Source organism: Schistocerca cancellata, chromosome 7 (genome assembly GCF_023864275.1).
Source record: "Schistocerca cancellata isolate TAMUIC-IGC-003103 chromosome 7, iqSchCanc2.1, whole genome shotgun sequence".
In the NCBI taxonomy this organism is placed as follows: Eukaryota; Metazoa; Arthropoda; class Insecta; order Orthoptera; family Acrididae; genus Schistocerca; species Schistocerca cancellata.
In genome coordinates this window covers 529,891,412-529,963,500 of record NC_064632.1, presented here as the reverse complement: position 1 = coordinate 529,963,500, position 72,089 = coordinate 529,891,412, and the positions used below count along the sequence as shown (strand labels likewise).

At 42.7% G+C, this 72,089-nt stretch overlaps 1 protein-coding gene across 1 annotated transcript; it reads right to left on the bottom strand.

Moving 5' to 3' along the window:
* Positions 1 to 21,480: 21,480 nt before the first annotated feature.
* Positions 21,481 to 66,436, bottom strand: LOC126092879 (cytochrome P450 4c3-like). The gene is made up of 3 exons (XM_049908610.1): positions 66,313 to 66,436; positions 44,770 to 44,970; positions 21,481 to 21,921 (listed from the first exon to the last, which is right to left on the bottom strand). Exons 2-3 carry the CDS (start codon positions 44,959 to 44,961, stop codon positions 21,481 to 21,483), a joined length of 633 nt encoding a protein of 210 aa, XP_049764567.1. The 5' UTR covers positions 44,962 to 44,970; positions 66,313 to 66,436.
* Positions 66,437 to 72,089: the final 5,653 nt, after the last annotated feature.

The window sequence follows — 72,089 nt, the reverse complement described above, 5'->3', positions numbered from 1 at the left end:
GGCTACAACCCTGTCTCACTCCCTTCCCAACCACTGCTTCCCTTTCATGCCCCTCGACTCTTATAACTGCCATCTGGTTTCTGTACAAATTGTAAATAGCCTTTTGCTCCCTGTATTTTACCCCTGCCACCTTCAGAATTTGAAAGAGAGTATTACAGTCAAAACTGAAAATAAAAACAATGAAAGTCCCCAGAATTCTAAGAAATTCCTGGGTTTTTCCCGGTTTTCTCCCGGATGAAAAAATTCCCAGGTTTTCCCGGATCTTTCAGTTGTCCTGGGTCGTATACATCCTGAGTATTGTTCCTAAAACCTGATTAGTCATTAACATCCTGCAGAATAATGACTAGGCTCAAAGATGAATAGATCTTTGTCAAGGGAGTTAGAGGGAAGTTTTATAGTGAAGTACCGTCCCAATATCAAATTACATTCCGACTTTTACAATATAATTAGTGCATTATACAAAGAAATTAAAAAACAGACATTCAGATAAAAAGACATATAGGGTACAATTTTTAAAAATATATTTTTTCCACTTTTAAGGAATCCTAAAGAAAAGGACGTTGAATGTACTGTAAAAATTACAAAAGCATATTTCAGTAACCAATGAAACTAACTTTTTAAACTTTGAAATTGCTCTCCTGAAAAATCTATAAAATGGTCTTAACCCCTTCTTTCCGTGTGGTCTTCATTGTGGCAATCTAGGGGCTGAACGTGTCTCATGCAGTTTGCTGGTAAAAATACAAGTTCCATGTTGCTCAACTACAGTGCCTGAGGATGAGTCGTACAGTTGTCCAGAAGCAAAGTAGTTTTCTCTTCTCATGATGCATGTGGACACCAAGCTTTGCGGTGACTCTTGAAGGGGGTTGTAATCCATGCCATGTTGAGTACCTCATAGTCGGTGGGATATGATTTTACTCTCTGACAGCATCAAGGCTTCGTTGACTTCCCAATCACTAGTTGTCGTAATTTATCTGAACCAACTACGTTTTGGGTAAAGAGTACCGTTTTCTTCACTTGATAGGTAAAGGCTTCCAGCTGTGGGGTATCCGACTATTCAAAATTGGCACTTAATGAATTGGTCGCAGTTTAATTTATTGATAGCTGTTTTAGAAAGTTGTCGTAATTTATCTGAACCAACTACGTTTTGGGTAAAGAGTACCGTTTTCTTCACTTGATAGGTAAAGGCTTCCAGCTGTGGGGTATCCGACTATTCAAAATTGGCACTTAATGAATTGGTCGCAGTTTAATTTATTGATAGCTGTTTTAGAAAGGAAACGAAGGAATTACAATGTGAAATGGCGCAGAACAATTGCACACACGGTGGTCAGCCGTTGCATCGACACTTACAAAGAAATACAAGAACGAGCCACGCAGCCATACAGCAGTGGACACATGAAATACTGAAAATAGCTTATATATATATATATATATATATATATATATATATATATATATATATATATATATATATATATATATATATATATATGAAGCCATGTATGCCATGTATGGAAGTGAAACATGGACGATAAATAGTTTGGACAGGAAGAGAATAGAAGCTTTCGAAACGTGGTGCTAAAGAAGAATGCTGAAGATTAGATGGGTAGATCACATAACTAATGAGGAGGTATTGAATAGAATTGGGTAGAAGAGGAGTCTGTGGCATAACTTGACGAGAAGAAGAGACCGGTTGGTAGGACATGTTCTGAGGCATCAAGGGATCACCAATTTAGCATTGGAGGGCAGCGTGGAGGGTAAAAATCGTAGAGGGAGACCACGAGATGAATACACTAAGCAGATTCAGAAGGATGTAGGTTGCAGTAGGTACTGGGAGATGAAGAAACTTGCACAGGATAGGGTAGCATGGAGAGCTGCATCAAACCAGTCTCAGGACTGAAGACCACAACAACAACAACATATGAAGCCCAGTGTCTGACTGAAAGTACGTAAGCAACTAATGGTGAGAAAAACAACTGCCATCATCAGACGGCCTTGGCAACTAACAAATCACTTTAATGACTGTTGAAAAATGTAACCAATACGAGATCATACACTGAACATCGATTATGTGGCATACAATTTGAAAGCCATGCAGGAACCATGCAGGCATAATATTTAAAAAAATTTCTAATGCACAGAATAAAAATTAAAAATATAAAGAAGTATAATTATTAAACAGAGAGCAATCATCAATTATGGAGTAAACTATAACAGCATGCAAGTTGTAAAACACAGAAATAATGTAACTTACGTTCATAACTGTTACAATGTGGGCACAGAATGTGACATTGCATCATATAAATTACAATTTATGCTCAGAAAAAAACTGTCTGAAAACGAATTACAATGTAGGCAAAAGTAACAGATTGGATTTCTCGTGTGTTATTATTAAGATCATAAAGTAAAAGGAAGGACAGGCAATAAATGACGAGAATAAATTGACAGGTAAATTGTTGAAACTGCCGGCCACGCTCTAATAATACAGTTAAGATGCTCTTATGCTGAACCCAACTTTATAACAAGAAATGTTGTTTATCAGGGCCAAATATAAGTATTAAGGTCGTGGTGCCATGAAATGAGATGCATGTTATGTCATCCATAAAATCAGCGAATAAAATAAACATAACACCAGCAGTGGTGACCGAGTAGCCACAAGATTGAGTCAGAGTAAATGCTAAAAGTAAGAACCAAAGAACCATAGGAATAACATTGTCTATGTCGACGTACGTACAGCGCAAGACGAACAAGGCCATTTCTAATGCACTGGCCTAAAGTCAGGCCACAAGGACCACAACTGTGTACGTGGTGAAGGCGTTACAGAGTATTATCAATTACTAAACGTCAAACCATCTGACACGACAGAACTGCACAGTGGTTAGTGTCGAATCAAATTGATGACACAAATGTCAATAAAGAAGATATTAGCTAAGCACCGCCAAAGGTAACAAGAGTGACAAGTTGTAAATTAGGACAGCATATGAACAAAATCAATGCTTCCAATGTTAAGTCACAAAAGACTAAAAACAGATAGACGACAAAATTTACATTTGAAATTCATAGTAACTAAAATAGTAACTAAGCAATTAAGAAAATAGGTAAACCCGCAGTCCAACCTTGCGCCGATTAGTATGGAGCACACACTTACTACCTTGTCCTTCATTGCGAAAAAAATGCTAACATCTTAAAAAAAATAAAAAAAGGAGAAAATCAATGTTTCCTTCAATATACAAGGGAAAATATACTCTCGTTTGAGACATGATGTCAGGCTGAAGAACTTAATACGTTTGGTAAAGCTGGAGTGCATACGATAACAATGCAGGAACTGTGACTACTTTGACATTGGTAAATTAGGTAGAGATTTTTCCACCCTAGTTAGATAGTTAGAGAGCATACCTATTCTAGTACTTTTAGCGCGTTAGTACATCGTTTGAAACGCTAAAAACATGGCATGCTTCCAAACACAAAGGTCAAAACATGCTCTTTTTTTCTCTGTTGTTATTTCATCCCTTCCTCCTCATATGGGCAGGGGGAGGACCGTCAACGGACACAATTTGCCATCTTTCAGCCAAAGACAAATCGTCGCTTGCATAACTTAAAATATAAAAGGTCGATTTAGTGAATGATTACCATATAGACACAGATGAATGTAAAATGAATGTCGCAGACTAACGTACAAAAACAGATAGACAGTTGCACAAAGTAAAGCGAAAAGGCCAATCTGTTGACTAATTAAAAAGTTGAAATAGATACATAGATAAGTGAGGAAATGAGTGGATGTAGACTGCCAGGGAAAAGAGTATTATGGGAACACAGCATTTAAAGGTAGTGAATAGGAGGGGGTTTGTGTGGGTGGATGTTTGGATGAGGGGCGGGAGAAGAATGGAGAGGGATGCAGTTCCGAAGTGGGTGGAGAGGACTGAGGGGAAGGGATCCCTGACAGGGAAGGGTAGTTGGGACCTCCTAGATGTGGTAGGAGGGGTTACATCAGAGTGGATTTCATGGTAAGCTAAGGGAAGGCGATTAAAGTTTCTTTGGGAGAGGATGTGGAAGATGTGGAGATATAGTGTTGGTGGAATGTTATGGTAGAGGCGCAGCAAAATATCAGGATCAGTGTGCAGGGCAGGAAACTGGGGGATGGATACTGCCGAGTTTACAAGTAACATAGGACATTAGGATATGTTCAAGATGGAAGGTACGCTGGAGAATTTTATAATTCGGTAGTGGATGCTGGTGGTGGAAGGTAAGCAGGTATGAAAGGCTAGACAGAATGCATGGTATTCAAGGATATGTAGGGTGTGATAAAAGGAGGGAGGAGCAGGAGTCCATGCCACATTGGCATAGCAGAGGATGGGTCGGATCAGGGCTTTACAGGCGTGGAGGGTTGTGGAAGTGTGCAATCCCCATGTTCGGCTGGTTAGTAGTTTTAGTAATTTTAGTCTGTTATGGGCTTTCTGTTGAATGGTTAACAGATGGAGCTTCCATGTTAGTCAACGATCAAGTGTTAGTCTGAGGTATTTTAGTGTGTTAGTTAAATGGATATGACGGTCGTAAACGGTAAGGTAAAAGTCGTGGGGGCGGAACTGTAGGTTGTTCGGCCTATAATTATTGCCTGGGTTGTGGTAGGATTAATTTTGCGGAGACACTGATTCCATCAGGAGATGACCTGATTGAAATGGACTGGAGGGATCGTTGGAAGTTCTAGAGGGTAGGGTAGAGGGCAAGGAAGGTGGTGCCATCAGCATACTGAATGAGATTACCAGCGAAAGGAGACTTAGGCTGTGGCATATCAACAATGTAGAGAACACACAGGAGAGGTGAGATGGCAGACACTTTGGACGCATGTGCAGTGGGATGGAAGATATGGGAGTTGGTGTTATTGATAGTAACAGAAGATGGGCAGTTAGAGAGAAAGGAGGCAATGAGGTGGACATAATTTATGGGAAGTGCGTAAGTCTGGAGCTTAAAGGCCAGGCATGCCACACACGGACATAAGCGTTTTCAAAATCGAGGGAGAAAAGTACGGCGAATTTTCGGTTATAGATTGGGAGTGATAGGATATGAGTAAGGTACAGGAGTTGGTCATCAGAGGAAAAACTGGGAAGGAAGCCACATTGCTGGACAGAAATGGGTAGGTGTTCTTGTATGTGTTTATAGATACAGAGGGATAAGATTGACTCAGAGATCTCGCTAAACACGGAGGAGTGGCTGATGGGACGGTAAGAGGAGGTGTCAGTGGCAGGTTTATTAGGTTTGAGGAAGAGTATTGTCAGCGTGACTAGGATTTCCAGGAAGGAGTGCAGTCATTTGTGGAGTGTCTGTTGAATGTCTTGTCATTAGAGTTTAGAGTTCTGTCTGTGGGATGTTGTCGAGGTACTGGAAGCCAAAAGCAAGGGGTGGTGGGGAGGTATTAGTATGCTTATGGACTGTCGACAGTAAGGAGTAATTACAGTGGGGGTCTTCTGGGATGGTGAAGGTGTCAGAGAGTAAACGTGCTCTTTCTTCCTTTATTGTTCTTTCATTCCTCTCAACCCATATGGGCGGAGATGGGCTGTCTGCAGTACAGTTTTCTGCTCTTCAGCCAACCGTATTAAAAACTGTTTAATGAGAAAATAAAAAACAAGACTTGAGGTTTTTTTTCTGTTTTAAATTAAAAATCAAAGATGGACAGTTAAAAATGGAAATATATAAATTTTAAAAACATATCACAGGAAAGTGAAATTCTGATAAAAACATACAAGTGACTACGAATATGGCGATGGAGTCCTTGCATAAAAAGTTCTCAGTTTACTTGCCGCCTCAAATTTGGATAAAATCCTGAGCTTTCGATGACTACCTCCGTCATCTTCATCAGGGGTGAAACTGACTGTCGTGGATCGATGAGGCTTCCGCTCTTATAAGCAGTGGACGGCTTCTCATTGGCTGGATGACGTCACAGTGAAGACGGCGCGTACGAAGGCGGCGGCCTCTATGTCCGTAGATTTTGTATGCGCGCTTTATTCAGCGTTGCTTGTAGCGCAATCCATCGCAACAGGCGGAGAACTGCGAGGGGTGTTAGAAGTGTCCCTCTGCGCTCTTTCTTTATCAACTGCGTGCATCCATGCATTGCTGAGTGCATATCCGGGGTCTCTGTTGAAATTATTTTCATATATTCTAATTTCAACTGTTTCCCTGATGACAGAGTCCCAATAGTATTAAGTGTGAGCAAGTATTCAAAAACAGTGAAGCACTGCACTTTCACTTAAAACTGAAGGACCTGCAAAAGGATGAAAGGTATTGCTGGAGGAAAGAGTATAGTCCCGTGGGTAGGGGTGTGGGTAGGAAGACAGGGTCTGTTAGATATGAAAAACTGTGGAGATGAGAGGTAGGAGCTGAGGTGGGTAGTGGGAAATATAGTCAGTTGGAGAGACAGAGGGTGATGAGTAGTGTGTTGTGTGGGTAGGACAGTGGTTGTAAGAGAAAAGGGATGGAGATAGATGGAGAGGGAAAGGAGAGAGCAGTCCTGATGTGCAATGGGATGTGTGGGAAGAGTTAGGGTTGGGAAGAGGGATAAACATCAGGGCAGGTCTCGTTGTCAGGGAGAGGGAATAGGCTGAAGTTGCATTGGAACAGTACACAAGGATTGGTGATCAGAGGGGAGACAATGGGGTGATTGGAATTTAATTAGTGGACAGTATAGGAGATGCAGAAGTGTTCCATATGGGTGAGAAGGGGTGGGAATTTGATGACATTGTAGAATATATGGGTGGGTAAAAATGTGGAGAAAGTAAGCCAGAGTGCATGGCGTTTGGGGATTTGGATGGAGTTGCACAACTCTGCTGGCAAGGAGATCTGTGCCGCTTTTGCATAGCATAGGATGGGCTGGATCATGGTTCTGTAGCAATGGAGCATAGTGGAGGGTTGTAACCTCCAAGTTCAGCCTGTTAGTAGTTTCAGACTCTTGTGAGCTTTCTGTTGGATGGTTAGTAGGTGAGGTTCCCAGTTGAAGGTAAGGCCAAGATATTTTTGTGTGTTAGTTACCTGGATAGGACAATTGTAAATCGTATGGTAGAAGTTATGGAGGTGGAAGGTGCCAGTGGTTTACCCTATGATTATTGCTTGGGTTTTGGAGAGGTTGCTCCTGAGGAGCCATTGGTTACACCAGGAGGTAAACTGCTTGTGGTAGATTTAGTAGGATCGTTGGGTTTTCTGGAGTGTAGGGTAGACGGCGAGAAAAGCGGTGATAACAGCATACTGAAGAAACCTGATTGGTGGGTGTGTTTTGGGTACATCAGCAGTAGAGGAGATAAAGGAGAGGAGAAAGGATGCAGCCTTGGGGCACTCCTGCAGTGGGGTAGAAGGTATGGGAATTGGTATTGTTAATAGCGACAATGGAGGGTGACTGGAAAGGAAGGATGCAACAAGGAGGACGTAGGTAATCGGAAATGCGAGTATGCGGAGCTTGAAAAGATGACTGGAATGCCATACACGGTCTTAGGTCTTTTCTAGGCAGAGAGATAGACAAAAATAGAACGTTTACAGGAGTTGAGTTGACGGAATAGGTGATGGGTGAGGTGCAGAAGCTGGTCGTTAGAGGAGAAATTGGGACAGAAGCCGCCCTAGTTAATGGGAAGAAAGTGGTGTTAGTTCATGTGTTGATGGATTCAGCAGTAGAGGGTTAAACGTGCTCCAGATCTCTCCTAATTTATATGCATCAAATATTCTGAAGCCTCGCCGTATTTATCTTCTGCTAGAAGCATTAGATCTTATCAGCTTTTCTTTGCATTTAAGGTAGCAATGGGATTTTGGAACGCTTAGTGTTGCTCACTTTAGGTTCAATCGGTCTTCTTGCACTCCTTCAGTTTCGTTTATTTTGTCCTGAATGGAAAGACATCTTTTGTTTTGTGGTGATCTCATCATTTTAGCATGCACAAAAATTGGAAATTACACTGAAAAGATTAACTGACTTCGACCCTTGGTTCACCTCTTGCAAAAACAAATTTAGTTTAGTAAAAGTCTACGACACTAAATTACACAATCACACTAACTTCTGTACACAACTGTATGTAGATGAATACATTACACAGTTACTATGAAAGGGAGTTGCAAAATATTAGGTAACTAAATTACAATATAGTACTAATATTTATACACAACTGTACACGCCCTAAGACATATAGTTAATGAAGTACAAAATCATACTAGCTTCTACGTGCAACTGCATGAGCTTAAAGACGTTACATGGTTACTGTGCGCTTTTAATGCAAATAAACTACAAAGCTGAAGGATGGTCAGCACGCTTGTCTAGAAATATCAGGGGAAACAGGAAACCAGGCAAATGGATTACGGAAATTTCTGGGGTGAACTGCAATTCTAGCATTTTTGTTCGACGAAAATCTCGTCGAAATATTTCTTCCTAGATGGAACAAGGAGAGAGAATATTAGTGCGATGTAGGTTACCACCCTCTAACGAAAGGCTCTGTAATACATTCAAATTGTACCTTCCTTGGACTATCGCTTGGTAGTGTTCTTTAAATTTTGTCTCATTTGCATAGTCGACGTCAGCTGTAGCTCTGTAAAATGGACAGGGTGTCCCATGCTTCTACTGGGTGTACCACAATTAGTATCGAAAACTAAAGTGGATGACAATATACGATACTAGAAGCAAAAACATACCAGAGAAGATGGGTCCCGCAGAGAGCCGTGTTGTGAGATAATTGCGAGTGTGTGGTTACGAAACAACTCTGACTTCAGTGCAAACTATTGTGCTACTTAATGTAAAAGTATTGCAGTACATAAAGTTTTGTTTTAAGTTTCTGTCTACTTGGGCCCACATTTAAGGCATTGCCTGCCTTATAAAAGAGTATAATTCTTCATGAACACGTTACATGTTACAATTTACCGTACACTCGAACCAGTTAAAGGAGGCGTTCAACATACTGTCCTCGAATTTGGATGCAGTAGTGCGTTAGACTCTTCAGTGAGCTAATAATTCTTTCAAACAACCCCGGATCATCTCGTATATCTTGGAAGGACTCTACAGATCGCGGCTCCAGCTGTTCAGCATTATGAAGGGGAGTTCTGTACACCTCACCTTTGAGGTAACTGCAGACAGAAAAATCTAGAGGCTTGACGTCAAGTGATGTGGGATGCATATGTAAACACCCTGCGTGACTGACCCATTTTTGAACATATTGATGCGTTAGATGTCGTGTTACATCGGCAGCAGAAAAAATTGATACGGCCTCATCATACAGGGTGTTTCAAAAATGACCGGTATATTTGAAACGGCAATAAAAACTAAACGAGCAGCGATAGAAATACACCGTTTGTTGCAATATGCTTGGGACAACAGTACACTTTCAGGCGGACAAACTTTCGAAATTACAGTAGTTACAATTTTCAACAACAGATGGCGCTGCAAGTGATGTGAAAGATATAGAAGACAACGCAGTCTGTGGGTGCGCCATTCTGTACATCGTCTTTCTGCTGTAAGCATGTGCTGTTCACAACGTGCAAGTGTGCTGTGGACAACATGGTTTATTCCTTAGAACAGAGGATTTTTCTGGTGTTGGAATTCCACCGCCTAGAACACAGTGTTGTTGCAACAAGACGAAGTTTTCAACGGAGGTTTAATGTAACCAAAGGACCGAAAAGCGATACAATAAAGGATCTGTTTGAAAAATTTCAACGGACTGGGAACGTGATAGATGAACGTGCTGGAAAGGTAGGGCGACCGCGTATGGCAACCACAGTGGGCAACGCGCAGCTAGTGCAGCAGGTGATCCAACAGCGGCCTCGGGTTTCCGTTCGCCGTGTTGCAGCTGCGGTCCAAATGACGCCAACGTCCACGTATCGTCTCATGCGCCAGAGTTTACACCTCTATCCATACAAAATTCAAACGTGGCAACCCCTCAGCGCCGCTACCATTGCTACACGAGAGACATTCGCTAACGATATCGTGCACAGGATTGATGACGGCGATATGCACGTGGGCAGCATTTGGTTTACTGACGAAGCTTATTTTTACCTGGACGGCTTCATCAATAAACAGAACTGGCGCATATGGGGAACCGAAAAGCCCCATGTTGCAGTCCCATCGTCCCTGCATCCTCAAAAAGTACTGGTCTGGGCCGCCATTTCTTCCAAAGGAATCATTGGCCCATTTTTCAGATCCGAAACGATTACTTTATCTCGCTATCTGGACATGCTTCGTGAATTTGTGGTGGTACAAACTGCCTTAGACGACACTGCGAACACCTCGTGGTTTATGCAAGATGGTGCCCGGCCACATGGCACGGCCGACGTCTTTAATTTCCTGAATGAATATTTCGATGATCGTGTGATTGCTTTGGGCTATCCGAAACATACAGGAGGCGGCGTGGATTGGCCTCCCTATTCGCCAGACATGAAGCCCTGTGACTTCTTTCTGTGGGGACACGTGAAAGACCAGGTGTACCGCCAGAATCCAGAAACAATTGAACAGCTGAAGCAGTACATCTCATCTGCATGTGAAGCCATTCCGCCAGACACGTTGTCAAAGGTTTCGGGTAATTTCATTCAGAGACTACGCCATATTATTGCTACACATCTGTTGTTGACAATTGTAACTACTGTAATTTCGAAAGTTTGTCTGCCTGAAAATGTACTGTTGTCCCAAGCATATTGCAACAAACGGTGAATTTCTATCGCTGCTCGTTTAGTTTGTATTGCCGTTTCAAATATACCGGTCATTTTTGAAACACCCTGTACATGTACCACATTCTCTAACTCTGTGAAAGGGGCGTGTACGAAATCTAAGCCCAATAAGATAAAAGTTTAATCGCATACTCTATATTTTAGACTACTTTGTAACAGCCCAGACAGTACTTTATGCCGAAATCAGTGGCACCCCATAACCGCAAACGTGCAGTTATGTCGCCAATGGCTCTTTATGGGACCTGTGTTTACTGGGACGTTTTTGTTTTACTATCGCACACTTTTGTCTGTATCAGTTTTGGACATTAATTGTGACAAACTTTGCATAATCAAAAGTACATTGTGCAAGCGAATATTATTGTAAACCTTTTTCCAGTGAGTGATTCTATATCCTCAGTTCTTTATCGTTTTCTTGCACACTAGTGTGGATTGAGCCGTAACATATTGAAAGACGTCAGTCAGTCCTTATCTCATGTATTTGTGTCGTTTTGTTATATGAAGTTCAGTATTTTTTTCTCTGACCGCTTTTGTTCACACTCCCCATGCCTGGCAGGAAGATCACACCGGGAACTTAAGTTGAAAATGTTTATTCTCAACGTAGTTGCAGTTGATAGTGTGCAGTCCTAAAGCAGCGACTGCATACCGGCTAGCGTAGCGTCACGAAACGGTATCAAGAAGGCGCTGACTCGTGCACCAGTGGAGACAGCGGGCAGCGCCACACCTCCAGCAAGACAGAGTTCTGCGCCTTCTGTCAGCGCTGGTTCAACTGCCGCCCATTGCTGTTCGCCCCAGTTCAGTCGCAGACTACGAGAGCAACAGTACTGAGTAATAGTTGTATACTTAGCCTGCATTCTGTGAGTAGTAATAGGGAGCGAAGAACTTGTATGTAGGAGGGACAGGAAGTAGAGTAATCAAGTTAAGTAGCGGTTCTTTTCTTTTTAGAAGTAAAGTCTTCCTTTAATTAGAAAGAGTTTTGTACAGATGATTAGGGATTCCTGCCACCAGCCATCGCAACTTCTCTCGTTCCTTGTTTGTGTCGGTGCTGACTCCCACAGTAGCCGACACAACAGATAGCACAATGTGTGCCTGCAGCTGCCTGTCCAAAACACGGATGATCACTCGTTTCGAATAAATATGGATGTGATTACAAATGCAAGCAACTGGATAAATTCAGGTGGAAGTTCTCAGCTTAACTTCGCATCAGCTGTTGAATGTATTCTTTGGAGTCAGCTGTGGTGGCCAGACTCGGCTGCACAGCCCTGGACGTGCGGTCCTGAGACTGCTCCCTTCCGAATTCAAGAGTAGGGACAAAGTCTTCAAATTTGCAGCCGTTAAACCGGGTGGACAATTCTAGGGTGAAGGAACCAGGCGCTTCCTCTCCTGTGTTCTGATATGAGGAACCACATGGACCCCTGACAAATTTGTCTTCTTGATCCGTCACTGGGCCCCCACCAAATATTTTCCCTGACTGCACACAGAGGTGAGGTAGTTTGGTTTTTGAATAGAAGTGACTGGGGCGCGGCCAAGTTGACTCCCAGTATTTAGTCACTGCTCCGTAGTCAAGTAAGCATGGCATGCTGCTTGCGTGCACATGTGAACCGTAATTATTGAATGAGAGTTAGTTCAGTTTTGAGTTAGGATTCTCTGTAACGATAAATCTCAATTGATAAGAGCAGTATAGGATGCTCGCAAATGATGAGTTTAGTGCCGATTTATATAAAGTTAAATGGGACTGAACTTGGTCCTTAATTGTTCACGATTCAAGTCATGTATCATGTGCCCAGTTAACTTCCACGTTTCTTTGCGCTGAGAGGTACAAGCCGGCTATGAAAATTCGTTGTGTGTGAGTAATTGCACGTCCATGTTGCGTTTCCTTGGTCCACAAATCTTTGCTGACTGATAATGATCGGTACATTACTGTCGTTTAGTTCTATGGAACCATAAGTTAAGTAGTTTATGCGTGTTTCATCTAAGTGTAGTTTCAGGAATGTGCTCCATACGTTACATAAATGTTCATTACGTAACTACTTAGTTCGTTAAGCTCAGCTGCAACGTGCATACCTGCACAGCTTCCCTCCTCCTGTAAAATATAGCCTCAAGTACTCTCTGAGAGAAAATTACTTCAAGTGTCCAGTCACGTGCCGTCCTTCATAGACTGCTCTAGAGTTCACTAATTAAATTTCTATTGGACAGTTTTCCCCTTAGGATAGAAACTGGGGCTAATACTCAATTAATATTCATGGAACTCTAAACTATTTGACACTCTGGGGCAAGTAGATAATGTTAAGCGCTGTATTTGTGTAACGGATCACTCTCAGCTATAAAAGTTCCTTGATACATGGCAAAAGGCAGTTACACCACAGAACAGGAGCAATCCTTTTGATGTTTATACAGTCTGCTGGCTGTGCAAGCCCACTTTAACTGTCTTGGATCTTACTTCGCCATCTCAGCTATGACGTGATTCCTTTGCGTCTTTGGATTTCAGACGTCTAAATACCTGATACGTTCAGTAAATAATGCAAAACTTTTTTTTAGAAAGCAGGTTGTTTTTATTCGGGATTCCTGTACACCATATTACTCCCCATTCTTCTTGCTACAAAACCCTGTTTTTCGACATAATCGCCATTCAGTGCGACAGCCTTACGCCATCATACTGGAAGAGCCAGTGTCCCCACTTGGTACCACTCTACTGGTTGACGTCGGAGCATCAATAATCTCCCCATCAACAACGCTCTGCCTCCTGCAGGGTGCGTCATTCGCTGGTCCAAAAAATTGTCACGATCAGTATCGTAACAGGCGCTCTTTATGGTCTATGAGTACGCCAACTGGTGAAAGAGTGTCTCAGAACTGTCAACAGAGACGTCCAGTTGAGCAGCGAGGTGTTTGATTGTGATCTGTCGATCACTTCGAATGTCCGCACATTCCAACACTGACAGAGTCACAGCTACGTGCGGCTGGCCAGCACTTGGGATCTCTGACACGTATGCACCGTCCTTGCTGCGATGATGACAGGAGCCTCCACCAACGACTCAGAATGCTTTTGTCCACTGCCAGTTCTCCGTAGACATTCTGCAGTGGCCTGCGAATATCTGGGATTCTCTGGTTTTCCGCCAAAAGAAACTCAGTGACAGATCTCTGCTTCTCACGCACCTCCGTTAAAGACGCCATTTTGAAGACTACTTATAGTGCTGCCACCTATCGGAACTTCAACAAACTACTGGGGCTGAAGCGGGAATATTCCACCATGTCCCATAAGAAATTCCACATTTTTTCAACTGATATTGGGTGAGAAAAAGAAATGTGTTGCATTACTTATTGAACACCCCTCGTAGAATGGTTAGGCAAGCAGTCTGGTCCAAACATGCCCACTGCACGTAACTTAGCTACAAGGTGGGTCACTTACACATTAATGATGCTAGTTTTTGTGCTTATCACAACTTAGTACATTCATGGAACTGAGTCAAGTGTCTGTTTACGCCCAAAATCATACCTTGCGCAAAGTAAGCTACTGCTTTTCGTCTCTTCCTCTGTTACTTTAAAAAGTGTGGTTATATTATGTAATTTGATGCATGTGGACTTTGTATGGAAGGGGGAATTTTATTTAGGTATTTAGGGCATATCCAAGGATCATATTTGCATGTAACCAAAAGTTAAAAAAAAGGTAGAGCTACAAATTCAGTTGATTTATGTTACTATTTGCCAGTTATCAGAAAGATTGTGTTATGTGTAATTAAATTATTTATAAAATCAGTTCCAGCCTGCACAGTCCACAGCTAGAATCGCACTTCGCCCCAAACCTATGCTACACTTTATGAGTAATTTTCTAAAACATACAATATTCGTTAAGATTCTAGTTCATGCTCGTCTCAGTCTCTAAACATGACGTTAATTACTTCATGGGAATTGAAGAGCAAGATCATATTAATTTATGATAATCAAATCTCCAAGAATGACGCATAGTTGTCTGTAAACTGTTGTGTGTCTGTCTGTTAGGATACCAGAGTCTTATTACATGACCTGTATGGCGGTCTGCATTTGACCATTCTGAAAAAAAATGTGTGAACGACTCCACGTTTTGTATTAGTTTTGTAAGTAGGCTGTTTAGGTTTTTATGTTGGTAACGCCACGTAGCGCTCTGTATGATAATCACTGGCTGTGCTGTGTGCAGTCTGTGGCTGGTTGGAATTGTTGGAATATTTGCTATTGTACTGTGGGGCAGCTGGATGTGAACAGCGCGTAGCGTTGCGCAGTTGGTGGTGAGCCGCCAGCATTGGTGGATGTGGGGAGAGAGATGGCAGAGTTTTGAGAGCGGACGATCTGGACATGTGTCCATCAAAAAAAGGAAATTTGTAAGACTCGATGTCATGAACTGATATATATATTATGACTTTTGAACTCTGTTAAGGTAAATACATTGCTTCTTATCTATCAAAATATTTCATTTGCTAACTATGCCTATCAGTAGTTAGTGACTTCAGTAGTTAGAATCTTTTATTTAGCTGGCAGTATTGGCGCTCGCTGTATTGCAGCAGTTTGAGTAACGAAGATTTTTGTGAGGTAAATGATTCATGTAAGGTATAGGTTGTTGTTAGTCAGGGCCATTCTTCTGTAGGGATTATTGAAAGTCAAATTGCGTTGCGCTAAAAAAATTATTGTGTGTCAGTTTAGTGTTGATCAGAATAAGTAAAGAGAGAAATGTCTGAGTACGTTGAGTTTAGCTCAGCTGTTTGAAACTCAAATAACGTAAGACGTTTACCAGCACAGTCATTATAAATTTTTTCTAAGGGGATGTTTCAGTTTTATTGCTTTCACTAACGTTATATAACATTTCGGCCAACTGTTACCAATATCTACTTTAATGGTTTCCTGATGTGCGTGCACCCCAGTACTCCACATCAGAGATCAAGCATGTCATCTCATTATAACCGAAACGTTAAGTTCCCATTAATGATTGCCATGCCCGACCGTAAAACAAGAGCATTAGTAAATTCCCTTTCTGTTAGTGCTGTCCACCTCTGGAACAAGCTGCCGTGAGTTCTGTGCAAATTTCCATGCCGTATTGTTTTGAAGAAGGAGCTAAAGCGCTACCTTCTGCAAACAGAATATCATCCCCCCCCCCCCCCAAAAAAAACTAACGTCTCTCGTTTGCCAAAAAGTGACTTAAATGCACCCAAGTGTCAGGTGTACTTATTTCTCTTGTTATTGCTCATAAAGTCAAGCCACTTTGGTTTTTCCTGTCTACACATTTTTTCTGTCTCATTCTTCTGCGCCTCCATCCTACACTTCCTTCCGTCGTGTCCATTGTTACCAGCTACTATATTTAAATCTCCTTGGTTGCAGTTTGTCTTTATTGTTGTACTTGCTATGAAAGAATATATATAAATTCTGTTACTTCCTCTGCACTGTTTATGTGATGGTAATTTGCAAATATTGTAATGAATCTAATGTAAAATATATATAATGCCTTAATCTTGCCAGATTAATTAAATAATTTTTTTCTTGCTTCTTCAGCAATTGGGGTATCAAAAAACGTATTTTTTTGGGCAGCGCACTGTCACCAATCTATCCCAGAATAGGGGAGGTACAATTAAACTTGTCTGACACATTACTTAGCTGTATTGCAATTTGGAGACTCGTTCCTTACTGCAGAACAATCGGGTAAATCTCGACTCATAGTTGACGGAATAGAATGGAACATGGAAACATTCCACAACAGTTTTCAAATGGCGGCATTCACACTGGTCGTCAGCGGAAAGGCACTGAACGGTACGTCAACGTTAAATTTCTTGGGAACAATTAGATTTTACAATACAATATAAAAATATTTTTTAGATGAAAGTGGTGCAAATAGTGAAAAATTATGTACTTCTAAAGAAGAAAAAAAAACACAACTTACGTTTGACGTAATGGTAGGCGTGACGGAATAACTTTGATATCGACACTAGTTTCGTTCGACGGAGGATTAGCTATTTCTGTTTCTTTCAGCTTCATGCTGCAGAGAAATTATTGAAGTTACTAGCATCTAAACAAATCAGCATCGCAACCAATGTTGTACCACCAACATAATGTCTGGTAGCGTAGGGAACATCCGTGACGTACTGCCATACTCCATGGCACACGGTCGGCCACGGCGTGCCAAACTTCACGCGTGCCGAGTGTGTGGGCAGCGTGTGGGCCAAGGTTCGACTCGTCTGGTCTTTGTTCGATCCTTCTCGGAAGTACTCGGCACAGCGCGACATCTTATTTAATATTGCGGGGTAGCATTTTTCGGTCGGAACGACTCTCTTCAGTTCGGCGGAATCGTGGTGTCAGCGGTGTTTACCCATCGATAATTGTTCTTTGTATGAAAGACAATCACAGATCCAGTGGCTGTTCGCAATCATACATTCTAGTGATCTATCGTCACAAACATTTAAAAATGAGTGGGTATGACAGAAGAGAGGGATGAGAATTCTCAGTGTGTATTATGCAGTCCCATATGTGACGGGTACTGCCAATTTGCAATGAAACAATATTACAGTACCATCCAGAAAGATTTTGAAGATCCACTTGACAATGATAGAGTAAAAGATTACAATGCACAACAGACGGGATTTATCGTTCTCTACATCAACAAGCACTTTTTGCTAAATTTGCAGGCATACAGCACTTGAAGAAATTAGTGGTACAGAGAGTAAAATTTCTGAAGTTTCCCGCATTATTCCGCTGGCAGTTGCAACAGTTGTCGATGGAGATGAACGAAGAGTACTGCAAAGTACGTTGGTTCAGTCAAGGGCCATGCCTGGACGATTTTTCGGTTTAAAACTTGTTATTGTTGAATATATGAAGGAAAAAGGAGTGCAGGAACGAATATTAGAAAATCCGGAATGGATTGCAGACCTTGCATACTGCCCACAGTACGACACTGCAAAGTGAGTATTTGATGGGGAAGTATTTAAAAAGAAAATCGAGTTATAAACGGGACACATTCTGACAAGCACAAGCTCATTGCCAGTAAAGAAAAGGGGAGATCTAAAGAATTCATTGTAGCCTTGAAAGAATTAGGACAGTTTTCTAGAAGTTTTGAGGACACTATCAATCTTACATCAGTTTTCAAGACCATTCACCACTTCAGTTCATAGTGCACCTGTAGATGTGCATATGTAACTGACTGGCCTGCAAGATAATTCGCACTTTAATGGCAAATCCTTTTACATTAAAACAATCCAGGATGCCTACGTTGCTTTCCTCGGGTACAGGTTTCCATGTATCCATAAATAGCTTGCAAATGTGCTATATTATCTCGATAGACATATTTTTGTGAAGGACATTTTTTTTGATAATGCAAGCAAAAAAGTCACAACTGTGAGTGCGAAAAATCTATATTTTCCGTATCTGTCCGTAGAGTTCATAGCGCATAACAATTATGTCTTGAGCCTGTCAAAAACAGTTAAATAATGCAGAAAATTTGTTTTGCTGTGATCTATGTTGTTGTGAAATACGAAATATATATAAAAAAGTCATATGCAGTGGGACTGCATTGCCATTTAAATGTGGCGCACTTCCAGTTTCCCACTCTTCCCCCCTCCTTGCGCTCAGGCAACGCGCTGTGGTGGTGGGGAAAACGTACAGTGAGGCTGAGCACTATGGCACTCGTGTCAGAGCACGGCTAGTGAGCCGAATTCTTGGTGGTCCCTGAACTAAATAAAGTACAATGCAGTCCCCAAATAACTTGTAACGATGACGACACAGCCAATCGCCGAAAGCTTGAAATTACACATAAATCTGACATGACAACAAACTCATGAAGCATTTATTCAAGAATGTCGTCACGAGCAACTGTGTTCTGAAATTTACTTACTGCTTCATTTCTCGATAGTTCAGTACAGGGCCTTTGTTAAGGAAATCAGTTGTGAATTTTGCTTTGGCCCTTAATAAACTTTACCATTGTGGGACCTGAGATTCTCTCAATGTATAAAATGTTCAAACAATTTACGAGAATGCCTCCCAGTGACGTCTTCGACCACCACCGATATTTGGACAGGTGGACACTCAGTTATTTCCAAGGCAAATATGCAATGAGGGAGCGCTGCATAAGGCAATTTAAAACCTTGGTGCGTGGGGCTGTTCTGAGCAAGAACCATAGTACATCATATGCAGAAAGACAAATGTTAAGTCCCATAGTGCTCAGAGACATTTGCACCAGAAAGACAAAACGCAATCACACACACACACACACACACACACACACACACACAGTAAACAACTTCTACCACCACACAATCAACTATATCCAATGTCGGTAGTTATTTATTGTGAATGTATGCAACCATCACATGAGCAAGTAGCATTAATTATGGCGCTCTGTTGTTTGCCAGGCAGAGACCAAGATTACAAACGACTAGTTCCTTCATTCTGGTACTGTCTTCTGTCTTTTTGCATCATATATGGTACGTAAGAAACGTAGTTTCACTGTTCTGCACTGTGCTAAACGAAGTGACTTTGTATTTTTGCTCCATTAAATGTAATTGCATTGTGAAATACACAACCATCAGCTGTAGAAAAGGAATGATGACAATGAAAACTTGTACCGGAACACAACTCGAACCCGGATTTCCTGCCCATAGCGAGCAGTCATCTTACCATTTGGCTATCTGTGCACGCCTTATGGCCAGACTCAAACTTCCATACATTGTTAACTGTGCGACTACAGCCTGTACTTGTACATACCTTATATATATTCCCATACAGGTGAGACATGTTAGTTGAAAGTAGCTTGCGCAGTGGGAGGCATTGTCGGCGGATAAATACGATATTACAGTGTCTGTGTTAGTCAGAGTACGATACAAAGTTCCCTCGCAACTGCGAATACATTTGTTGTATTTCATAACGGCTGCAGACGCTGCAGTGCCTTTTCCTTTGGACATGCATGCATCGTAATTCCCAATAACACCGGCACTGCAGTATAGTTTTTGTCCGCCGACATCGGGCAAGCGACCTTCAAGTAACATCTCTCACCTGTACGGGAATGTACATAATGGATGTACGAGTACAGGGTGTAGACACGTGGCTGACGACATATGGAAGTCTGGATCTGGCAGTGAGTCACGCGTGGATGACCAAATGGTAAGGCGACCGCTCGCGGTAAGTGGGAAATCTAGGTTCGAATCGCGTTCCGGCACAAATTTTATTGTTGTCAATCCATTTAGAAGCTGATTGTTGTCCACATTCGCAATTTCGTCACATTTAATGTGTTTCATAACGGCTGTAGTCGCCAGAGTGCCTACTCCTTTGGACGTGCTTCCATTTCCAAAGAAACTTTGCAGCGTAATTCAGAATAACATAGGCACTGCCATGTCGTATTCCTGTACCGTCTAGTGTGAAGACACCATTCCTCTACAGGGGCGTTCCGCTGACGTCGAGTGTGAATTGACTGTAAAAACACAAGGGCAACTGAAAGTTTGCAGCTACGAGGGTCACGCCAAAAGAAATGTACACTATTTTTGTAAAAATACAGTTTTCTTTCTGCATGAGTGAAAGTTTTACAATGTGTAGATACATCCTTCCCGCTTGTTTTCAAACTTAGTTCAACATGTTCCCGTGAGTGACGCCGTCACCGCATGTGTTCAAGATGGCTGCTAAACTTGACGTTCGTCAGAAGCAACGTGCTGTCATAGAATTCCTGTGCTATGAAAACGAGACAGTGGGAAACATCCACAAGAGGTTGAAAAAGGTGTATGGAGATGCTGCTGTCGATCGCAGTACAGTTATTCGGTAGGCAAGCAGGTTACGTGATGAAAGCGGGCACGGCAATATTGAGGATTGTCCTCGCAGCGGCAGGTCTCGTACTGCACACACTCCAGGCACTGTGCAGAGAGTTAACGAATTGGTGACTGCTGACAGACGCATCACAGTGAACGAATTTTCACGCTACGTTGGGATAGGGGAAGGAAGTGTTTGCAGAATACTGAAAGTGTTGGCGTTAAAAAAGGTTTGTGCCAGGTGGGTTCCCAGGACGTTGACAGTGGCTCACAAAGAAACAAGAAAATTGGAGTGCAGCGAACTGTTGGAACAGTACGAGAATGGTGGAGATGAATTTCTTGGAAGAATTGTGATGGGTGATAACAGGGTTCCATCATTTTTTACCAGAGACGAAGAGGCAATCAATGGAGTGGCATCATGCAAATTCACCCAAGGAAAAAAAAGCACACCTTCTGCTGGAAAAGTTATGGCTACGGTGTTTTTCGATTTCGAAGGACTCTTGCTTTTGGACATCATGCCAAGTGCAACTACCATAAATACTGATGCATATGTGACGACACTGAAGAAACTTCAAGCTCAACTGAGTCGTGTTCGACCACATCGGTAAAAGCAGGACATTTTGCTGTTGCATGACACTGCGCAGCCACATGCCAGTAAAAAAACCATGGAAGCGATCACAAAACTGGGATGGAAAACACTGAAACACCCGCCTTACAGTCCTGATCTGGCTCCATGTGACTATCATCTCTTTGGGAAACTGAAAGACTCTCTTCGTGGAACAAGGTTTGAAGATGATGACTCCTTTGTGCACGCTGCCAAAAAGTGGCTCCAACAGGTTGGTCCAGAATTTTACTGTGTGGGTGTACAGGCGCTGGTTCCAAGATGGCGTAAGGCAGTTGAGAGGGATGGAAATTGTGTGGAGAAATGAAAATATTGTTCCTAAAGGATGTATCTACACACTGTAAAACTTTCAAACATGTAGAACAAAAGATGGATTTAAAAAAAAGTAGTGTGCATTTCTTTTGGAGTGACCCGCGTAAATAACTTTTCCAACACAGTCTTCTCTCAGACAGAACTGGAAGGAATGTTATCTCGTGGGATGAAAGTAACTCGAAACCCAGTGACTGGCTGGGATACCATTGAAACCACACTGTCTTCCAGCTCCTCCCTGCTCGTTCCAGGCAGTATACGGTAGCGGCGCAGAATCGTCGCTAGGACGACCTTCATCTGCAAAACTGCGTACCGCTCCCCCACGCACCTGCGCGAACCGATGCCGAATGGAATGTAGCTATAAGCTTTCCTGGACTCGGCGCTGCCGCCCTCCAGGAACCGGCCGGGGTCGAACTTGTCCGGCTCCGGGAAGAGGTCTGGGTGACGGTGCATGAGGTAGTAGGCGATCAGCAACGTGGTGCCCCGGGCTGCGATGTACCGGCCACCTGCCAGCGGCATGTCTTCGGCCGCCACGTACAGCATGCAGGGCACCGTCGTGAAAAGTCGCCCAGTCTCCTGCCAACACGAAAGAGGGCAGGTGCAGCAAACCAGACACGGGCGGGATGTCATTGCTGTCAGGACCCCTGAAACAGCATTCAATTAAAGGAGTTTATACGCTGGTAAGGCATAACATTATGGCCTTGAACACTGCGACGTTGGGTACCACTTGGTGGCGTTGTGGGCACGTGACGCGTTAGCAAAAGAATATCGGGGGAGCAGATATGGATGGGGGAAGATGTGGGCTACAAATGGGGAAATCCACTGAGGTAAGTGACTTCAAGAAGAATACAATAATTCCAATCCCAAAGAAAGCAGGTGTTGACATTATCAACCGAACTATCAGTTTAATAAGTCACGGATGCAAAATACTAACGCGAATTCTCTACAGACGAATGGAAAAACTGGTAGAAGCCGACCTCGGGGAAGATCAGTTTCGATTCCATGGAAATGTTGGAACACGTGAGGCAATACTGACCCAACGACTTATCTTAGAAGCTAGATTAAGGAAAGGCAAACCTACGTTTCTAGCATTTGTAGACTTAGAGAAAGCTTTTGACAATGTTGACTGGAATACTCTCTTTCAAATTCTGAAGGTGGCAGGGGTAAATACATGGAGTGAAAGGCTATTTACAGTTTGTACAGAAAGCAGATGGCAGTTATAAGAGTCGAGGGGCATGAAAGGGAAGCAATGGTTGGGAAGGGAGTGAGACAGAGTTGTAGCCTCTCCCCGATGTTATTCAATCTGTATATTGAGCAAGCAGTAAAGGAAACAAAAGAAAAGTTCGGAGTAGGTATTAAAATCCATGAAGAAGAAATAAAAACGTTGAGGTTCGCCGATGACATTGTAATTCTGTCAGAGACAGCCAAGGACTTGGAAGAGCAGTTGAACGGAATGGACAGTGTCTTGAAGGGAGGGTATAAGATGAAAACCAACAAAAGCAAAACGAGGATGATGGAATGTAGTCGAATTAAGTCGGGTGATGCTGAGGGAATTAGGTTAGGAAATGAGACACTTAAAGTAGTAAAGGAGTTTTGCTATTTGGGGAGCAAAACAACTGATGATGGTCGAAGTAGAGAGGATATAAAATGTAGACTGGCAATGGCAAGGAAAGAGTTTCTGAAGAAGAGAAATTTGTTAACATCGAGTATAGATTTAAGTGTCAAGAAGTCGTTTCTTAAAGTATTTGTATGGAGTGTAGCCCTGTATGGAAGTGAAACATGGACGATAAATAGTTTAGACAAGAAGAGAATAGAAGCTTTAGAAATGTGGTGCTACAGAAGAATGCTGAAGATTAGATGGATAGATCACATAACTAATGAGGAGGTATTGAATAAAATTGGGGAGAAGAGGAGTTTGTGGCACAACGTGGCTAGAAGAAGGGACCGGCTGGTAGGACATGTTCTGAGGCATCAAGGGATCACAAATTTAGCATTGGAGGGCGGCGTGGAGGGTAAAAATCGTAGAGGGAGACCAAGAGATGAGTACACTAAGCAAATTCAGAAAGATGTAGGCTGCAGTAGGTACTGGGAGATGAAGAAGCTTGCACAGGATAGAGTAACATGGAGAGCTGCATCAAACCAGTCTCAGGACTGAAGACCACAACAACAACAAGTGACTTTGACAAAGGGCACATCATTGTTACACAAAGCCTATGAACGATTATCTTGAAAGATGCGAAACTGGTCGAATGTTGAAGTCTTGAGCATCTGTGGAAAGAGGAAGAAAGACAGTGAAACTATCACTAGGTACTAAATGGTTGGATGTCCACGACTCATCACAGAACGTGGGGCTTGTCTACTCTGTAAAGTAGGATAGATGGTGATCATTAGTCCCCCCAAAAATGGTTCAAATGGCTCTGAGCACTATGGGACTTAACATCTATGGTCATCAGTCCCCTAGAACTTAGAAATACTTAAAGCTAACTCACCTAAGGACATCACATACATCCATGCCCGAGGCAGGATTCGAACCTGCGACCGAAGCAGTCGCGCGGTTCCGGACTGAAGCGGCTGGAAATGCTCGGTCACAGCGGCCGGCAGGTGGTGTCATACTTCAGCAGTATAATGGTCCCCGTCTCGGAACCAAAACCGCGCTACCGTGGTTTGAGGAGCATTATAGTGAACTCACATTGTTGTCTCGGCGGCCAAATTCGCCTGATGTAAATCCTATTGAACCCATCGGGGTCGCTGCAAATCAGCGGCCCGTTATTTATACGAATAACGTGACCTGTGCGTAGAAATCTAGTGCCATACACCTCCATAAACCTACCTACAAACCGGCGGGTCGCTGATACACAGAATTAGTGATGACAGACAAACAACCTATTAAGCAGGTGATCATAATGTTTCGGCTCATCAGTGTATCTTTAAATAAATTAGTTTAGCAAAGTTGCGGAGGAAAGAGCAGTTGCAAACTAAAACATGAAATTGACAAGAAACTTAAAAACAATGTTTAACACTGGGTACTCTTCAGTTGCGATTTCCACGGTCCTGTCCCATTGAGGTGACTACCGCCTATGTTCAACATGAATGTGCAATATTCACTCACAGACGGCGGGTTGCAGCCCTAGCAGTGGAGCGTATATAAAACGTGTCGGGGTGACGTGGAAAACAGTGCAGTCGTCGTCGTAATGCGGAAACGGTGCGATTTATTTGAAGTCCAAACCGGCACGATCATTGGCTTTAGTGGTTGAAGTATACCGTACATGACAGAATGGCGGTACCCAAAAGCGGCACCGAGGCAACTGTGGTGCACCGTGGGCCATAGATTGGGAATGGCGGTAATCGCTGAAACACCTGCTTTTCGGTTATATCGGTCTATTTCCACGATAATTTAACCTGACTGCTAAAACCGCTGAAGATAACCGATTTTTGAAATAATCGATTTTCGGTTTTTCATTCCTGTTATTTCCACTTATAAACGTAAAAATCAAACAAAGATTGAAAAATTTTTACTCTCTCTTTCAATATACACTGAAGCGCCAAAGAAACTGGAATGGGCATGCGTATTCAAATATAGAGATATGTAAACAGGCAGAATACAGCACTGCCGTCGTTAACACCTCTGTAAGACAAGTGTCTGGCGCAGTTTTTAGACTGGTTACTGCTGCTACTATGGCAGGTTATCAAGATTTAAGTGAATTGGAACGTGGGGTTATAGTCGGCGCACGAGCGATGGGACACAACGCCTCCAGGCTAGCGATGAAGTGGAGATTTTCCCTCACGACCATTTCACGAGTGTACCGTGAATATCAGGAATCCTGTCAAACATCGAATCTTCGACATCGCTGCGGCCGGCAAGAGATCCTCCAAGAACGGCACCAACGACGACTGAACAGAATAGTTTGACGTGACAGAAGTCCCAATTGCTGCAGATTTCAATGCTGCGCATTAGCAAGTGTTAGTACGCCAACCACTCAACGAAAAATCATCGATATGGTCTTTCGGAGCTGAAGGCCCACTCCTGTGTTCTTGATGACTGCATGACAGAAGGCTTTACGCCTCGCCTGGGCCCATCGACACCGACATTGGACTGTTGACGACTGGAACATGTTGCCTGGTCGGACGAGTCTTGTTTCAAATTACATCGAGCGGATGGACGTGTACGGGTATGGAGACATCGTATCTGTGAATCCTTGCAATGTGCTGTTCAGAAGAAATCTCCATCCCCTCGTACTCTTACGGATTTATGTACTGCCACGCAGGATCCTGCAGGGCTGTCCATAAATCCGTAAGAGTTGGTTGGTTGTTTTGGGGAAGGAGACCAGACAGCGTGGTCATCGGTCTCATCGGATTAGGGAAGGATGGGGAAGGAAGGCGGCCGTGCCCTTTCAGAGGAACCATCCCAGCATTTGCCTGGAGTGATTTAGGGAAATCACGGAAAACCTAAATCAGGATGGCCGGACGCGGGATTGAACCGTCGTCCTCCCGAATGCGAGTCCAGTGTCTAACCACCGTGCCACCTCGCTCGGTCCGTAAAAGTGGTGTCACTTCACTCCATCACTACTTCAGACATTAGTCGAATGCATGCCACGTCGTCTTGCGGCATTTCTGACTGCTCGCGGGGCATTACACGATATTGAACAGGTGTACCAGTTTCCTTGGCTCTCCAGTGTATAAAGAATCAAAACATTAAATTTAACAGGCAGATAAAAGAAAACTTATTCCGTCCACCGTTCACTGCTTTTATCGAAAAGTGAAAGTGGTTGAATACTACAAAAAAATCTGTGGTATTCGCTCTGTTGGTTCAAATTTTCTTAAGCTCTGCTCAGAAATTATGTTGTAATCGGGGTTCATACGGTTATTTGGATATTACGAATAGTCAGTGCTAAAGAATGAAAACTGAGGCTGAAGAACTCTGTTTTTCGTGTTAATGTGTCCGTCTTCAAGGGCTACAAGCTGATAGTGGCATTATATAGACACAGACAACAGATGTGCTACCTTCGGTTTTTATTGTATACTTTGAATGAACTGTTGTTGTGTTTTTACTTTATTACTGTTAAAATAATTTTCTTCTCCTTTTACTAATTCGTAGAAATAACAGGCAAATCTTTAACCTTTTAAGGCAAATGAAGCATTTACTTCACTGCCATGTCACTTCGTAAGCGTAGCGTTGGTGCCGTTTTGCAACACAGCGGATGTCCCGCTACGACACCTAGAAACAATTTTATAGACCAGGTAGCGGTAGATCTTGCTCACTGCACGTACACGCGTGCCTTAAGCCACGACACACCACAACAGGTCATTATTGCCTCAGCAATGCTGTACCAATTGTTATGCCATTTATTTGTTCCTCATTTCTGTCAGCACCGTTATTAAAATAACACTGATCACTTTTTCCATTTTCTATAATAACGCAATACTTCAAACGAATGCAAATTTTATGAATAAGAATTACTCCTTTTTTAAAGAAAGGCTATTTTAACAACTCCGGTTTCCGAGACTGACATACGGTCGGAAGAGCGGTTTGCTGACCACATGCTCCTCCATCTCCGCATCCAGTGACGCCTATGGGCTGAGGAAGACACGGCGGCCAGTCTGTGCCGCTGGGCCGTCATGGCCTTTTCGGGAGGCGTTTAGTTTAGTTTATTTAACAACGAAACATTTTAGCACTGCTGCTATTGCTAATGGATTTTTAGGGTTTCTTACTCGGTTAATAGTAAAAACTACAGAAGACCAGTTATATCTGAGACCAAATAAATACCGAAAAATGCCGGTTATGCAGAACTAAAATACAGGGTGTTTATAAATGAATATCAGGGTTTTAACGCTTTACAATATTTATTATACACTCCTGGAAATTGAAATAAGAACACCGTGAATTCATTGTCCCAGGAAGGGGAAACTTTATTGACACATTCCTGGGGTCAGATACATCACATGATCACACTGACAGAACCACAGGCACATAGACACAGGCAACAGAGCATGCACAATGTCGGCACTAGTACAGTGTATATCCACCTTTCGCAGCAATGCAGGCTGCTATTCTCCCATGGAGACGATCGTAGAGATGCTGGATGTAGTCCTGTGGAACGGCTTGCCATGCCATTTCCACCTGGCGCCTCAGTTGGACCAGCGTTGTGCTGGACGTGCAGACCGCGTGAGACGACGCTTCATCCAGTCCCAAACATGCTCAATGGGGGACAGATCCGGAGATCTTGCTGGCCAGGGTAGTTGACTTACACCTTCTAGAGCACGTTGGGTGGCACGGGATACATGCGGACGTGCATTGTCCTGTTGGAACAGCAAGTTCCCTTGCCGGTCTAGGAATGGTAGAACGATGGGTTCGATGACGGTTTGGATGTACCGTGCACTATTCAGTGTCCCCTCGACGATCACCAGTGGTGTACGGCCAGTGTAGGAGATCGCTCCCCACACCATGATGCCGGGTGTTGGCCCTGTGTGCCTCGGTCGTATGCAGTCCTGATTGTGGCGTTCACCTGCACGGCGCCAAACACGCATACGGCCATCATTGGCACCAAGGCAGAAGCGACTCTCATCGCTGAAGACGACACGTCTCCATTCGTCCCTCCATTCACGCCTGTCGCGACACCACTGGAGGCGGGCTGCACGATGTTGGGGCGTGAGCGGAAGACGGCCTAACGGTGTGCGGGACCGTAGCCCAGCTTCATGGAGACGGTTGCGAATGGTCCTCGCCGATACCCCAGGAGCAACAGTGTCCCTAATTTGCTGGGAAGTGGCGGTGCGGTCCCCTACGGCACTGCGTAGGATCCTACGGTCTTGGCGTGCATCCGTGCGTCGCTGCGGTCCGGTCCCAGGTCGACGGGCACGTGCACCTTCCGCCGACCACTGGCGACAACATCGATGTACTGTGGAGACCTCACGCCCCACGTGCTGAGCAATTCGGCGGTACGTCCAGCCGGCCTCCCGCATGCCCACTATACGCCCTCGCTCAAAGTCCGTCAACTGCACATACGGTTCACGTCCACGCTGTCGCGGCATGCTACCAGTGTTAAAGATTGCGATGGAGCTCCGTATGCCACGGCAAACTGGCTGACACTGACGGCGGCGGTGCACAAATGCTGCGCAGCTAGCGCCATTCGACGGCCAACACCGCGGTTCCTGGTGTGTCCGCTGTGCCGTGCGTGTGATCATTGCTTGTATAGCCCTCTCGCAGTGTCCGGAGCAAGTATGGTGGGTCTGACACACCGGTGTCAATGTGTTCTTTTTTCCATTTCCAGGAGTGTATTAAACTTACAGTTATAAGTGATATGCCAAATGAAAGAGCAACTCAAACAGTTTTACCAAGAACCTTAGAAATGTTCAATGTGAGCACCATTTGTCACACCGCACACATCAAGTCTATAGCCGAGTTGTTCCCTTACGTTGATAAGTGCGTCTTCAGTGATTGTAGCAGCAACTGCTTCAATCCGGTTTCGTAATTCAGGGAGGTCTGCTGGTAGCGGAGGCACGTACACACGATCCTTGATGAAGCCCCATAAGAAAAATCGCATGGCGTTAGGTCAGGTGAACGTGGAGGCCATGCAAAGCAAGACCTGTCATTGGGCCCCTTGCGGCCTATCCAGCACTTGGGTACAGTGAAGTTCAACCAATCGCGTACTTCGCTATGCGCACTGGTGCCAAACACAACTGTTTGAGTAGCTCTTTCATTTGACATATCATTTATAACTGCAAGTTTAGTGTAATAAATATTATAAATCGTTAAAACCCCGATATTCATTTATAAACACCCTGTACTGGTGTCGGTTTTAACTGGCAGCTTGTTGGCATCCCTGCCTAGACGACAGGGACGAACGACGGCTACGGAGATGTGTACAGGCGAACTGGAGTGAAACTGTTGAGCAGCTGACTGCCGAGATGGACCAAGGGGCTACCAACAGTGCCTCCTGAACCACTGTTCAGGGATCGTGGCTGTGTATGGACATCTGCAGCATGTCCCTGGTTCATGTATCCATGCTGACTGCTGTTCATCGGCGACGAAGGCTGGAATTTGCACTCCAGTACCGCAATTGTACGTCCGCTGAGTGGCGACATGATAGATGATGGCTGGTGTGTATGGCGCGAAACCTCTGAAACCAAATACCCTGCAACAATTATCGGAAGGATCTAGGACGGAGGAGGGCACTTTATGGTCTGTGGAATGTTTTCGTTGCTTTGCCTTGGTGATCTAGTCATTCTGGATGGCACAGTGGATCAATACAAGTAAGTATCTATCTTTGGGGACCATCTGCACCTCTACATGCAGACTGTTTTTCCTCGGCACGATGGCAGCTATCAGGAGGACAATGCAACGTGTCACACAGCTCGCAGCGTATCTGCGTGGTTCGAAGAGCAGTTTACCCTACCTCCAGGCGACCTAACTCCCCGTATTTATACAAAATCGAGAATGTTGGGACCAACTCGATCGGGCTGAGTACCTCTCGGCACGTAAACTGTTGAAATAACTCACAGGAATGCAGTCGGGTGACGTCTTCGACAGCCACCGGTGTACCGACAGGTGCACGCCCTGCTGTTTTCAAGGCAAATGGCAGCCTATGCACATGATGAAATACTGATGGTTGTGGAAGATGTCAGCCGAGTGCATTCCCGTAACTTACTAGAACATTTCTCAATAGTGTTTCGCGGAAAGAACGTGTTCTTCTCTCCACGAATTCCCAGTTTATTGCACGTGTACTTCGGAAACTCGCGTGTAGACAGCCTACCCGTAGAAAATGTAGCTGTACCATTGTGAACTACTCCGATGTCTTCCGCTTGTCCTACTTTTTCGGGATCCCAGATCCTCGAGTTCACTGCGGAAGTAGAAAATGGCGATGGCTTGCTCTTCTTCCAAGTGATCGTCCATCGCTAAACGAAACGCATGCCTTAGTTACAGTGCCTACAGAGAAGCTGTTCACAACGGTTCGTCATCGCGATCTCCTAGAGCAAAATCTCTCCCTCATAAAAACGCTGGTACATCGCTGAAGAAACATTTCAAGCGCTGATTAGCTGCCACACGAACTGAGCACCTACGCAAGAGTTTCAGGAACGACGGTCAACAGTTACAACCATCAGCGTATAACTAAAGGGATCGCAAATAAGAATCGCAGTGAGGAGCTAGAAAAGAAGTTTTCATATCTGCCATTCTGTGGCTGCGTCTCGGATAAGCCGCGTGCTGAAGACATACAAAATAAATATGTCTTTAGTTTTTCGTCGGCAATCTTGCAACTACTGAGTCTGGTTAAAGAGGCGTCAGGGACTTAGAAAATACCCTCAGAGTGCGGAAATGTGACGTTGGACAAAAGTGTGCACTTTACCTCCCAAAAACCGCTTCGTCTGAGCATACTCTATGACATGGTCACCAGACAAATTTGGCGATACATCTGTCATGGCTCGCATTAACGGCTTCTGGAGTAGTATAATCAAAGAAGCGACTGAAATAAGAACAACTGACAACACACTAGAGATGGCTGCGTATAACTCAGTGATCGACAAAATGGTAGATATCGAAATAGACGACAGAGGGATAGAGAAACAATTAAAATCGCTCAAAAGAGGAAAGGCCTCTGGACCTGATGGGATACCAGTTCAATTTTACACAGAGTACGCGAAGGAACTTGCCCCCCTTCTTGTAGCGGTGTACCGTAGGTCTCTAGAAGAGCGTAGCGTTCCAAAGGATTGGAAAAGGGCACAGGTCATTCCCGTTTTCAAGAAGGGACGTCGAACAGATGTGCAGAACTATAGACCTATATTTCTAACGTCGATCAGTTGTAGAATTTTGGAACACGTATTGTGTTCGAGTATAATGACTTTTCTGGAGACTAGAAATCTACTCTGTAGGAATCAGCATGGGTTTCGAAAAAGACGGTCATGTGAAACCCAGCTCGCGCTATTCGTCCACGAGACTCAGAGGGCCATAGACACGGGTTCACAGGTAGATGCCGTGTTTCTTGACTTCCGCAAGGCGTTCGATACAGTTCCCCACAGTCGTTTAATGAACAAAGTAAGAGCATATGGACTATCAGACCAATTGTGTGATTGGATTGAGGAGTTCCTAGATAACAGGACGCAGCATGTCATTCTCAATGGAGAGAAGTCCTCCGAAGTAAGAGTGATTTCAGGTGTGCCGCAGGGGAGTGTCATAGGACCGTTGCTATTCACAATATACATAAATGACCTGGTGGATGACATCGGAAGTTCACTGAGGCTTTTTGCAGATGATGCTGTGGTGTATCGAGAGGTTGTAACAATGGAAAATTGTGCTGAAATGCAGGAGGATCTGCAGCGAATTGACGCATGGTGCAGGGAATGGCAACTGAATCTCGATGTAGACAAGTGTAATGTGCTGCGAATACACAGAAAGATAGATCCTTTATCATTTAGCTACAAAATAGCAGGTCAGCAACTGGAAGCAGTTAATACCATAAATTATCTGGGAGTACGCATTAGGAGTGATTTAAAATGGAATGATCATATAATGTTGATCGTCGGTAAAGCAGATGCCAGACTGAGATTCATTGGAAGAATCCTAAGGAAATTCAATCCGAAAACAAAGGAAGTAGGTTACAGTACGCTTGTTCGCCCACTGCTTGAATACTGCTCAGCAGTGTGGGATCCGTACCAGATAGAGTTGATAGAAGAGACAGAGAAGATCCAACGGAGAGCAGCGCGCTTCGTTACAGGATCATTTAGTAATCGCGAAAGCGTTACGGAGATGATAAACTCCAGTGGAAGACTGCAGGAGAGGCGCTCAGTAGCTCGGTACGGGCTTTTGTCAAAGTTTCGAGAACATACCTTCACCGAAGAGTCAAGCAGTATATTGTTCCCTCCTACGTATATCTCGCGAAGAGACCATGAGGATAGATTCAGAGAGATTAGAGCCCAGACAGAGGCATACCGACAATCCTTCTTTCCACGAACAATACGAGACTGGAATAGAAGGGAGAACCGATAGAGGTACTCAAGGTACTCTCCGCCACACACCGTCAGGTGGCTTGCGGAGTATGGATGTAGATGTAGATGTAGATGTAGATCGCGAGGTTGAGTAGCGAGCAACAAACATGAAGTCACAGCCGGCGTGCCAGCAGCCTATCAGCACACACAAAGGTAGCGTTAATTCTCAAAGTGCTGGAAGCTACTCTTCCAGATTCGAAATCTGTTAGTTAAAATCCCTCTCTTAGCGCATCAGGGTGCTATCGCCACCGCTGGATTCACAGCCAGAGATATTCACCACACCGACCCCGAGTTGTCATCTCCTGCCGTGGTCGGACTCTACCTCCATCGCCGGGTCCTACTGCACCAACCAAACTATCAGAATGAGTACACTCCTAAGAACTCCTGCTACTGCAGCAGCACCAGCAATCTACACAATGCTGCCAGCTATCTGGACAACAACATGGTCAATGACTAGCTGTCAGATTTAGGCAGGATGTTTCCACAGCACTCCAGAACCAACAATGGCGACATCGGCCGCCCAGCCAACGCTATCATAACCACCAGAAATTGCAGCACCAGCTGCATCATCGCCAGCAGCTTCCATAGCCACAACATCTCCAGCAATTGCATTAATCACACCATCACCATAAGCAATCACACGACCAGCAGCAACAATAGCTACAGGCTGTACAACGATATCTGCAGGTAAGCATTCTCTACGGTAAACTCATCTCCAGCACAGCCTAAACCTATCACTAAAACTAACAAAAGACCCAGTAGAAGTGAACATGAGGGTGAAACCGAAAAGATCCAGCTAACTCTTTCAGACACTGGCGACATACAGGTCGAAATCATCAAAGTACCAAAAAACCCTTGCTCTTCCTTTTTATTGATTAGATGTGACCCCAAACTCCTACAACCAGCGAGGTGGTGCACTGGACTCGCATTCGGGAGAACGACGGTTAAAACCCGTGTACAGCCACCCTGATTCCACCATTTCCCTAAATCGTTCCGAGCAAATTCCGGGATGGTTCCTTTGAAAGGGCACGGCCGACTGCCTTCCCCATCCCTCCCTAATCCGATGGGACTCATGAGCTCGCTGCTTGGTCCCCTCTCCCCAAATCAACCAACCAAATTCCTAACCGCCAAAACACTGCTCTGTCACATTTAACAATACCTACCAGCACTACCAAACTTAATTCCAGGAGAGGCTCCATCGTCATCAAAATCAAGGAACCACATTCCAGTTCATCCATACTCGGAAGTATCACCTGTTTTCGTGTCAATGCTACCAAAACAACCCTCAAAAACTACCCGCGAGAAGAATCACGGCAGTATTAAAAGAGATTGGCACAGAATAATTTGAAAGTATAGTGAACTCGCTACCACGAATTTATGTCCGCAGGGGACCTCGCCTTCAGTGTGATAATGGACCTCGCTTCTTCGTATTGCCCGTTCTGTGTCCATACCACGTCACCTTGACCCTGGCATACGTCGCGCAGTTTCCATAATCGCCAAGCCTTCTGCGTGTAACGTAATAATACAGACCCGATCGGTGGTCATGGTTGTCCTTAGTCGCATGTTGCATGTTCATGCTACTCTTCCAAAGACGTCTCTATTTAGTCACTGCAGGTGTTTACTTTCAACTGATATGCTGGAATCCATTTGAGTGCGGTTTTCTACCCACATATGAAATGTGGCTTTATGACAGTACTTTATAGTAATTAAAGATATCCTATTCGAACACCGAGTTTTGGGGGATTATCGATGGCCGTTAGTTATTTCCTATGATCTGATCAATAGAACTGCGTGGTATATTCACCTCAGCCATGCATACTTTGATGGCTGCAAACATTTTAACGAACTGAGGGAAGCATGATATTACAGCAATATGCTGAAAAGAATTCGCCGGTTGACAGAAGTATGCATGACCTCAAAGCATGTCAGAAGGCGAAATTTCCTTCTGTGTCATATGCTGCTATCCTCCACTTGGCTGTGGCCGACTTGTTTCGATCTATCCCACGAATTTACGTAAGATTTTGACGTATTTTTGTTGATACTGAAATGACAAAAATCCGTTACTCGTATTCTCTTATGAAAAGCTACAGGGAAAACCGTAGCTGCCGCATTCTTGAAACACTTCCTGAATTAAGCTGTCATTAATTTTTGGAACTGAACTCCACTACAGATCGCGTTTTGAGGCAGAAACACCGTAAGTTAATTACACTCCAACTGTATAAAAGAAAACGCTGTTTTTAATCTAAAGCAACCAAAAATGTACCAACATATGTAACCAATTTGCAGAATGACCAGGAAAGATGCTTTATAAATACAAGCGAAAAGAGCATGATGTAAAAGTCTCTTTAATTAAATTTCGTTAAGCATAAGACGGAAAAACCAATAATAACTGAAAAATATACCTGTTCAGAAAAGCAGATAAAAATTCGCTTGACGCCTTCCCGAGAGACGATCTCCACTCCTTCCAAATTAACACGGCGAGTGTAGACGGGATGGGCTTCAATTCAAAGAAATAGTATCGACAGCAACTGAGAGATTTATGCCAAATAACTTAACAAATAGTGGAGCTGATCCCACGTAGTACACAAAATAAGTCATAACACTGTTGCAGAAACAACGAAAAGGCATGCCAAATTTAAACGAACGCAAAATCCCCACGATTGGCGACCTTTTACGAAACCTCGAAATTTAGCGTGGACTTCAATGTGAGATGCTGATAGTGGTTTCCATAACTAAATCTGGCAGAAAATTCGGAGAGATTCTGGTCCTACGTAAAGTGTGCTAGCGGAACGACACAATCAATGACTTCTGTGCGCGATACTAAAGGAAATACTGTTGATGACATTGCTGCTAAAGCAGAGCTACAAAGCACGGCCTCCTGAAATTCCTTCACCAAAGAAAACGAAGTAAACATTCCAGAATTCGAATTAAGCACAGCTGCTAACATGAGTAACTTAGAAGTAGATACCCTCGGAGTAGCGATGCAACTTAAGTCAATAAAAGCAATTCTTCCCGTCCAGACTGTATACCAATTAGGCTCCTTCACAGTATGGTGATGCGGTAGCTCCATACTTAACTATCATATACGACTGTCGTTCGACAAATGATCCGTACCAAAAGACTGGAAAGTTGCACAGGTCACACCCATATTCAAGAAAGGCAGTAGGAGTAATCCACTAAAATACAGCATCATATCATTAACGTCGATATGCAGCAGAATTTTTGTGACAGCAGAACGGTCTGTTGATACATAGTCAACACGGATTTAGAAAACATTGCTGTTGTGAAACACAACTAGCTCTTTACTCACACGAAGTCTTGAGTGCTGTCGACAAGGAATTTCAGACTTATTCCGTATTTGAAGATTTTCAGAAGGTTTCTGACATCGTACCACACAAGCAGCTTGTAATCAAACTGCGTGCTTAAGGGAGATCGTTTCAGTTATGCGACTGGATACGTGATATCCTGTCAAAGCGCTCATAACTCGTAGTAATCGACGGAAAGTCATCGAGTACAACATACGTGATTTCTGGCGTTCTCCAAGGTAGTGTTGTAGGTCCTCTGCTGGTCCTAATCTGTATAAACGATTCAGGAGACAATTTGAGGTTGTTTGAGGATGATGCTGTGCTTTATCGTCTAGTAGGCCTAAGGTCATCAGAAGATCAAAACGAATTGCAAAGCGATTTATAACACATATATGTATGGTGCCAAATTGATAACTGACGCTAAATAATGAAAAGTGTGATTTCATTCTCATGAGTGCTAAAGGGAATCTGTTAAACCTAAGTTACGCGATAAATCAATAAAATCAAAACGCCGTGAATTCAACAAAATACCTAGGAATTACAATTATAACAACCCAAATTGATTGGCAGAACATTGCTAGATGTAACAGGTCTATTAAAGAGACTGACTAAATTACCCTTGACCATCCTCTTTTGCTTCGCGGTGTGGAATCCTTACCAGGTAGGACTAACGTAATTAATCGAGAAAGTCCATAGAAGGGCAGCACGTTTTGTATTTTCGAGAAATAGGGGTGAGAGTTTCATGGAGATGATACAGGATGTGGGGTGGACATCATTAAAACAAAGGGGTTTGTCGATGCGGCGGGATCTTCTCACGAAATTTCAATCGCCAACTTTTTCTTCCGAATGCAAAAATATTTTGTTGATACAGACCCACATAGGGATAAACCATCAGCGTAGTAAAATAAGGGAAATCGGAGCTGGCACGGAAAGATATACGTGCTTGTTTTTTCCGCGCCATGTTCCAGAATGGAATAATAGAGAATTATTGTGAAGGTGGTTCGATGAACCCTCTGCCAGACACATAAATGTTATCTGCTGAGTATCCCTGTTGATATAGATGTAGATGTAGACAGGAATCGCAAAAAATTTTCAAATACGGTTTTACTTTATTTTTCATTACAATGACATTTTGAAACCTGTGCACAGTGAGATCTCTTATTATTCCACACATGATTTTTGTGTTATGAAGGTAGCGCTTGGATCCACCATGGCGCAGTTAGTTGCTTGAAGTGATTTTTTGGAATTAAAATGTTGCAGAGTGTGACTATATCAGCGAAGGCTTGTGTGTAGTTCGGGTTATTGTACGGTATTCAGTCATGGTAATGATGAAACATATGTGTTGTACAGTACTAGAGAGTGATGGCATTGAAGACAGATACTATAACGGACGTAAAATGTGTGCTATGAATGATATTTGAGTGGATGATGTGAGCTATTCTTATTCTTCACTATTTGTCTGCAATGAATGCGATTCATACTGAATGCATTCTTATGGGCAGCACGCACATTCTGGCAAGAACACTGAAGGTTAATGATAGTCAACTCTGTCACCGATGGAAAAAAATCATTCTGATGGTGAGAAGAATACATGTTCCTGATGTACATGTCATGGGCAGTCTTGGGCAATAAACACAGGAACCGACATGTCACTTATGTCTGACATGCACTCCATTTCGACATACTGCTACTACTTGTTGGATGGTGGATGAAGTGAGTTGGGCCACGAAGACGTCATGAAGCGCAGTGCGTGTGACAAAGCTGATTGCTGTCATTGGAAATCAATGGCCCATCTTCACCGAGATGCATCCGTGACCTAGTGTGAGTGAACACTGAACTGTGAAGTATGGATACTCCGCAACTTAGGCTTCGTGTGAACATGTGTGGGTTTTTCTATCAGTGGACCAAAGGCAGTGATTTGTTATATCAGGAGGTGTGCATTTGTTACAGTATTCTGATGTTATTGACGTACCATGTGCCAAGTGTGTTAATTTTAATCATTCATACACCTTAACATTTTTGGAAATTTGATGATTGATATAGACCGACCTTACGTAGCTAGCTCCTTAAATTATTGATTATATAATTACATTTTGCTTCTTTTTAATCAACATTGGTACGCAGCATGCTTTTCAAATATTTTATCGCAAGGGATACATGGTGGTCATTCTTTATCCACAAATTTAAGTACCTTTAATCGTGCTTTGGTGTACCTTTAACCACGCTTGCGTGATTCGACATTTCATTTGATCATGCTAGTACATTTATTTAAGTAGTTTTCGTTTGCAGTCACGATATTATGCACTGTGATTCATTTTTATTAACAGTTTTGTGAAGGTATTGCTCTCCTAATCATTTCGTTTGTATGTAAAACCAATTGCCATCATTTGCATACACAATAAGCACATTTTTATTGTTCCTGCATGCACTAGCTCTGAAACGAATACTAACTACACTTTATGATTAAAATTTATTGTTCTTTTACTCAAAAGCATCTAATTATCTTTTACACTCGTATACACCAATGATTTGTATTTATTGTGAGCTCATGTAAATTTTTAGCTCTTTAATTACTATTTACATAATTTATTTGCTCCTTCATGATAGGCTTTTATGCAATTTTGTATGTAACAATGGATTTTTTTCCGTCACATTTGGATGTGTGTTTTTCACTGCATTTCATATACATGTGAAAGTTTTATTTTTCATTATGTAGTCATGTATTTAATACACTTTGCTTTCAATGTTTCCATTTTTAGGATGGGTATTATAATGAAGTTTGTTGTAGTAATATCTAGTACTTCGTGTGTTTCCTTTTGATTTCGTTAGTCCATTTTACGGACCAGATTAATCATTTTCTTGAGTGTCAAGATACTATTCTAGGAAATGTCAGTTTATTTTACCTTACTTGGTGATTAGACTTTCGTAATTCGTTTATATAAAATGTGTTTGGAATGATGTCTCTTTATGCATATACAGTATGTTAAATTCTCCTTATAAGTTTCGCTGTGTGGAGTGTTTCTTTTCCTCTGTGTCATACTGTAGTGTACTTTAAGTATGATTAAAAGAATTAATATTTGGTTCCTACATTCACAGCCCTAAGTGATGCACTTCAGACAGTTCTAAAATCTGTTACGGTTTTGAGGGCACTGTGAAAGAAAGAAATAAGATTTTTTTTGAAAATGTTTTGAACTATCCTTCCACGGCAAAGCTACTTCCGACGTATTTTCTTTTTGGAAGCTGTGGTGTGAATAGACTGCTCTAGCAGAGCCATCTCTTGTAAGTCATTCTGATCCACATTATCACTTTCTAACTGTCTGCAAAGGTAATAAGCGTCTGAGAAGCAAGTGAGTCGATTTATTCTCTATATTCATCTTGAGATTTGTGTACCTGTCTCTTTCATATGTCCTTTTCATGTTACTCTGTTTGAATGAGACGAGTGATTGTTAAGTTCGAAAGGGAATCCAGTATCTGCTGTATGCTAGAGCAGTTGCAACAACAGTAGTAATTTTCGTCGGAAGGCAGAAGGCACAACTCTTTAACATTACCATACATCACGTGTCTGAACATGTATACAGTTAAGTTGGCAGGAGCGACTGTGATTGTCTTTGGCTGCCCACTCCATACTGAAAGTGGAAGGCACTCTCTGTTCACCTGCTAACTCGCTCAGAATTGACCAGGTGTCCCCCAGACATTCTACTAAGTGGAGGTATTGGAAAGTATCTATTGCGTAACATTTAACCATCTTTATTTGTGCCATTTTGGACATTTGGGGAAAATTATGTTGCTGATTGCAGGGGACGTTTCACAGATGAATTAATTATTTCTTATGCATTTGAGAGCATGTACTTTGTGTATGCGTGAATTGCCCGCCACGTAAGATGTAGTACAAGGAAACTTCATTCTCTCATACAGTTACTAAAATCAAAGTGCTTTCAGTGTGTAAAATAAATTCGTGGATCGTAATTGTGACAAGCATGCGGCTGAACTGCATATTTTTCCTGAGTTTTCGGGATTTGGAAGTAGATGGTTACACTTAGCTTGCATGTCACATTGGCAACCTTAGGATCCAAATTTAGCCCTTATTTAACTTTCAGTAAATGCTGCCATCTTCAGTGCGAGAGTTGATTTCTACCAAGCTGTCTAAATTTAAATTGATTTTTCTTTCGGAAACAAACGGGGTTTCTTTGTGTGAATCATGGCGTGTTACACAATATGTTGCTCTGAGTACAGCGTATTGCAGTTCCTTATTAATTGTTAGATGGATCTTGGTTTTCAGGGCAGACAAATGGTTACATGGTCAACTCTTTCTCATCGTTTCGGAGTAGTGTAATTTATTTTTCGCGGTTTGTGGTCTTAGCCAAACTGAGTTCCTTCTTTCGTTAGTTTCGCAGCAAACACTTACGCCTTCAGTATTCATGGGATATTTGTGCACAGAACTAAATTTCAGTTTTATTTTATTCAGGAAGTTATGGGGTTTATTTGTATCTTCAGTGGCATGCTCAATTGCATGTTGTTCGTAGTGCATTGATTTGCAGTTCCTTATTGTTTGTCGGACGGATCTAAATCTGCGAAACGTATGTAGTACCTACACGTGGAAATTATTTTTCTTTTCATTCACTTTATGGAATTTAGTAGATTTCTCTTCGTTTGCCACTGGCTCCAGGTTGAGTTAAGATCCTCTCTGCTAAGTTGGCAGTTGGCTCCATAGTGGTATCGGCAGTGAAACGCAATGCTTATCTCTGTTTCTCGAGGCATGAAACGAAGTGTGATTATGGAATTTACATACCAATTCAGGCCTCCTTTGGACTCGTATTCGGAAGGATGATGTTCCGGCCATCCTGATTTCAGTTTTCCGTGATTTTCCCAAATCACTTCAGGCAGATGCCGGAATGGTTCCCTTGAAACGGCGCAGCTGATTTCCTTCCCCATCCTTCCCTCATTCGACGGGACCGATGACCATGCTGTTCGGTCTCCTCCCGCAAATCAACCATCCAGCCCCCATCACTACTCAAATTGGTGCAGTGATAAACTTAATTTAACTCTCATATGAAGTAATAATCAAAACGATGTAAAATGTTCATAAGTACTCTTTTATTCCCTTTACGTGGGTGTACATAATTTTTGTGGTGAAAAAATCGTTTGAACTGAATGTTTAAGAGATTATCATTCCTGTATTACTCTCGCATCTCCGCCTTTAATCCATTCGTGGTGGAGTAAGACAAAATTTTTATTAGTGAAATTAGATATTTTGACTATTTGGTTGAAGGAACTGAAGACAGTAAAGCTATTAGTTGCATTTTCCTAGAGCCACTGTCACATTCATCCCATGTATGCTTCAGGATGACAAGTAACAAATTAAAGAGAAGGAGTAAATTACGGTAACGGTTAGATTTTTTACGATACCATAAAGTAAAGACATTTCAGTTAGCGACTGTTCCCAAGATTACAGATTTTTCATATAATGGTGACCTCTGACAAAATCCTGTTATGTGTAAATGTATGTACACAACAACAGTAATTACTCGCATAGTATTTGACTAAAAGTGTCATTTCTGTTATTCTCATTGTGTATTTCTTTTCCTTCTGTGCTATGACTGTTGCAAGTTCTTTCTATGTTTGGTCCAAGTTACACTTTTGGTTTTTCTACCGAAACAAGTGCCCTCTCCTCAGAGTCATCTATGATAAGTTTGTTACCAGAGGGGAGGGAGGACAATCCGTGGCAACACTTCCAATTTGCTCAAAATATTCACTGTTGAAAAATGTAGGTTGAGTATAGAGCATGATGAAATAGCGTTGTTATATCAGCTTGGAACTTTTTGCTGATAGGTAACAATGAATGCATGAGAGGGACTCTAGCAAAGAGTGAGACGATGTCGGAGCATACTAATAGGTGGGACTCGCTGAGTCGAGGTGACATCACTCCATTAATAAAGTCACCGGAGTTGCGAATATGATGCCAGAACTTCTCCATCTAAAGTCTCACTTTTAAGTAGACTCCCTGTCGTGGGAGCTCTCTACAAAATTTATAGACACATCATGCGAAAGTTAGTGTCGCTTTAAGTTTTACGCACTGCTGCGTTCTGAATCAGTTATATACAGTTACTTGCACTCTTTTTGAAGTTGTAATTGAACGACAGAGCATTTAATAATCGTTCACATATCATTACATCATTATGAGAATTTTTAGCATATATAAGGTAGATAATGTGTGCTGAGATAAGAACAAGTAATATGTCACGACCATAATTGCTGAAACTGCTTAATTTTTTATGGTTGACATGCGGTAAAACCAACAATAAAATACACTACTGGCCATTAAAATTTCTGCACCACGAAGATGACGTGCTACAGACGCGAAATTTAACCGACAGGGAGAAGATGCTGTGATATGCAAATGATTAGCTTTTCAGACTATTCACACAAAGTTGGCGCCGGTGGCGAACCCTACAACGTGCTGACGTGAGGAAAGTTTCCAACCGATTTCTCATACGCAAACAGCAGTTGACCGGCGTTGCCTGGTGAAACGTTGTTGTGATGCCTCGTGCAAGGAGGAGAAATGTGTACCATCACGTTTCTGACTTTGATAAAGGTCGGATTGAAGCCTTTCGCGATTGCGGTTTATCGTATCGCGACACTGCTGCTCGCGTTGGTCGAGATCCAATAACTGTTAGCAGAATATGGAATCGGTGGGTTCAGGAGGGTAATACGGAACGCCGTGCTGGATGCCAACGGCCTCGTATCACTAGTGGAGATGGCAGGCATCTTATCCGCATGGCTGTAACGGATCATGCAGCCACGTCTCGATCCCTGAGTCAACAGATGGGGACGTTTGCAAGACAACCATCTGCACGAACAGTTCGACGACGTTTGCAGCAGCATGGACTATCAGCTCGGAGACCATGGCTGCGGTTACCCTTGACGCTGCATCACAGACACGAGAGCCTGCGATGGTGTACTCAACGACGAACCTGGGTGCACGAATGGCAAAACGTCATTTTTTCGGATGAATCCAGGTTCTGTTTAGAGCATCATGATGGTCGCATCCGTGTTTGGCGACATCGCGGTGAACGCATACTGGAAGCGTGTATTTGTCATCGCCATACTGGCGTATCACCCGGCTTGATGGTATGGGGTGCCATTGGTTACACGTCTGGGTCATCTCTTGTTCGCATTGACGGCACTTTGAACAGTGTACGTCACATTTCAGATGTGTTACGGCTAGTGGCTGTACCCTTCATTCGATCCCTTCGAAACCCTACATTTCACCAGAATAATGCACGACCGCATGTTACAGGTCCTGTACGGGGCTTTCTGGGTACAGAAAATGTTCGACTGCTGTCCTGGCCAGCACATTCTCCAGATTTCTCACCAATTGAAAACGTCTGCTCAATGGTGGCCAAGCAACTGGCTCAACACAATACGTCAATCACTACTCTTGATGAACTGTGGTATCGTGTTGAAGCTGCATGGGCAGCTGTACCTGTTCACGCCATCGAAGCTCTGTTTGACTCAATGCCCAGGCGTATCAAGGCCGTTATTACGGCCAGAGGTGGTTGTTCTGGGTACTGATTTCTCAGGATCTATGCACCCAAATTGCATGAAAATGTAATCACATGTCAGTTCTAGTATAATATACAGGGTTATTACAAATGATTGAAGCGATTTCACAGCTCTACAATAACTTTATTATTTGAGATATTTTCAAAATGCTTTGCACACACATACAAAAACTCAAAAAGTTTTTTTAGGCTTCAAAAACGTTCGATATGTGCCCCTTTAGTGATTCGGCAGATATCAAGCCGATAATCAAGTTCCTCCCACACTCGGTGCAGCATGTCCCCATCATTGAGTTCGAAAACATCGTTTATGCGAGCTCGCAGTTCTGGCACGTTTCTTGGTAGAGGAGGTTTAAACACTGAATCTTTCACATAACCCCACAGAAAGAAATCGCATGGGGTTAAGTCGGGAGAGCGTGGAGGCCATGACATGAATTGCTGATCATGATCTCCACCACGACCGATCCATCGGTTTTCCAATCTCCTGTTTAAGAAATGCCGAACATCATGATGGAAGTGCGGTGGAGCACCATCCTGTTGAAAGATGAAGTCGGCGCTGTCGGTCTCCAGTTGTGGCATGAGCCAATTTTCCAGCATGTCCAGATACACGTGTCCTGTAACGTTTTTTTCGCAGAAGAAAAAGGGGCCGTAAACTTTAAACCGTGAGATGGCACAAAACACGTTAACTTTTGGTGAATTGCGAATTTTCTGCACGAATGCGTGAGGATTCTCTACCGCCCAGATTCGCACATTGTGTCTGTTCACTTCACCATTAAGAAAAAATGTTGCTTCATCACTGAAAACAAGTTTCGCACTGAACGCATCCTCTTCCATGAGCTGTTGCAACCGCGCCGAAAATTCAAAGCGTTTGACTTTGTCATCGGGTGTCAGGACTTGTAGCAGTTGTAAACGGTAAGGCTTCTGCTTTAGCCTTTTCCGTAAGATTTTCCAAACCGTCGGCTGTGGTACGTTTAGCTCCCTGCTTGCTTTATTCGTCGACTTCCGCGGGCTACGCGTGAAACTTGCCCGCACACGTTCAACCATTTCTTCGCGCACTGCAGGCCGACCCGTTGATTTCCCCCTACACAGGCATCCAGAAGCTTTATACTGCGCATTCCATCGCCGAATGGAGTTAGCAGTTGGTGGATCTTTGTTGAACTTCGTCCTAAAGTGTCGTTGCACTGTTATGACTGACAGATGTGAGTGCATTTCAAGCACGATATACGCTTTCTCGGCTCCTGTCGCTATTTTGTCTCACTGCGCTCTCGAGCGCTCTGGCGGCAGAAACCTGAAGTGCGGCTTCAGCCGAACAAAACTTTATGAGTTTTTCTACGTATCTGTAGTGTGTCGTGACCATATGTCAATGAATGGAGCTACAGTGAATTTATGAAATCGCTTTAATCATTTGTAATAGCCCTGTATTTGTCCAATGAATACTCGTTTATCAGCTGCATTTCTTCTTGGTGTAGTGATTTTAATGGCCAGTAGTGTACTGTCTCCACAATTAGCGGAAAACTACCTTTGAAATTTACTATTAAAATTTTCGCAAGGAAAGAATCATTAAAATTAACTGAATCCACGAGTACCTTTAGAATGGCATCGATGACTTTAAGCTGTGCAAGGTCTGCCATGGTGACGTGTCGTAAGTAGTCGCCCCCAGTTCCGAAGCAGTCGTCCAGCTCACGCTGCGCCAGTTCTTGCCACTCTGGGTGGAGTCCGAGCAGAGTCAGTGCGTAGCCCATGGTGCTAGTAATGGTCTCGACGCCAACCGTCGCCATTGTCGCTGCCTGAGAGGAGAAAAAGCTGTGAGAAGTCACACCATCACACATGTCACAGAGCAAAGTTACAGACCAGCAGATACTCTTCTACTTCATATAACACATACTAGATTACTCAGCTCATTTGCTTGTATTAGATCGAGGAACAAGAAGTGCTCAATTTTGTACTGTAGAGTGTGACAGTGACTGTGTGAGGAGGAAAATTTGTTTAGCAAAGTAGTCTTCTTTTGCTGCTGTTTGCCTCACAATGGGACCCATAAAATACTTATGATAACAGCGGAAGGATTCCACTTTCTCGAAAGAAAGGGGTAACGCAGCACCTTTTTTTTTTAAATCGCCAACTGATCCCTGAAACATTTTCTACTTGGCTGTAAAAAGATCTATTTAATTATGCTGAAATCTGCTTACTGAATGTAGATCATCTTGGAGAGCAATTTGTGTATTTTTATCACTGTTGTTATTGACGTATGGGCTGTGCAAACCCTCTAATACAGATCCTGTTGAGTTTATGGGCTTCGAGCTCTGTAATCCGTGCTAAATTTCATCTTCCTTTGTACCGTTTGTCAGACAATTCTAAGACAAAAAAGGAGTCACCAAGAGGGAGTTATACAAATTGGCCACAAATTGGTATTCATTCAGGTATCGAGGGCAAATGCAGAATTGTAAATTTTGGCAGCCGATGGATGAAGGTGGGATGCTGCAGCGCAGTTTCACAGCGCAGCTGGAAAGGATAGTAAACAATGCACATGGCCATAGCAGGGTGTCAATTCTGGGCGAATTTCATTCCGTGTACTCAGTTGGATAGTAGCTACGCCTCGCAGACAGACCCGTGAATAATACACGCTGATGTCAACATGTGAGGGAGGACATCAGAATTTGCCTCGATATCCCTAAGGAGGACATCTAGCAACGAGTGCCAAGCCGAATGACTGTTCTAAATCCTCGCACAAACGAAAAAATGGCTGACATCGAAATAAGTGTCCAAGGAATAGAAAAGCAACTGGAATTACTCAACAGAGAAAAGTCCACTGGACCTGACGGGATACCAATTCGATTCTACGCAGAGTACGCGAAAGAACTTGCCCCCCTTCTAACAGCCGTGTACCGAAAGTCTCTACAGGAACGGAAGGTTCCAAACGATTGGAAAAGACCACAGGTAGTCCCAGTCTTCAAGAAGGGTCGTCGAGCACATGCGCAAAACTATAGACCTATATCTCTGACGTCGATCTGTTGTAGAATTTTAGAACATGTTTTTTGCTCGCGTATCATATCGTTTCTGGAAACCCAGAATCTACTCTGTAGGAATCAACATGGATTCCGGAAACAGCGATCGTGTGAGACCCAGCTCGCTTTATTTGTTCATGAGACCCAGAAAACATTAGATACAGGCTCCCAGGTAGATGCTGTTTTCCTTGACTTCCGGAAGGCGTTCGATACAGTTCCGCACTGTCGCCTGATAAACAAAGAGCCTACGGAATATCAGACCAGCTGTGTGGCTGGATTGAAGAGTTTTTAGCAAACAGAACACAGCATGTTGTTATCAATGGAGAGACGTCTACAGACGTTAAAGTAACCTATGGCGTGCCACAGGGGAGTGTTATGGGACCATTGCTTTTCACAATATATATAAATGACCTAGTAGATAGTGTCGGAAGTTCCATGCGGCTTTTTGCGGATGATTCTGTAGTATACAGAGAAGTTGTAGCATTAGAAAATTGTAGTGAAATGCAGGAAGATCTGCAGCGGATAGGCACTTGGTTCAGGGAGTGGCAACTGACCCTTTACATAGAAAAATGTAATGTATTGCGAATACATAGAAAGAAGGATCCTTTATTGTATGATTATATGATAGCGGAACAAACACTGGTAGCAGTTACTTCTGTAAAATATCTGGGAGTATGCGTGCGAAACGATTTGAAGTGGAATGATCATATAAAATTAGTTGTTGGTAAAGCGGGTAACAGGTTGAGATTCATTGGGAGAGTCCTTAGAAAATGTAGTCCATCAACAAAGGAGTTGGCTTAGAAAATACTCGTTCGACCTGTACTTGAGTATTGCTCATCAGTGTGGGATCCGTACCAGGTCGGGTTGACGGAGAAGATAGAGAAGATCCAAAGAAGAGCGGCGCGTTTCGTCACAGGGTTATTTGGTAACCGTGATAGCGTTACGGAGATGTTTAACAAACTAAAGTGGCAGACTCTGCAAGAGAGGCGCTGTGCATTGCGGTGTAGCTTGCTGTCCAGGTTTCGAGAGGGTGCGTTTCTGGATGATGTATCGAATATATTGCTTCCCCCTACTTATACTTTCCGAGGAGATCACGAATGTACAATTAGAGAGATTCGAGCCCGCACGAAGGCTTTCCGGCAGTCGTTCTTCCCGCGAACCATACGCGACTGCAACAGGAAAGGGAGGTAATGACAGTGGCACATAAAGTGCCCTCCGCCACACACCGTTGGGTGGCTTGCGGAGTATAAATGTAGATGTAGATGCATAAGGGCGAGAGGTGAACCAACGCGTTACTGATCTGCTCATTTGTGAAGCTCTTTCTCTTGAACATATCATTCAGTTTTTCAGAAAATATAACCATTTGAAAAGTGAGGGTTTCAGAGACTTTACTGCTCTCATACAGATATGATTTTATAAGTGTAGACTGAAATGGAGAGCGAAAATTTGTGAGAAGGTTGGGAATCGATCTCCGGTTTCCTGCTTTCTACGCTGGTGCGTTAACTGCTAAACCTCCTACGCACAGTGGTGCACACAACTGCACTGATTACCCTGACACGCCTGCCTCCTCGATCCAAATTGTCACTGCAGCCCCAGTCTACTTTAAATTCTCCCTTAGACACGAACAGAACTGCCGAGGCTCTCCATGTTCTAGAATAACACCTCATCATCGAATGTAAATGGGGGATTTAGCCCCAAATACAGGAGCAACTACTTATATGTACAAATGAAATGACACAATTTCAGAAAATTTACTTGTCTCATACAAATAGATTTCATGTATATAGATTGGGGGGGTGCGATACCGGCCTTGGTAAAAATTTTCACTCACTGTTTCAGTCTATACACATAAAATTACATATAATCATCTGTTTGTCTGTACATGTACACAACATCTACCTTTTAGTCTTAAATTTTATGTATATGAACCCAAGTCCGCTGCTTCAATGTAATTCCGTTATTGCGATGAGCCCATTTCGGGAACAGGTGCTACTGTCAAGCTATGTCCAGTTATTCGTGACTTCCACATCACATTGGTGGATACTGCAGCTTGTGTTAAATTCCTGTCTGTGACTTTGTGATCTGTGTTTTCAACAGCTTGTTGGTCCTTTTTAACAACAGTGGGTGCTGTCCAAGGTACGAGTATTTAGTTTGTATTTGTATATGAAGGAATTCCTGAGAGCAAATTTGTAATTTGGAAGTCAAGAGTAATTAGGCATAACTTGACGATGGCAACTTAAACTGAAACAGGCCTATTTCGGTAAGGAAATGAAAAATATTGTACACTTGGAAAGACGGCGTCGATTTTGATCAGATGACGGCATATGCGACCTGGGGGATAGTAGATGTACATATGTTGTTGTTGTTGTTGTTGTCTTCAGTCGTGAGGCTGGTTTGATGCAGCTCTCTATGCTACTCTATCCTGTGCAAGCTTCTTCATCTCCCAGTATCTACTGCAACCTACGTCCTTCTGAATCTGTTTAGTGTATTCATCTCTTGGTCTCTCTATGATTTTTACCCTCCACGCTGCCCTCCAATACTAAATTGGTGATCCCTTGATGGCTCAGAACATGTCCTACCAACCGATCCCTTCTCCTTGTCAAGTTGTGCCATAAACTCCTCTTCTCCTCAATTCTATTCAATACCTCCTCATTAGTTATGTGATCTACCCATCTAATCTTCGGCATTCTTCTGTAACACCACATTTCTAAAGCTTCTAGTCTCTTCTTGTCGAAACTATTTATCGTCCATGTTTCACTTCCATACATGGCTACACTCCATAAAAATACTTTCAGAAACGACTTCCTGACACTTAAATCTATACTCGATGTTATCAAATTTCTCTTCTTCAGAAACGCTTCCTTGCCATTGCCAGTCTATATTTTATATCCTCTCTACTTCGACCATCATCAGTTATTTTGCTCCCCAAATAGCAAAACTCCTTTACTACTTTAAGTGTCTCATTTCCTAATCTAATTCCCTCAGCATCACCTGACTTAATTCGACTACATTCCATTATCCTCGTTTTGCTTATATCCTCCTTTCAAGACACTGCCCATTCCGTTCAACTGCTCTTCCAAGTCCTTTGCTGTCTCTGACAGAATTACAATGTCATCGGCGAACCTCAAAGTTTTTATTTCTTCTCCATGGATTTTAATATCTACTCCGAATTTTTCTTTTGTTTCCTTTACTGCTTGATCAATATACAGATTGAATAACATCGGGGAGAGGCTACAACCCTGTCTCACTCCCTTCCCAACCACTGCCTCCCTTTCATGCCCGTCGATTCTCACAACTGCCATCTGGTTTCTGTACAGATTGTAAATAGTCTTTCGTTCCCTGTATTTTACCCCTGCCACCTTTAGAATTTGAAAGAGAGTATTCCAGTCAACATTGTCAAAAGCTTTCTCTGAGTCTACAAATGCTAGAAACGTAGATTTGCCTTTCCTTAATCTTTCTTCTAAGATAAGTCGTAGGGTCAGTATTGCCTCACGTGTTCCAACATTTCTATGGAATCGAAACTGATCTTCCCCGAGGTCGGCTTCTACCAGTTTTTCCATTCGTCTGTAAAGAATCCGCGTTAGTATTTTGCAGTTGTGACTTATTAAACTGATAGTTCGGTAATTTTCACATCTGTCAAAACCTGCTTTCTTTGGGATTGGAATTATTATATTCTTCTTGAAGTCTGAGGGTTTATCGCCTGTCTCATACATGTTGCTCACCAGATGGTAGAGTTTTGTCAGGACTGGCTCTCCCAAGGCTATCATTAGTTCTAATGGAATGTTGTCTACTCCCGGGGCCTTCTTTCAATGCTCTGTCAAACTCTTCACGCAGTATCATATCTCCCATTTCATCGTCATCTACATCCTCTTCCATTTCCATAATATTGTCCTCAAGTACATCGCCCTTGTATAGACCGTGTATATAATCCTTCCACCTTTCTGCTTTCCCTTCTTTGCTTAGAACTGGGTTTCGATCTGAGCTCTTGATATTCATACAAGCGGTTTTATTCTCTCCTTAGGTCTCTTTAATTTTCCTGTAGGCAGTATCTATCTTACCCCCTAGTGAGATAAGCCTCTACATTCTTACATTTGTCCTCCAGTCATCCCTGCTTAGCCTTTTTGCACTTCCTGTCGATCTCTTTTTTGAGACGTTTGTATTCATTTTTGTACAGACAACTGTTAGGAATAGCATAATGGGATAGCTACCACAGCGCCATTTGGTGTACCGTTTAATAGGGAATGCTCACAGCCAGTGTGATGCAGACGTGTGAACCAAGAAGGTAGCCATGCCACGGAGTCGCACTTGTACATCCCACAAGCAACTGAGTGATTTTGAAAGAGGTCAAATTGCGGCATTCTGAGTGGTGGGATGTTCCTTTCGGAGACTTGCCGCACAAGTTGGGCATGCTGCATCAGTTGTGCAAAGTCGCTGGTTTCAGAGATCGTGTGAACATCCTCACACCTGCAGACGATATTCTGGACGTCCACGCAGCTCAGATGTGCATCAGGATCGCCGTATTGTAAGGGCGGCAGTGGCAGATCGTGCGCTACCACAGCTCAAACAAAGAGGCTTGTGAGCCCAGACGTGTTACACGAACTGTTGCGAACCGTTTATTAGCAGTGGGACTACGAGCGTGAACTCCTCTAGCTCGTCTTCCAATGACGTCACAGCATCGAAGTGCACGGCTCCACTAGTACAAGCAAATAACGGTCGTTTGAGTGTATGACGTAGACCTGATGAGTAGCGCTGTCTCACAGAGTGTATTCGTCCAAGACACAGTCGCCGCACCACAGGCCTTATGGTCTGAAGTGCGATCAGCTACAACTCTCGTTCACCTTTGGTGTTTCTGGAGTGTGCGCTAACGAGCAGTCGGTATGCGCAGAATACTGTTAGACCTATGGTGACCAACTCTCCCGTATTTCCCAGGATCTCCCGTATTTAGAGACATTTTTTCATAATCTCCCGGCTCCCGTCTTTTCAGGTTCAGTGGCCGTTTATCTCCCGTTTTTAACTTTATTTTTCTTATCACGTACCGGTATGTAAAGATATTTTTCAATCATTTAAATTTTGCACGCACTTTCAGGATTCGTTGGTAGACACCAGAGACAACTAATTCTATATCGACCTTCGACCATAGATGTCGACATTAGGTCTATCGATATCTTTCAAATGATCGTCCGACGCTTGGCGGTTAGATGTGACTTTGTTTCTGTGCCAGTGCTTACTGTGAATCGACGTTAACTTGTTCACGATTTTGTGATGGGCAGCGAAGACGAAGCTAAAACGCCACCAAAAAAGAAAACAAGGTATATGTGTACATATCTTGCGAAATGGAAAGCTTTATATTCCTGGAATGGACCAGCACGGTCAAATGCTTATAAAGCAAACTGCTAAATTTGCAAACGGGAGTTTAGCATCACGCATGGCGGCAAGAACGACTGTTTACAGCACCAAGAACGGTAATATATATATATATATATATATATATATATATATATATATATATATATATATATATATATAGGAGGTTCGACTGTGCTATCAAACCTTCGAAAAACGTGTACAGTGAATCTAATGTGTCAAAGAAAATATCTTGCGGACGAACTAAAGCTGAAATGATGATAATGAACGTACTGGCCCCATTTTCTGGAAGTTTTAAATGACCCCAAGAAGTGTTTCATGTTCTTTTCTTTAGCAACAGATGCCTCCAATCACCTAAACAGGAAAATGTTTCCAATTGTCATACTTCATGTACTTTATAATGCAATGAAATGTGCTTTCAACTGCTTACAATATGTAGATGTTGAGTGTTGGTGTTAAAAATATATAGTCACTTTTCCTGTTCTGCCAAACGAAGGGAAACGTAAAATCGTTTTTTGAATTTGTTGATATGGAATGGTCTGAAATCTTGCGACATGTGAATACTAGATGGTTATCTCTCACTCCTGCTGTAGAAAGGCTTTCAAAAATGGGGAGCCTATAAAAAACTGTTTTAAAAGCATAGATGAATCAGACTGTCCTAAAGTTCTGAAAAAGTCTTTTTGCAATGAAATACGGAAGTAGAAACAACTGTTCAAGCTTATATTAGTTTTTTGTGAATATTGGAAATGTTTTCATTCAAAAAGCAAAGTATTTGGATAATTCCGACCTTAGCATTATGGAATCTCATGAAGCTATAAACTTACTAATTCGTAAAATTAGATAGAGAAAGGAAGATAGGTTTTTTGTAGTGGTACTCATCAATTATTAGCCTCTGTTCTTGATTTAAATTTGAAATCTAGTAGTGAGAACAGCTTCATTGAATTCTATGATTGTTTATATTCTTACTTAGGTAGTAAATTTGTTAATAGTTTAAAAAGTTTAATCCCACTATGTCTAAAAAGGGAATTGACATTCAATGACATGCATGAAGTTGTAGAATATCTTAAGCTGGATTGTATTAATGAAGATGAATTATGTGAGGAGTTTTGTAGTTCTAATGATACAATTAAATGTGCTGTCTCTTTAGATGGTAATGTTAGCCGGAAATGGATACAGGTTTTTACAACTTTGAAATCAAATAATGTTAATTTTGATAACTTGGGTAAGCTGGTTTGTTTTTTTTATGAGTATACTAGGAAGTAATGCTCTCACTGGGAGAGTATTTTCTCTTATGAATAATAAGTGAACTGATGTAAGGAACAGAGGTAGCACAAACTTCATCAAATCTTAACTACAAGTTGTCATGAATTTTCCTTATTCGTGTAGTGAATTCCTTGAATTTTCTAAAATTCATGTAAAACTACTGACTGAGGCAAAATGTTGCAAAATATGTATAAGTAATTGTGATGTGTAAATAAATAGCCTACTTTCACAAATACTGCTTTGGTTTTTTGCGAAATTTTACCGTGCTGTTAATCTCTCTTATTTTTGTCAAGGATATAAGAATCTCCCTATTTTCATTTAGAAAAGTTGGTCACCCTAGTTAGACCCCTTCTTTTGCCTATCTCGCAACAGGAAGAGAACGCGTTGTTCAAACAGGATAATGCTCACCCACACACTGCCTGTGAAACTCAACGTGTTCTGCAAGACGTACAGCAGTTTCCGTGGCCAGCACGATTTCCGGAGTTGGCTCCAATCGAGCACGTGTGGGATACGATGGGACGAGAATTGACTGAAGCGTCTTCTCAACCTGAAACTGTTACAGAACTATGTGAACAGGTCGGGCAGGCGTGGCATAATGTACCCCAGGACAGTATCCTCCATCTGTACGATCGACTGAATGCCAGAGTCAGCGTCTGTATTGCCACCTGTGGAGGCTACACAGTATACTAATATGGGTGTTTCAGCATAGGTCGATACCTGATGCCTTAGAACCGCTTTTGGTATTGATCTGTAAATGTATCATTTCATGTACTCCATGTACATTGTCGCAACATTAAATCTTCAGTCAACTGGAAACCTTTAAAAGGGTGTACTAATTTTTCTTTCCGTCAGTGTATATTTAATTTTGTTACAAGACTTATATCACGCTGTGGACCCAGAAGAACGTAAAAAAGAAAAGTCTTTGTTTCACTAATTTCCAGAAGCCAAATTGAGCTGTTTTTAAAAGTTTACTCCCTCAAAGGTAGTTAAATATTCTAAGCTACTATATAAAAGTTTTCGAAAACACAGAAAGGAAGGAGATTGGTCCATGATGAGAGAGCCCATGCTCATCTCCTTTTTTTATGCTGTAACGGCACGCTTATAATGACTGTATTAATTTACCTAGGTAAACTACCGGTCTAGTTGTCCAGGGTTGTTGTTTAATGTCGAGGCAGCTAAGAACACAACCACCGTCCATAATGGGGGCAATTTCTAGGCCTAATCGTAGTTAAAAATGCTGCAGAACGAGCGATGTAAACAACTCCACGCCGCTGTTTGCACGCCGATCGTTTGACGAGACCATTAACAGCGGGCAGCCGCCAACGAGAAAACGACCTCGGCGGCTGTACTCTGAGTTTATTTAAAATATTGTCTAATAAAAGAGGTCTAAGTTGCAGCTGGTGTTATAAAGATATACGCGGCAAGACACGACTGTTTCTGAAGGACATAATTGTAACTTGATTGTCAACTCAGGTTAGGGAATCGTAGTGGCGCACTGCTGTATAAATACAGTGAAAATACAGTGATATGTTCTTAAATCAATTTTGATGGTGGTTCGTATTTGAAGAGAAGCGTTTAGATGAATTGATGGGATGGGTTCCCGCCTGTCTGAACGCACAACTGATTTGAGGCATTTTTAACCAGATTAAAAATGTTCCTACAGGAGCACAGAAAGCCAAATTTGCCCCTCTTTAAAAAGATACTGACAGAGAAGTAAGGAACCACCAGCCCCAATTCTCGTCCCACATTCCTCTCTAAAATTTTTGACATGTGAACATGTTCTCACTGTCTTAACACAGAAATTCTAAACGCCTTTACCCAGTCTTTGTAGTGAAGCCTTCGTACTCGGCATTACCCTTACTGCCACTGTCTATAAATGTCTTTCTCCCACTGTCTCCCTTTTGTCCCATTACCACTTTCTCCAGTCTGTTTCTCCAACTATCACTGTCTTCATCCCTTTATTCTCACTCGTCCTTTCTACCACTTTCACTGTCTCTCTATTCTACTGTCATCGTCTTTGTCTCAATCTTTTTCACTCGCACTGACACTCTCTCTTTCTTTATTTCTCACTTACAGTCTGCTTTGTTTCTGTGCAGCCACCACTGTCTCGTCTTCACGTGTGTCTTTGGAGATGGTATGCTCGGGTTTTCACCTTTAGAAATTTTGACACAAAGATACAGGAGATGTCGGAAGGTAGGCAAATTTTCTAGTTTTAAAGTTCTCCAGTCTGTGGGATGGGGGTGGGATGAGGGGGACGGGGAGAGGCGTGTTGGCGGGGGGTGGGGGGTGGGGAGTGGGGGGGAAGACCCCACTAGGCTATGTATGGTCTTGGCTCAAGTCTCTTTTTCATTTCCGTTGTCTCCTCTTCCTTTTTCCCCCACTACCTCCATCCACCTGCCTCTTTCACGGCCACTGTCAATCACTGGCCATCACTACCTCCAATATCTTTGGCTTCTATTGCCCTTGAATTCATTCATATCGCTTTCACTGCCACTTTCTCTCTCCCACCATCACTGTCTCCTCTCTCTTTCTCTCCTACTGGCACTGTCTGCTATTTCTTTCTCCATTATTTGATTTCTCATACTTTCTTTTAGCACAAGAAAGCGCAAATATGTTCGCAAGTCACAGTTTTTGGGAGGAAGGCGGAACGTGGATTGAGGCGGTTGGTTCCCCATTTTTCTGACAGTTTTAAAAGACTTTTCTGTGTTTCGACAGGAGGATGTTTCAGCTGGTTCCCTTGTTTTCCCTGTTACAGCAGGGTGTCTTGCTTATATAAAACGAACTTCGTAAGTGAGTAAAGTTTTGACTGTTTATGTACCGCAACACTTGTACATACTTTGACACATACCCTGAGAAGCCAAAGAAACTGGTAATGGCACGCGTATTCAAATACAGAGATATGTAAACAGGGAGAATACGGCGTTGCGGTCGACAACGCTTATGTAAAACAACAAATGCCTGGAGCAGTTGTTAGATTGGTTACTGCTGCTAAAATAGCAGGTTATAAGGATGTAAGTGAGTTTGAACGTGGTGCTATAGTCGGCGCACGAGCGATGGGACACAGCATCCTCGAGGTAGCAATGAAGTGGGGATTTTCCAGTACGAGCATTTCACGAGTGTAGCGTGAATATTAGGAATCAGGTAAATCATCAAATCTCCAGCATCAGTGCAGCTGGAAAAAGATCCTGCAAGAACGGGACCAACGACGACTGAAGACAATCGTTCAACGTGGCAGAAGTGCAACCCTTCCGTATATTGCTGCAGATTTCAACGCTGGGCCGTCAACATGTGTCAGCGTGCGAACCATTCAACGAAACGTCATCGATATGGGCTTTCGCAGCCGAAGACCCTCTCGTGTACCATCGATGACTGCACGTCGCAAAGCTTTACGCCCCTCCTGGGCCCGTCAACAGTTACATAGGCTATTGATGACTGGAAACATGCTGCCTGGTCGGACGAGTCTCGTTTCAAATTGTATCTAGCGTATGGACGTGTACGCATATGGAGACAACCTCATGAGTCCATGGGCCTGTATGTCAACAGGGGACTTTTCAACCTGGTGGAGGCTCTGTAATGATGTGGGACGTTTGTGGTTTGAGGGATATGGGGCTCCTGATACGTCTAGATACGACTCTTGACAGGAGACGCGTATGTAAGCATCTTGTCTGACCACCTACATCCTTTCATGTCCATTGTCCATTCCGACGTACTTCGGCAATTCCAGCAGAACAATTCGACACACCACATGTCCAGAACTGCTACAGAGTTGTTCCACGATCACTCTTCTGAATTTAAACACTTCTGCTGGCCACCGACCTCTCCAGACATGAACATTATTGAGCATATCTGGTATGCCCTACAACGTACTGTTCAGAAGAAATCTCCACGCCCTCGCACTCTTATGGATTTATGGACAGCCTTGTGGGATTCATGGTGTCATTTGCCTCCAGCACTATTTAAGACATTAGTCGAGTCTATGCCATGCCATGTCGAGTTGCGGCATTTTTCCATGCTCGCGAGGGCCCTATACGATATTAGGCAGGTGTACCAGTTTCTTTGGCTCCTCAGTGTATAAGCAACAAAATTGTAAAATACACTCCTGGAAATTGAAATAAGAACACCGTGAATTCATTGTCCCAGGAAGGGGAAACTTTATTGACACATTCCTGGGGTCAGATACATCACATGATCACACTGACAGAACCACAGGCACATAGACACAGGCAACAGAGCATGCTCAATGTCGGCACTAGTACAGTGTATATCCACCTTTCGCAGCAATGCAGGCTGCTATTCTCCCATGGAGACGATCGTAGAGATGCTGGATGTAGTCCTGTGGAACGGCTTGCCATGCCATTTCCACCTGGCGCCTCAGTTGGACCAGCGTTCGTGCTGGACGTGCAGACCGCGCGAGACGACGCTTCATCCAGTCCCAAACATGCTCAATGGGGGACAGATCCGGAGATCTCGCTGGCCAGGGTAGTTGACTTACACCTTCTAGAGCACGTTGGGTGGCACGGGATACATGCGGACGTGCATTGTCCTGTTGGAACAGCAAGTTCCCTTGCCGGTCTAGGAATGGTAGAACGATGGGTTCGATGACGGTTTGGATGTACCGTGCACTATTCAGTGTCCCCTCGACGATCACCAGTTGTGTACGGCCAGTGTAGGAGATCGCTCCCCACACCATGTGCCGGGTGTTGGCCCTGTGTGCCTCGGTCGTATGCAGTCCTGATTGTGGCGCTCACCTGCACGGCCCCAAACACGCGTACGACCATCATTGGCACCAAGGCAGAAGCGACTCTCATCGCTGAAGACGACAGTTCTCCATTCGTCCCTCCATTCACGCCTGTCGCGACACCACTGGAGGCGGGCTGCACGATGTTGGGGCGTGAGCGGAAGACGGCCTAACGGTGTGCGGGACCGTAGCCCAGCTTCATGGAGACGGTTGCGAATGGTCCTCGCCTATACCCCAGGAGCAACAGTGTCCCTAATTTGCTGGCAAGTGGCGGTGCGGTCCCCTACGGCACTGCGTAGGATCCTACGGTCTTGGCGTGCATCCGTGCGTCGCTGCGGTCCGGTCCCAGGTCGACGGGCACGTGCACCTTCCGCCGACCACTGGCGACAACATCGATGTATTGTGGAGACCTCACGCCCCACGTGTTGAGCAATTCGGCGGTACGTCCACCCGGCCTCCCGCATGCCCACTATACGCCCTCGCTCAAAGTCCGTCAACTGCACATACGGTTCACGTCCACGCTGTCGCGGCATGCTACCAGTGTTAAAGACTGCGATGGAGCTCCGTATGCCACGGCAAACTGGCTGACACTGACGGCGGCGGTGCACAAATGCTGCGCAGCTAGCGCCATTCGACGGCCAACACCGCGGTTCCTGGTGTGTCCGCTGTGCCGTGCGTGTGATCATTGCTTGTACAGCCCTCTCACAGTGTCCGGAGCAAGTATGGTGGGTCTGACACACCGGTGTCAATGTGTTCTTTTTTCCATTTCCAGGAGTGTATAAGGTTAACACAAAATCGTCTCCCCTCCAACGCAATTTCACTTTATACTACTTTAAGTAAAAATGCACAATATTTTTAGGCAACAGCTAGAGTATACCAAAAAATGCGGTCTTTGATTTGCTAGTACGAACAATTTCGTGTGACAAAGTATTTTCTTGTAAATTACTTTCACTGTCATCGAATAATTTCCAGATCAGGACAGCGTGTATAGGCGTGAAGTTCCCGTTAAAGAGTGACAGGGTGTCACAAGTTTTTACTGGTAGAGGAATGAGGTCACAGTTTGGTGACCTCACAACCGTTGCAATAACCCCAGAACCCTTGCCATGTGTTCACTTTATTAGTCACAACTAGAATTCACCTCAGACCGGATATCACATGCATATTCTTCGTACACAAGTATGGTAACTTTACCTCTTCATCTCGGTAACTGATAATGATATCGAAAAAAAAGTTTCATGGTTCCCCGAGAACATCATCTTCAGGATGTTTCGTTGAAATTTCGACGATCTGCCATGAAGAGAAATTCCAGCAGTGACTATCCCCACAATTCGTACTTTTGGTACCTAAAACTCATGGATCTGGGTATATCTTGTTAATGTATAAATGTTTTCGTAAATGTGAAAAATGGTGTATACGGTATGGTTCAGATCTGAGTCATTTTCTATGGTTATTTATTTAGATAATTGCTATCCATGATGCAAAAAGCCTAAAAATCGGTGTTCACGGTGTTCTGCATAAGTAGGGCAACTTTGAACACCTGGATCTCGGTGACGAATTATGATATCGAAAAAATTGTCAAATTTCCCCGAGAACATCATCTTAAGATCTTCGAGGATGTGCTATGAACAGAAATTTTAGAAGTATTGGTACTTTTGGTACACAAAAATCAAGTTCTTCCGTGGTTTTCTCAGGAACCGCCCATGAATAAAAGGTACTTTTACAAGCCACCTAAGCTCCACCCTAGACCACACCTAAGGCAAAAAAAAAAAACCTCTAAGGCGGCTACAGTATGTTCGTTCTTCCGACAGCTACACAGATGGTCGCTAGTTCAAGGGCTACCTAAAATATTTAAGCTCTTATCTCTGTTACCAATACAACCCGATATAAGACCCCTGAAAAATCGAATTTTCGCACGCTGCTTTCTGGAACATATTCGTACGTTGCAGCGCATTCACGGACGGAAGGGGATTGGAAGCCCTTTTTATGAAAGTGATAAGCTGTTTATTCAGTGAAACATTGTTGTGAATGTTTTGATGGTGTTTGATATTAACAGTTGTAGACGCTATCGCACTTTGACCTTGAGTACGCAATTAGATTTTAAGTAACTCAGGGCTTCATTTGCAACTATGTGGCATTTATGCAGGGGGTTTGTCCAGACGTGTATTTTGTGTGGTATCTACCTAGGTCGACAACTCGTGTCCAATGCGCCTCCTTCCCAGTGGTCCAATTCGTTGATCAACATATGAAATACAAGTACAGATAGCGTCCCAAGGATAGGAAGACAGCCGAAATGTTGGTGTCACTACCGATAGGTTTGGTCTTTCTGGAAATACACTTTGATTCATCGATTGATTTAAAATGTTAATCAAGATCGTCGTAACCGAGTAAGAACAAAATTTTAGTACTTTGGAAGAAATAGTCATAGCCGGTAAAGCTGTTGCTTTTTAATGATCTATGATTTCTGTGACCTCTTTAAAGAAGATTGGTTGGTTGGTTGGTTGGGGAAGGAGACCAGACAGCGTGGTCATCGGTCTCATCGGATTAGGGAAGGATGGGGAAGGAAGTCGGCCGTGCCCTTTCAGAGGAACCATCCCGGCATTTGCCTGGAGTGATTTAGGGAAATCACGGAAAACCTAAATCAGGATGGCCGGACGCGGGATTGAACCGTCGTCCTCCCGAATGCGAGTCCAGTGTCTAACCACTGCGCCACCTCGCTCGGTGTTTAAAGAAGAGCTGGAGGTGAAGTGTACAATGATTGTTGAAGGAATTCTATTCGATCAACGTGTAATGGAAACGTTTTGGTCCCTGTTTTAGCAGACACATAATCAGGTAGACAAGTGAATGGATTACAAGATAAAGTGATTGGTGTCAGGATGTAAACCTTCAGACGCCCGTAGTCTTCCGAATTAAGTACAAGGTGCATTCAAGTTCTAAGGCCTCCGATTTTTTTTCTCCGGACTGGAAAGAGATAGAAACATGCGCATTGTTTTAAAATGAGGCCCCGTTCATTGTCAATACGTCGCAGAGATGGCAGCACCATACGGCGGATGGAATTTTACCGCCAGCGGCGAGAATGAGAACTGTTTTAAATACTTAAAATGGCGACGTTTTCCTTACTTGAACAGCGTGCAATCATTCGTTTTCTGAATTTACGTGGTGTGAAACCAATTGAAATTCATCAACAGTTGAAGGAGACATGTGGTGATGGAGTTATGGATTTGTCGAAAGTGCGTTCGTGGGTGCGACAGTTTAATGAAGGCAGAACATCATGTGACAACAAACCGAAACAACCTCGGGCTTGCACAAGCCGGTCTGACGACATGATCGAGAAAGTGGAGAGAATTGTTTTGGGGTATCGCCAAATGACTGTTGAACAGATCGCCTCCAGAGTTGGCATTTCTGTGGGCTCTGTGCACACAATCCTGCATGACGACCTGAAAATGCGAAAAGTGTCATCCAGGTGGGTGCCACGAATGCTGACGGACGACCACATGGCTGCCCGTATGGCATGTTGCCAAGCAATGTTGATGCGCAACGACAGCACGAATGGGACTTTCTTTTCGTCGGTTGTGACAATGGATGAGACGCGGATGCCATTTTTCAATCCAGAAACAAAGTGCCAGTCAGCTCAATGGAAGCACACAGATTCACCGCCACCAAAAAAATTTCGGGTAACCGCCAGTGCTGGAAAAATGATGGTGTCCATGTTCTGAGACAGCGAGGGCGTAATCCTTACCCATTTTGTTCCAAAGGGCACTACGGTAACAGGTGCATCCTACGAAAATGTTTTGAAGAACAAATTCCTTCCTGCACTGCAACAAAAACGTCCGGGAAGGGCTTCGTGTGTGCTGTTTCACCAAGACAACGCGCCCGCACATCGAGCTAACGTTACGCAACAGTTTCTTCGTGATAACAACTTTGAAATGTTTCCTCGTGCTCCCTACTCACCTGACCTGGCTCCTAGTGACTTTTGGCTTTTTCCAACAATGAAAGACACTCTCCGTGGCCGCACATTCACCAGCCGTGCTGCTATTGCCTCAGCGATTTTCCAGTGGTCAAAACAGACTCCTAAAGAAGCCTTCGCCGCTGCCATGGAATCATGGCGTCAGCGTTGTGAAAAATGTGTACGTCTGCAGGGCGATTACGTCGAGAAGTAACGCCATTTTCATCGATTTCGGGCAAGTAGTTAATTAGAAAAAAAATCGGAGGCCTTAGAACTTGAATGCACCTCGTATAGTACAGCAAAATCTAACCCTCCGATCGCGACGTACACTGCAGAACTGCCATACTCTCTCACAACAGTTTTTCTCCAACGTGGAAACCTAATATCACGGAGCCAAGCGATTCTGCACTATTAGTCCCTATGCCATGTAACCTGTAATGTGCAGGATTAAACCGCCTCTTACACAAGAGGCCAAGACTTGTCATATGAGCCCCTGTGCCTAATAATGACTTCCGCTCTCTAACGTCTCCTCTGCAAAAGTATTCGCAGCACTGAAATTTATTGGGAGCGTCATATGGCGAAACTGGGAATTGGCACTGGTGTTTAAGGACTTGATTACCTCGTCGTTGCCGATTTTGCTTCTTGTTTCGACGATCCTGCTCTCACTACCAAACCACTCCACATCCTTTACATAGTGTCAGGCGACTCTGTCTGTCGTTGTACCTTAACGCCCACAACAGCAATGCATTACATCGACACGGAAGATACTCCTTGTTTGCTGCACCCTGATAGCGTTAGACCGATCGTTTGGGTTTCTTGTATGTACCCTCCGTGACATATTCGGTGGTAGTCTTTTAGGAAAGCACGCAATGCCCTGCGCTATGCTGCACTTCCTGGAAAGTGACTTTCTTCGCTTCTGTCAACTCATAGCTGTTAGCATTAATCTGTCTTATTCTGCCGACAAAATTTACCTTGATTCATTTCGCCTCCAGAGCACCCCACTCAGCTGTTTAGGACAGAATATAGAGTTATTTTCCTTCATATAGCAGTGTACGAGACCTTCTTTAAGCTGCTCGAATGTAAGCGCATTTCTTAAGTCCTTGTGATACGTAAGTCTTTGCAATTTGGTCATTTGTAACAACTGTTCATTTGTCTAGAAACCGCGACATATAGCTGCTAATATACCGTCTATAAATGCCAACACATCCTCAGATGTCTAGTCTGAAGAGGATTAAGCAAACAGGCTGCAGCTAGACCAAAATAGAGCGCTTACACTGGCCATGGTTCTGTCCTCTATTTGGGAACTAGCTGCATTTACATCTCCATGTACCATGTATCTACTTGCTTATGCACGTCTCCGTTACCTTCCTTCAACTGAGCTGACTAATCTATCAAAGATTCAATCGCTTCTTGAGTGGGTATCAGCTGCGTTTCCGACCTTGGCATTATACAACTTTTGTCTCAGACAATAGGAAAATAAATTGTGTTGACGAGAAAAACACTTAAAGTGTTATAACACATCTTGCTCTTACTCAACGTCTGTTCCTAAGTGGCTGTTTTGTACTTTATAGCCGGCCGCGGTGAGCGTGCGGTTCTAGGCGCTTCAGTCCGGAACCGCGAGACTGTTACGGTCGCAGGTTCGAATCCTGTCTCGGGCATGGATGTGTGTGATGTCCTTAGGTTAGTTAGGTTTAAGTAGTTCTAAGTTCTAGGGGATTGATGACCTCAGATGTTAAGTCCTATAGCGCTCAGAGCCATTTGAACCATTTGTACTTCATATATACCAAAACAATGCGCCACATAGCTAATTCAGAGTAAGCGATTGTGCATATTAACTGTCGCAAATTAGCATAAATTTTTACACGACCTCAAATGGCTATCTGAGATCAATTGGCACAACACCATTACAAATCTGCTAGACCCTCCATGACATGCGCAGGCAAAAAACGCAACGAACAGACAGTGAACTCACCACACTGCGTTCTTGATGCTACAAGCTGGAGCTGATGACGTCATCCTCGATCCATCTGTCTGTGGCAGCAACACTTCTGGCGCCACTTTTAGATACCGGGGTTGATGACCGCTGCAGTGAGTGGCAGAACTCAGCTGCTAGTTGTCAGATAGGGCTGTGCTTCACCACCCTAAGCATGGTCTCATTTGGTATGACAGGTGTTTACCAGACGGTTGTCTGATGTTCCGACATGTAAACGGCAATGTTAAATATTCTTTTCATTCCACAGCAAACTAAAACAGTCATGTTGGTACAAGAAGATGGCAAACGCCCATAAGGGACAGTCTGGACTCCGTTGGCGAAACTTGTTGAGGCAAGCAAGCATCCTCCCCCCGCAGCTGATATGTGGCATCACCAGGTCAGCAGATAGTGGCCCAGTGATGTGGTGTGTTCAGCACCCCACATGCAACGCTGACCCTACAGTCAGAGCAGGGCGGATTCCGACAGCCAACACATGCAGCTGGGCCAACTGTTACAAACATGCAGCTCGGTGCAAGGTGTGTGCAGAATCAAATCGTTGTCCTCCGCATGGTTAGTGGGGGCTTGCTGCGGCGAGTTGTACCTGCACAGGCGATGATAGACAGGAAGAAAATTTTCCCACTCAGATGGTGATGGAGAGGAACACCTGTATGGCTGAGGCAGAACTATGGAACGTCAAAGTCGTCAGCCAATAGCAGATGGAAGTTCGACCAGTTGAAAGGCAGCAAGTCGGTAACATTTTGACGTAGCGTGGGTAGCAGGCCCGCAGCTAGTGGATACAATCTGGCAATGGCAGCTTGCTGAGACTGGATGTAAAGGTGATAATAGCATTTTTACTGATACAGGTAACGCTTGCCCAAAAAGAAGAGCTGAAGGAATGAAATTCAAAATTTACTAATTGAAGTAGTATGTGGGAAATATTTTTATTTAAATCACTAAAACAGCATATTTTTACACTTGAGTGTTAACTATAAAATGTCGTCGGTGATACGAATTTTTCTCATCAATTTAATTAGCTGCAAATGACACAGTCAAGCGTCGTTGTCTCATAATTAACAAAAATTGTAGAACTTCACATTGTTCCATGACAGGTTTTCTGTAAAACTGACACAACACAGGATATTATATGCTCTGCTACGGCACTGCAGACAAAAAACAGTACACCAGTGCCTCAGCAGTCAGTTACTTCTCCTTTTCCCTTCTTTTACTACATTGAAAGACTGCAGACGAAAGACTTAGAGCTGGCTGGGAAGAGAAATGAGTTTTCTTAAAGAAACAGCCAGAGTCATGAGCTTATAAAGAGATCCGAGCTGCATTTCACTGCAGATAGCAAACACCACATACACTTTGTACAATCCCCGCACTCTAAACAATGTACACGGGGAGCTATGTGACAAAAAATAAAATTGTCCGAAGAATCTTCTTAGAAAGATAAAAATCTTAGCCAGGTGTAGCCTTCCAGTGGCCAACATGAGAAACGCTGTTGCACCAGCAGCCACACCACAATCGATCGTTTTGGTTTAAATTTCAGAAAAAAAATATACCTATTGGCTCATAGTGTTATTTTCTGTAGAGCACACATTTTCTCATGTGTGCCTGCATGCAAGACTTTCGATAGGTTCGCTTCATAATCATATCATAGACTAAGAGAATTCTCCTGCCTTCATCCCCAGGCCACAGCACAATTGGTTTGTAATAAAGAAAACTGCAAGCATAAGAGTTTGTGTAAAAGTATTACAAATTTTTTACTGCATGGAACTCGCATTGCCTCGCAGTGCCATTCTGGCTCTGACAGAGACAACCAGGTTCCAGAGCGTAAAGACAGAGAACGCTTGCTTCTAGGTGTTCATGGAATGAAGACTTACAGGCCAGCAATAGAAAAGATAACTGATGAGGCGAGCCTGGCTGTCATATAGAAGGATGTTTCCACTTGAGTACTGAGTATAGAGGGCAAGGTGAACTCATAACCAAAGTCGCTACTGCTGTTGGCTTCCACATTTGTGCTGGCAAAAATGTTGTAGTAATTGGCCAGCGTTGCAAGCGCTGATGTGGTAGGGACGCGATGTCAGTTAATTTTCTGCAGGAGCCAGCTGCACAGTATTAACCCTTCGCAGCCAGATAGTTGCTTTCATTGTGCACTTAGGCGATTTATTGGTGTTTGTGCCCTTTTTCCGTAGTCTTTCTGTAACCAAACAATCACTTTTGCATTCATTGTCATATCCACGAATTATTCTCATAATTATGCTGTTATCATGCCCACCAACCCACGCCAAGGTTATATTTCACAATTATAATCCTCTGCATATTCGTTAAATGTTCAGTGGTTTTTCGTAGTGGGTAATTCAAGTGTTACTGAGTTGCGATAATCAATTCGATTGTTGTCGAGACCGCTTGTTTCCGTTATGGATAGATAATGCCTTCTGTCATTAATATATCTAACTGTAAGGTGTGGCACACCGATTTTCATACTTGGGTCATCCATAATAGTTATTCTTTGAGAAAGATATTTTCATTTATATGGCGCTATCATTTCCTTCAAATTAATTTGCTTGACCATATGGGATGCTTCACTTGTCGGTGGATCACAAGAGATTGGACTATAGCAACTTAGGAGCATGCTAAATAGCACAACTGATACCCCATAGCAAGCATAGTGCCTTAACTTTTCGAAAGTTCATTGCTTACAAGCCTACCAAAGATAGTTTCTGATATCTAGTTCTGTTCCCTGTTGGACATATAATGCATAAGGATACCACAAACGAGTCACTCTTGTAACACATGTAACAAGTATGGAAAATTTACTTACATCTCTGGGGTGAGGATACTCACTTCATCATGAAGTTCCTTGTCAGTAAATATCGTCCCTGAATTCTTTTCTTTAAGAATCCAAGCCAAGAGCGATCTTTCACTGGCCTTTGAACTATCAAGTCTTTTCCTGCCTAAGGCTAATACACGGTCAGTTATGTATCTGACAACAGTTTTGAATTTTGTCAATAGCCGACCTTCTGTAGTCATCCACCTGGTCCAGCTGAATATGGTCATTGGACGGTATAAAATTTCCTGTCAACGAACACATATGAGTTTTAGTGTTGGAAAAGATCTGTGAGACTAGGCATTCATATTACTCATCAGTTATAATGTACCAAAGGTATAATATTGTAACCTGAAGTGATTTATATGAGTAGTTTTGATAGCCTCAACACTGAAATGAATTTGTTTGAAATATTCAGTATCATAAGGAGTATAAAACGAGATACATTTTACATAAACTGTTTACAAATGTTGTTATAAATATGTGTGGATATAAAATATAACTAGAAATCATGTTCTACTTGCCACAGTAGGTTGGAAAACATGTACTTCTGCAAACAAATAAATATTGTGGAAATAATAATAGAGAAGTTATGTTCAAAAAGACGCCCCACAAATTTTACCAGAGTATACTAGTGTACTAACTTTTATTTTGGTTAATATGGGTAAAAATAAGCACATTGATTAAAATTAATTAATGTACAGTCCTTACCTATATATTTGAATTATCTCAAATTTAGTATTCGATTTAAAAAAAAGTTCTGTTTTCACAAATAAAATATGTAACTCAAATAATGTGTTATAGACTTGTGCAGTACACCTATAATTATTTACCTGGTCGTATTAACGACATTTTCAATACAAACATACTCACTATCAGCTACAAAAACCTTTTCACAATCTTAATTTCACATAATGCATGATTATCAAAAATCTCATAGCTTGATTTACTTAATCTTCCTGGTTTCTGCAGATTTGTAATTTTTTCTGTATATATAACTAAATTTGTAAGTTGTAATTGTTTCATTGCCAATAATTCAGTCACAAATAGAAAAAAATATATATTGATGGATTATGTGAAATTGCTGAAAATAGTAGGACTGCTGAATTTGTACTGCAATGAGATTTCTATATCGAAGCAAGAGAAACTCAAGTGGAAGCCATAATTGTGTAAGCTTCTGCAGCCAGTGTCATGATGATTAGAATTCTTCTGGGTGTTGTACGATGTCATTGTATAAAAACCTTTAATTATAAATTGTAAAACTAACGTTTTGACAATGTTACAACCACCTACCTCAGGGTAAGACTGGTTGACATATTGAGACCGATCGCCCGCCATAAACAGAGACCCCTTTCCCCCACCATAACAGTCTTGACCTGATGAAGGCCACTGTAATACACTTGAAACGTTGTTTTTTACAATTTATAATAAAGTATTTTATACATTGACATGTTACAATACTCAGAAGAATTTTAATCATCAAGTGAAAGAGTTTACTCAGATAATCGAATTATACAGTATTTAATTAAGTTTTGCAATTAAAGTACCATATTCAAATAAACGTAATAACATCATTATTATTGTACAGAAGTCATCTGAAGAAGCTTCAGTACATATTTATTTTAAGGTCCTGTATTAGTGTACTAGATTCCTAAAAGATTTTCTAAATTACTCTGATAAAATGGCTTTCTTTCTCCTGTTGCCTTTGACATAAACTGCATCTTACAAACAGATTCATCTTGCCTGAGTTCATCAGTCATAAAAGTTGTCTCTATTGTATCTATTTTTCCTTCTACTGCTTTAAAAGTTTTGCTGTATCCTTGTTTCTAAAAATAAGGAAGTTATGTATTCTCGCTTATGGTTTTATACACATTATTTCCTTTTTATTTACATATTTTAATCAATTCAGCACCATGAGGAAATATCATTAAGCAACTAATAAATGTTCACAACATGAGTAAATGACTTTTGTGTTATCTTGTTTAAGGTTTTCAATACGATTAAATGAACTGTATATAAATGAAGTATAAAAGTGCACCATACAGTTTTCTCTGCTGCAAGATCATAAGAAATCTACACTAGAAGATAATAGCGCGGATTTTTCATTGGCACCACCACCCCAAGGAAATTTTATCAGTTGCGAAAACAAAAGGCGAAAGCTAATGTAAAACGTGAACTAGCCGTCTGAAGAATGAACCTGTCGGTTCGAAACCGGTAACAGTGCTTTTTAAATAAATAAATAGCTCTGTGAAAATGGATGGTCGCTGTTATCTTCTAGGTAAGAGTCAACCTACATAGTACATCAATAGTTTACCACCTCATTTTATTGATTCATTCTTTAATAACTCGCTGTGATATAGCTCAGTTAACTACTATAAAATGTTCAACAACTCCTCTTCTATGTCATTGACTTTTTTTCTTTTTTGAGATGTGTCCAGCATTAGCAATCTAATGATATTCATATTTAAATTTTTATAAACTGTTGATATAGTTTCTGTAAATCCTCTGCTAATGAGTGTACAGCACCGCACGCGGAAAATAAGAGACAGAGACATACTACTTTGTGTCATTTTCAACTATTTGATCCTTTTGCAGTTTGGTTTCATCACTGACCAGTTTTAACTATTGGATTATGTTTCAGCATTCCACACTTACTGTTACTAAATGTTACAGTTTCTAATCTCTTGCTTATTCATCTTTGTCCTTTGGTTTCTCTTTTAGAAAAGGTCAACGGATCTAGATTACTTTCGGCTCTCATGTGGCATGCAGCTGAAAGAAATGTAATAATGATCTCTTCATCGGAAACTTCATCAGTAACTTATTTGGATCTCAAGGAGGTAATTGCAGGGGAGAGGTGAACACATAGGGGTGGTCCTCTGTGAAGCTCCAGGTTCAACAGTGTCCGACGACACGTGTGCTCCGAAACAGTTGTGGGTTTGGCAGCACTGTGCTCTTTCGTCAAAAATGTCACAGATCACAATCTGTTCTACTTTACAGACCAGAAAAGCTTCCGAACCCCACGTTCTGTGATGAGTCGTGGACGTCCAATGATTTAGCGCCTAGTGGCAGTCTTACTTTCCTTCTACGTCTTTCGGTAGACGCTCACGACAGTAGCACGTGAACATTCGACCAACTTCGCCGTTTTTGAGATACTAGTTCACAGGATCTGCATAATAATGATCTGCTCTGTGTCAAGGTCGTTTACCTCAATGGATTTCCTCATTTGGAGCCCATATCTTCGGTCTTCGTGTCTGCCTCACTTACGTACTTTTGTTACGGCGTCACGTGCCCACAACGCCACCAGGTGGCATCCAACGTCGCGGTGGGCAGTGACCTAATTGTTTTGGTTTATCAGTATATGCCTCCGGTTGCTCGCATATTTGATTATGGAGAAAAGTGTGTGAGAATGTGGTCGGGGTGAATAGTAGAGGGAGACAAAGGTTGAACTATAGTGTGCAGCTTCAAACGGGTTATGCAGAGAGGAACAGACGTGCACAAGATAGACTGGCAAGAAGAACTGAATCAGACCAATGGTCACAATGAAGACCACAAGGGCAGCATTACGTCGAGTTGGCTAAAGTTTACATTATGAACTTGAAATTTAACGGAACGGTGTTGGATAAAACGAAACTACCTATACCTCTTTCAATCGGGCATTACAATATTCATACTGCGTGTTGGGTTTACTCTCAGGAGTCAACTTCTGCGGCATATACGTAAGTGTATGATACAGTAATACATTTATATAGTTGAAACTTGTAATTAAAAAGTAAAAAGCCTCTGACGATTGTCAGATCATAAACAAAGATCAGAATATTGATTTCTATATCTTTCTAGATAAAAATGAATAGCTCACAAGAACATGGTAAATCTAAGATATCAAAGAAAGTACTAGGATTGTTTAGTTCCCGTAATGCCACAATAACTCATGTTTCTATTCCTGTCATTGTTACTGTTTATATAATTGAGTATCGGAATCTCGATGGATTTATGAAATTATTGTGCTGTAAAGATCTTTGGAAACTGCCAATGATATTCTCAACACGAAATTCATTAACTAGGTAAACTGTCATTGTATTTTCATTAAAAGTATGAAATAAACAATGTAACTAACAGTTATGCATTACTGTAAAAGCGGCGTGGTTGAGGCCACGTCAGCGGTAGTAGTGGTTCGGTTTTCAGAGGCGAAGTCTGCATTGTTCGGCTGTGTAAATTGTTTTGGAAAATATAATTACTTTCCCAGCAGCTGTATGGGGACTCTCAGGACATGAAGATTTCTGCAACGAAGCAAATACGTTCCACTCATACAGGCATAAGACGAGGATCAGTCACAAATGAAGTGTACTGGATGTGGTCGCGTTTTAAACTGCTCTTGGTACTTGCGATACTTACGTTGGTAGGAAGTCTTTTTATCGTTACGTCCTACCGACTTTTCCTAGCAGAAAGCATTCAAAAGAAAAAAGTAGGTGGTCCGTGTAACAGAGGCACTGACTGAGCCCGTTAGAAAATTTGACAAATGATACGAAAGTTACCAAAATTTTCGGACGTAAACAAGTCGTAACACCGAGAGTAAGAATTAATTTGCCTAACACTGCAATTAAGTGGCTTTAAATTTCTTGCTGCCGGATTCAGTTTCGAGGATTTTCGTTTCATCTTCAGATGTTACCGTTCACATTAAACAATAAACCATTGCATAGATGAAATAATTCCATTATTTGTTGAATATGTGTTAACAAATGGTTTGATCTATTCGAGAGACTATTTAATGTCCTGACATTAAAGTCAGAAATGCACATAAATTTACAATTTCATATAGTCACACGCAAGATAATATTAATACAATGATATAGTCCAACGTACTTTTGTAAAACATCATCTAACGGTGTTACCAGTTAGTTTATGCCTTAAATTGACAAACACCACAGCGTATATGGCATACTCCAGCACTGTCACAGGTTTTTGTGCCAGAAGCGAAGTCAGAACCATATGATTAAACAGGGTAACGTCGTGTTATAAAAGCCCGAGTTGTTAACATATAGTCAAAAAGCAGTACAATTGTCTCATGTATGCAGTGTGTTACAGTAATACTGTAATTATATAATGTCAATGGGTATATCAGAAGATGAGGCTGAATTCTTCGGAATAGATCACTGTAAAACAAGGTGAAAGATAATTTAATCGCAATCTGAGGAAAATTCGTTCTTACGGCCATTTTAGCATTGTATGACTGCAATCCCGCGGTTCCGTCAGTGATGGAAAGTTTAAATATAAGTCAAAGGATATTTCATCAACTTACCGATAAAGCTTTTCCGAAATCAATCCACAGATCAACCACTTCAGACTGCCGGTGCTGATCTGGCAAGATCCAGTTCAGGTCGAGGTCGAAAATAGTGGCTATAGCCGAGCGGAAGGTAGTGTGAACGAGTGAGTGGGACACTTCGACTTCTGCTCCTTTGCTTTTTGCTAGTTGCTCGCACAAGAAGCGTCCAGCGTCGTTGAATTTGTCCACGAATTTCTTCAGCTCCTGTGGAGAAGACAGAGTAATGCAGTACTGTTTTCGACGATTAACAGACAGTTCAAAATTTGCGGTCTTGCCGTGTGGTCTGTTGTCACCGTGCTTCACATATTTATCCTATTATTGTTTATTTTATGGTGAATATGTAGCGTAATGTACATAAAACACCAGTTTCGTAGAAACTTGCATGCACGTCTGAAAGAACTGATACTGATGTTGATCCACAGTCGCACGAAATTAATTTCGAAATTATGAAGCTGACTGCGAATTTCTAGTCAT

Bases quoted from the DNA above. Each gene is read 5' to 3' on its own strand.
- LOC126092879 (XM_049908610.1), bottom strand. From the start codon at position 44,961: ATGGCGACGGTTGGCGTCGAGACCATTACTAGCACCATGGGCTACGCA. The intron at 21,922-44,769 runs GTACTCGTGGAT...TCGTGTTGGCAG, and splicing joins TCATCGATGCCATTCTAAAG to GAGACTGGGCGACTTTTCAC.